We start from the raw sequence: 60,948 nt of genomic DNA on the forward strand, positions 1-60,948 counted from the left end.
GACGTCAAGCCTACAGATGAGCAGCTCATTTCCCTACCTGCTTCATCTCCATCTCCATCTCCTTACCCCGAAAACCTGGCTCCCGAAAGCGGAGGCTATGTGGTCTCTTTACCAGAACCAGATTCGTACAATCCTCCACCACCACCACCACAAGAACCTTACATTGAAGCCTTGTCCCCTGAAACTCAAGATGACCAGCTTCTCCCTCCAGACTACTCTCCCTCCCCTGCACCTTCCCTCCAAGAATACTTGGGTGCTTCCGATCAAATCACAGACTACCCTTCTCCTCCTCCTCCTCCTCCTCCATACACTGAAGTTGAAGCTCCTGAAGGTTACTCTGAGACTTACAGTCCAGTTCAATCTCAAGCACCTGCACAATCTTCAAAGCCGGGCTCTAATGAGTTGCCCTTCAACTACAAAGCTGACTACGAGAGTGAGTTTGATGCACAAGATTTTAATGATTCAGATGAGAGTAAGAACAGAGGAACAATGGTGGGTTTTGTTCTTGGGGCTGTTTGCTTGGTTGGCTTGGCAGGTCTTGTGTACAAGAAGAAGGATAAGAAGTACACTAAGGCAAAAGCAGAGTATGAGTATGAATTGACTAAGAGAGAGGATGCTTGAGCTTCTGGCTAGCTTGGTGCTACATGCAACTTCCATAGAGGCTTCAATTATATAGTCTATAGTTGATCATCAAGTTTTGTGATTGAACACCTCCTCAACTACTTGTATTTGCATGTATTATTATCAATTCTTACATAATTTAATTTTTAATCTAAATCAAAGGTTTTTTTTATATATATATATTAAGAATAGTCCATATACTGTTCCAAACACTTCATACCGATTATTATTTTTCAAATTCCATCACTATTATTCTCATATTCTATTCCACACATTAATATCATTCCAGAAGTCAAATTGTGCCTAATTTTTTCGTCAAAGTTAAGAGTAATACCGTCAAATTAGACAATTTTATAATTTTTAGTTAGCAAGAACAGATCTTACTTACCACAAATTAATTTTTAGTCACAATAGGTTTGGTTCTGTTCTTTAGATAAAAAAAATTTAAATTTGTGCGTGACGCCAAAAATTGGAACTTTTTAATTCGCATGAGCTTGGACATGGAGATTAGATGATGAACACGTGTATAATGTAGATAAGTTCAGAAGCTCAATTCTATTGGGAATTGGGGGTAAAAAGACCTAAAAACCGAGAAGGGTATGTCCAAACGACACCGTTTACCGACCTGAGTCCTGGCCCGGTCTGGTACGGTCATCTCCGTTTATACATACACGAAAAATCTCTCGCATCTGTGCCCCCGCTTTTTTCTGAATCTTTCACTTCAACTTCTTAAACCGGCTCAAACTCTCTCTCTCTATCTCTCTCTCTCTCTACTCTCCAAAGGTACTGACTTTACGTTGCTCTGTCTGTGCTTTCGTTTTGTGTGAATTATTTTGACCCAATTGTCTTCAATTTGTTTGTAATTATTATGATTATGCACTAAAATCTCTTGAATTACTTTGTGGAATCTGAGAAACTCCGATCTGTTTGTGGTTACTTGAAACAAATCACCCAATTCACGTTACTGGTCTGAGTGCTTAAATCGGTTGCAAGATTCTTTTGTTCATTGATTTTTCAGTTTAGGTTGGATCTCTGTATCCAAATAGGAGATCTATTTAGTTTTATGCATGAATTGGGTAAATCAGATGCTAAAAAAGATAAGATTTTTCTGAGTACAATTGTTTCAATGCAAGCACCTGTTTTGGTGTGAATTTATGTTGTTGTTTCAGAAGATTTTTGCTTATTGCGTTTGGTTTAGTGTTATAATCAACTGTTGTATGTTCCAGAAAGTATGGCATCCAACAGGGGTCAAGGTGGAATTCAGCAACTGTTGGCTGCAGAACAAGAAGCTCAACACATTGTCAATGCTGCCAGAAGTGGTATGTTTTTCCTCTTAGATTTACTTTTTCTATTGTCTGTTTGTTTCCGCATTTTATTCGCAAACTTGATGCATGAATTTCTGGGTTTGCATTTTGCAAACAGAAGGGACTTTCTATTTGTTGCATTGTTTATGAGTTGGCCTCTTGCGAAGTTGTGTGGAAGGATGAATTCTTGATTTTAATCGGAGAAGTTTTATGCTTCCAACTTCCCTGTTGGAAGATATTTCTTGTTGTCCATGATGTGGTGTATCACGCATGGCGTTGTCAAAATATGAATCAAAAGCGTTATTTGGGGGAAATCATGTATGAATTTGCAGTCCTAATACGTTTTTTAAGGGTTATTAGATCGTACGCCAAAAATTAGCAGTTTGAGTTGCTTCCTAATTTCTTTGGTGGTTGGTTTTCTGTTTTCTGTTGCTAGCAAAAATGGCTAGATTGAAACAAGCTAAAGATGAGGCTGCAAAGGAGATTGCTGAATACCGTGCCCAAATGGAGCTTGAGTTCCAGAAGAAAGTTGCAGCGGTATGTGTATTTTGGTGAAAGCTATGCATTGAATGTTCATTAGGTCTGGCATTCTAAGTTTTCCAATGGCTTGGCCATGTCATTTTCATATGTGCCTTGAAATTTCTAGAAATTGAACATACCAATTATAAATATCTCCCCCATAGTCTTTTTAATACCTTAAGCTGTCCCTAGACTTTTGTTGTGGATACATCTGTGCTAATTCTGCCCTTCTGCTCCTGTGTTTTCACACGGCCACCAAGCAGAGCAGTGGAGATTCAGGGGCTAATGTGAAGCGTCTGGAACTTGAAACCGAGCAGAAGATCAAGCACCTCTCGGCAGAGGCCGCAAGGATTTCTAGTGATGTTGTGCAAATGCTTCTGAAGCAGGTGACGACGGTGAAGAATTAATCCCATTGATCGCACAAGTGTAATTCCAGACTCTTGCAAGTATTGTATTCTTTTTGCCTGATTCATCCTGGTCTTTAGACTTGTGGCGTTGTGGTTGTTGCTATCCGGGGATTGGTTATTTTAGAATGTGGTGGATCACTTTGTTCAGCAAATAAGCTTATAATATTGTATCATGTTCAGAAAACAATAATGTTGCAGAAATTGTTGGGCCTGTAGGAGTGAAATCCAATGTTTACAATTGTTTATGGAATTCTATGTTATTATTTAGATTAGTGACTTCTAGATGCATGTAGCACCGGTTTGAACTTGTTTGGGATTTTATTTTATTTTATTTATAACTTTTATTATTGACTGGGGCGATAACATATTAAACTCACATACACTACACGAGTGTTTGGACTTGAATTCAGAACTACAAACCATTACACTAATGGATCATTTGTTGTTCTGAAATTTTATTTCCCATAATAAATCACGTAACTTTTTGTTTTCTTGAATAATTTCACCAAAGTTGTACTTTTCATCCATACAGAACTTGTTTGAGCCCCAGTTTTTGAATGGAAGGGTTTGCTATATTAACCTTCAAGCTGGCCTATATTTTGGTATCATTACGACAGGTTCAAAACAGATCCATCCAATCAAGAGGTTATGGCTAATGCCATTGAAGAATAATATGTCGAATCCAACCCACTATCCCAACTCAAAATCTAACGACTCTGAATTTTTGCACCAGAAAAGGAATACCAATAAAGTAATGCTTCATAATTCTATGTGGATAAAGAATATTTGATTATCCAATCACTCAGGCTAAAACTATTGAGCTAGTGAAGTAGATTTTCTATGACTTTGAGAGCAAAAAGAACTTTTCTCCCCACCCCAGTCTTCTCTTCCATTTGCAAAAGAGAATGACGCTTCGTGAGGACTATCAGTATGACTAGATTTTTGGGTTTTGAAAATGCTACTATCAGTTTTGCGCGAACGAATGGAGCATTTTTGGCTATTAATGAATGTGCTGGGAATATAATCACCTTTTTCTTTCTTGTACTGAATTAGAAGCACATAGTTGATTATTAATTTAATACTCTAAAGGAAATCTTGGCATTGTGTTAAAAGTACACTTAAATCTTAATAAAGAACAACCCATGTAGACCATACAGAGATACAATCTTAACATACTGCAAAATGCAAACAAAGAAAATCTAAGATAAGGTTCAGGGGCATCATCTGCCACGGCAGATCACATGGAATGGATGGGTGCCAAAGAAGCAACTATGTCCCATTCATGTTCACCAAGTAAGCTGCCCCCATTCTCCATGCCCTTTGATTATTTCTTGTATTTTATTATGGATCTTGCTGCTTGAAGACTCTCACAAAATGGGCCATTGCTTAAAATGGGGATAGAGACAATTGCACAGTTAACATGGTGGCATCATTGGCAGGACCCACCATTTCAACCCGACGAAGAAAGATTTTATTTTTAATCTCTAATCGTAACAGTACCGCGCGAGTTGTTTGTAGTTTACGTGTTATGATATAGATGGATAATAAATATAAATATAAATATAAATACATGAGTGATATTAAGTTAAAAGAGATCCATAAAACTTTTTATTTGAATTCATATGTGATACTAATAACAGTCATATATGTGTACACATAAATAACTATCAATCGTGAATATAATTAAAATCTACAATGTATAAATTAGATTTTTGGATAGAGCAGCAGATCGTTTCAAAGTCCCCACCTTACTGCTTACTGTACCAACAAGAACAAGTGATTTTGTAACAATAGGATTTGGAGACAAACCCATTGGGATTGTTTTAACTGAAACGACAAGAGGACGCAAATAATGTAGGGACTTGAAGCAAGTGTTTTTTACCAGAGACATTAGGGCTGGGGAATTCCAAATAGAGGCCAGACAGATCTGACCTAGCAATCACGTGATATAAGATCACAGTTGAGAATTTCTAGGACATCTTATTTGGCACCAAATGTACCAGCACAAATTACGCATACAAAAAGCTCCAAATTTTCTTTCTCATACACTATCAAAATATTATAACCGTTCAAACTTAAAATCATTGATATGTAAATCAAGACCCTTTTCCACTATGCTAGACAATTAACTTAACACCTTTTTTATTTGTTTATCTTGGTCAGGTAATTGGGTTCAATGAAAAAGCACATAGCAATTGGATTAATATAATATATTTGTCAAGTGGGCCACTTTCTCCATTACAAAATTGGTAAATTTCTTTCAACCAAACCCACTTTCTTACTCAATGGTACTAGTTATGATTTTTAATAGCAGCTTTTCAATATGGTCTCATTCAATACATCAAATGCAGATCAAACACGATCTGCACATGTCTATTAGATCCTCCATTTTCTTCATTTTTGCATATTATCTTATTTCATGATGTCTTAAAAATTGTTTTCAAGTGTAATCTTATGTGTATAAGAGCTTGAACAAGATATTCTTAAACAAGTTTATCTTACCACTTACAAAGTAGAAACACAGCAAATGAAACAAGATTGTGCGGTTTTGTGCAATCTGCTTTGCTATCTGACTGATAGTGAAGTGAAGTATCAAGTTATCTATCTAAATAATTTAGTCAACTTGTGCTTCATATTAGATGCCACCCCATGTTGGTGGCCTAATTATTTTATAAGAGTGATGCTATATATTATAGAATACCAGAAGCATTTGATATAGGCCATAGTGGGAAGAGAGAAAATGAAGCACCGAAAAAGAAGAGTGAAAATGAATAAATGAAAATCATGAAATTTGACCTCAACTATGTCAATATCAAGTATCAAAAAAGTTTTAAGGAAAATGTTGGGCAATGTCGATATCATAGCCGGTATTCGACACGAATATCAACGTTTTAATTCTAAATTATTGTTGACGATATATATTCGATACGAACATGACAACTCTAAAGAGGTGTTAATAACACGCATTCGAAACTAACATGGCGGATGACAGATTTGTAGCAATTGCTTCATAAATCACCAATTAAACAGCTAGCCCAATTTATATAAAGAAGTCAAGTGATTTCGATAGTCAAATCGCACCTCCCCCAACTTGTTTATGCATGTACCCGACAAAGTGGCAGACTAATCCTAGTTTAACGCTAACACAGTAAGAACACAGACTGATAGAAAACCCAATCTTCAAGCTTTTGAAGTAAACTAAAAGAAAGATGGAGGCAAATAGCATTAAAATATAGTCGGGCGCAGTAACTACTTTCAGTACTTGACGTTCTAACGGTCCACAAAAACACTGTAAAAATGGCTGCGACACCCACGTTCTTTCATCGTCACCATCCTCACACTCACAGCTCTGACTCAACTTCAGCAAAACCAACAACACCATCACAAACACCAACCGCACCATGCAAGCTCACCATCAAACCAGTCCATGCTTGCGCTGATCCAAACCCAGGAAAACCATGCAAACCCACCAAGCCCTTTCTGGGTTCTCTCGCTCTGCACCTCCTCTGCTTCTTCTCCTGCTCTTATGCTCCACAACCGCATCTGGCTTCGGATCAATGGGCCCCATCTCTGCTTCTTTTGGCAAAGATGGCTTTTTTTGTGCCATAGACGCTAGTGGCAAGCAGGACGTGGTTTGCTGGGGAAAGAACAGCTCTTCATCTACTCCATCTTCGGCTTCTTCCTCGGCTTCGGCCTTTCTCAGCAACATTCCAGCGATGGCTGCCCTCTCGGGCGGTGAAGGCTTTCTTTGTGGCATTTTAGCGAACACGTCGCTGGCATATTGTTGGAGCTCCATTGCCCCAGGTATAGATCTCGTACCTCCCATATTCAAGACCACTGCTTATTCTCATATTGCTGCTGGGAAGAACCATGTGTGTGCCATTAGAGGGTCATATTACTCTGATCATGAGTTTGGTACAGTGGATTGTTGGGAAATTTTTGAAACTTGGAACAAAAGTTTGAGTTCCAAACAGAGCACTCTGTTTTCTGGCCACTCTATTAGCAATCTTGTGTTCAAAAAGGTTGTTTCTGGTGAAGGATTTAGCTGTGGTGGGGTTATAGATGGAGGGTTTATTTGCTGGGGACCCAATTCTTCTAATCTAGGGGTTTCAGGTCCAGTAGATAATTTCACAGCTTTAGCTTCAGGGAGGGCCTCACTTTGTGGGATTTCAGATTTTGGTGAGTTGAAATGTTGGGGTGATACTGACTTGTTAGCTGGTTATCCAAATGGAACCCAGTATGTGTCTTTGGCAGCTGGTGAGCACCATTTTTGTGGGGTTCGAGAAGACAATCATGGAATTGAGTGTTGGGGGATCTTTAACTCTTCTTTGATTCCAAAGGCTTCCGGATTCGTGGCGATTGCTTCATCAGATTTTACTACTTGTGGGATCAGGGAAGATGATTTGGTGATTGATTGCTGGGCTGCTAATGCCTCTTCCTCACCACCTGAGTATGATCCTCCATTGGAATTGTGCAGTCCAGGTCTTTGCACTCCTGGTTTTTGTGGGGAAGGGAAGTTTGCTTTCAATGCCAGCATCCTTAATGAGGCTGATTTGACAAGCTTGTGTGTTAGGAAAGATCTAACCATTTGTTCACCTTGTGGGTCAAATTGTTCTGAAGGATTCTTCTTGTCCAGCTCATGTACTGAACATGCTGACAGAGTGTGCACAGCTTGCTCTCTTTGCCAAAACAGCTCTTGTTGGGATATTTGTGGGCTTCAAACACCACCAGAAATGAGGAAGAAGCTTTGGCATCATGTGCGTAGGTTGGTGATCATATTTGGGTCTTCTGCTTTGGGTTTTTTGTTGATATTAGTTAGTTGGTGTCTTCTTCCCCGATTAACAACTTCTCGAAAAGAAGAAGGGAACAAAAAGCAGTTTAAATCTTGCATTGGGAAAGCAGAGTTGGAAGCTGACAATAATGAGGATTCACACCCTTTTCCATCTGTAGTTTCCTGTCCTGGAATGGCTCAAGTTTTCCGACTCTCAGAACTAAAAGATGCCACCAACGGATTCAAGGAGTTCAATGAGCTTGGCAGGGGAAGCTATGGCTTTGTTTACAAAGCTGTGCTAGCAGATGGACAGCAAGTTGCAGTCAAGAGAGCAAATGCTGCCACTATAATTCACACAAACAGTCGGGACTTCGAAGTGGAATTAGAGGTCCTTTGCAAAATCCGCCACTGTAATATTGTGAACTTGTTGGGTTACTGCTCAGAGATGGGGGAGAGGCTGCTTGTATATGAGTATATGCCCCATGGGACACTTCATGACCACCTCCATGGTGGGCTTTCTGCCCTGAACTGGGTCCTCAGGTTGAAAATTTCAATGCAGGCTGCTAAGGGGCTTGAGTACCTTCACAAGGAATTTGTGCCTCCCATCGTTCATCGGGATGTCAAGTCCTCAAACATTCTTTTGGATTCTGAATGGAATGCACGAATTGCAGATTTCGGGCTCCTTACATCTAATGACAAGGATCATAGTGGAGATTTAGAAAGTGATGTTTACAACTTTGGAATAGTATTGCTTGAGATGCTCAGCGGAAGGAAAGCATTCGACAGAGATTACACTCCTCCTAGCATTGTCGAGTGGGCAGTACCTTTAATTAAACAGAACAAGGCAGCTGCCATAATTGATCGTTACGTAGCTCTTCCAAGAAATGTTGAGCCATTGCTTAAGCTTGCTGATATAGCAGGACTGGCTGTAAAGGAAAATCCTACCGAGCGTCCTGCAATGTCGGATATTGCATCTTGGTTGGAGCATATTGTGAAAGATGGTTTGACCTTCTAATTTCTGAACCAGGTCGCCGGATATTCATCAAAGATGAATTGAACAATTTGTGTTACAACTGTTCCCGTAAGTACTGCTCCTCTGCAACTGTACATCTTACGAGCTTCTTGTAAATGAAGTTGGTTTACTCCCTCTTTACTCTTTTTTCTTTGTTTCTGATTTTCCCTTAATCCTCACAAAGTGAAGGGAACACTATTTTTGTACCATTCTACATTAGTTTCCACATGAAGCTTTATTTAATAACTTTCCTTCTCATGTAAAGCATTGGAGAGAAATTTTTTTAATGCTTGACCATGCCCTGAGATTCTATCATTTTGTTACAATGATTTCAAGCATCTGAGACCTCATTGCCTTTTGAGTGCTTTGCTATGAAGGTAATAATGTCCTGATTTAGATTTGTCAACAATCACCATCATACTTCTTAGATGTTTTTACTGCAAAAATGCATTTATTGCACAAGAGGGAAATGCTTAATTAATCAATAGTTGAATTACTTGTCAAATATATGCTGTGAGTCGGATATAATTTCTGGTAACTGACATGGAAGTGGTGCAACATTTCGGTGCTCTCATTTGTTCGACGCATGTTTCTTGTAGGCACATGAACACAGAGACTACACACATTACTAATTAAACCAGATGTAAAGCTAATGCTCCATGCTACCCCAAAAAGGTTCTACTTTAAACTGCATCTTTCCTATCGTTGAATATTTTGCTAGCAATTTTAAACAAAACACCTTGTAGAATTAAGAAATGTGAAAACTACAGTGTATTCTGAATTGAATAGATTGAGAGACCAATCTCTGTCTAGCAGTCCCCATTTGAGAAATGGGAATCCAACTCATCCAAGCACTCTAAGACAAATGAGTTTCAGAAGAGAAAGATAACCTTAACTTTATGATGCACAAAAGAATGAAAGATCCCAGAAACTTTATGGTAGCCTCTGAAAGATTTTCAACCTCATCCGTCCCTTTTCCATTTCAGCTTCTGTCTCTCTCTCGTAGCCCCACATTACTCGTGCAACCTTAACCAAGTTGAAGACAGATAGAAAAGGAAGTACCGGCCGTTCAGATGGAGTGGTTTGTTGAGCTCTGTTTGCTTTATGCAAGTTGCCAACTCAAAAGCTAGTTGATAGGTATATGAGCCCTGAGGAAATAGTGGGGAAAAAGTTAAAAGGGAGGTATATGAGGCGTATTTAGTCCCTTTTATAAGCTTACTTTATTATGCCTGATTTCAGCTATAGAAAATGACATCCACTACTTTTTTTTTTTTTGGTTACATTGGGAGGAAAGAAACCCCTTGGGGTTTCTAACCTGGGTGTCAAGCAATATAAGTGATAGTCTAAATTACAAGAATGAGATGATTTCTCATATACACACTACCAAGGTGCCATGAGGTTCGAACCTGAGATCACTAGTGTGCAAATTAAGGCTTTTTCCATTGAGTTACACCCTATTGGCTTGCATCACATATCTATGTGCATGCATATAATGGCATGCCTGGTTCCCTGTATGCCATCTGCTAAGCCCACCAGAAAACTGGCGGCCAAAGTGAATGGCATCCATGGAGCCATGCATATCATGTGTCATCTACTTGGGTAGATAATGGGACACTACATTATAATATCATTTTGTTGAAGTTTACCCTTCTGTATATTTCATTAAATTTTGCTTTTTCTTTTTGTTATATTTACTGTTATGATTCATTTTGGCTCATATTTAAACATGCTTCCTCAGCTACTAATGTCTCTGCTGCAGTTTATGAACTTTAGGCACAGTAAATAACAGAAACAGCTCGAGAAAGTTAAACACCTGAGAAGGTGGCCGCATTAATTTATTGGAGGTAATTTTGTACACATCTGTGCTGCAATGTACTATCAACAACAGCAAGAAACAAAGTAAAACTACCTCCACATCCCACAAATAATTAACCAATTTAAAGCCCAAAAAAAAAACAAAACAAAAAACAAAAAACAAAATTGGTTGTCTTGAGTTATATATCTACATGACTTGTCCAATTGGAGTTGGCGTGCAGATTATATACATACACAAAGACATCCAACAGAAAACAATGTATCTTCTGTAGGCTCACATGATCTTCCTGGGACAAGTTGAGAAAAATAAGCCTTGCAGGATGGTTATAAGGACATCACAAAGTCCTCAGATCTACTCTGGTTTTGCGTGCTACTGGCTGTGGAGGCTTTGGAGAAAGTGCTCTGATCACATGACTGCTGTTGCCCCATTTTGATTTCCATGATATCAGAAATAAGTCCCGGTTCTGAAATCTGAGAATCTTTTATGTCTACCTCACCAGACAAAATCTTAACAGCCCTTGACATTGGCGGCCGGAGCTTGGCCATCTCTTGCACACAAAGAAGGCCTAAGTTTAAGAACCGGACGGCTTCATCTTCAGGAAAGTTCATTTGAAGGGTAGGATCAACTAATTGTACAAGATTACCGGCCTTGAATGCTTCCCATGCCTGCATATTCACAAACAACGTGGCTTCAGTTCTGCCTTATGACAGAATAAAAATGCATGGCCAAAGCGGGTAGTGATAAATTGCTCTAATTTGCTTACCTTCTGAACCAGGTGATGCTCCCCATGTTCCAAGTCGAAATCCACAACTGCACGGCCGCTGACAATTTCTAACAGCAGTACTCCGAAGCTATAAACATCTGATTTTCGCGTCAAACGCCCACTAATTGCATATTCTGGAGCAAGATAACCTCTTTTGGATTATTGTGAGACACCCCATTAGCATGCAATAGCATTTCAGATAATAATCCAAAGGCAGAGAAGCATGAAGCAAGAAGAATTTGCAATTTAACAACTTACATTGTCCCTGCTACACGAGTACTAATGTGAGAATGGTTGTCTCTTAACAGCTTTGATAAGCCGAAGTCACCAACTTTTGGTGTGAAATTCTCATCAAGAAGTATGTTACTGGCTTTAATGTCTCTGTGCAGAATGTGAGGTTCAACCTCCTCGTGCAGATAGGCAAGTCCTCGAGCTATCCCTAATGAAATATGCCTCCTTGCATCCCAACTAAATCTCATCCTGTTCTGCTCTCCACCTGTTAATCAACAAACATTATTACACAACTTGCCTAAAAATAATAGTCTTTCATTTGCATTCATTGTAGCTGTCAATAATTTTCTTCAGATACATAACAAAATCTCCTAAAATAAACAAATTAATATACCAATATGAGAAATTAAAGTCTCCTAAAATCATATTCTTTCATTTGCATTCATTGTAGCTGTCAATAATTTGCTTCAGAAAAATAACAAAATCTCCTAAAATCAACCAATTAAAATACCAATAGTTAAAATGAGGATCATTAAGGTAATCAAATTTAGAAATTAGAAGCATAGGTTTACCAAGTAAAGTGTGTGTGAGGCTATTGTTTTCCATGTAATCGTAGACCAAATATCTGCCAGCTCCATCAACACAACACCCTTGAAGCCTAACAAGGTTTTCATGTCTGATTACAGACAGAGTAGACAATTCTGCAATGAACTCCCTCTCTCCTCTCATAGATTCAATTTCAGTGGAAAGCACTTTTATAGCCACAAGGCTGCCATCTCTAAGCCGACCCTTTAAAACTCAACCAAAATTTATCCCATATCAGCAAAACACAGCTAAATTACACACACAAGCTAAACTCAACCAAATTTGCAGAATTTCTGTTTCAGGCCAAGAAAAAAACCTTATAGACAGAGCCAAAGCCACCTTCTCCAAGCTTTTTTGAGGAATGGAAGCCATTAGTGGCAGACTTCAATTCCTTGGAAGAGAAAATTCTGAAGCTTTCTTGATTTTCTCCATCTGGGTATTTACCAAGTACAAAAAAGCAATCAAGAACACAGTAAATCACAACAAAACCCAAGAAAAACACACAAAACACAGAGGCAGACATCTCATTGATACCTTGCATCCCGTTTTCCACGACCTTTTCAGGTGAGGAGAAGAAGCAACTTGTGCAGGGAATTGAGAACTTCATTTTGCAGCTCTGTATTTCGCCCAAGGTAAAAAAAGGTATGTACTTGAAAGCTAAAATCTTGAAACTTTGGCCTAATTAAAATGGATTATAGTTTATAGAGAGTAACCCAAGAAACAATAAGCTTTGGGAAAAACAGAAATGGAGGACGCAGAATTATAATTATTTTATTGCCCGCGGCCTTTGACTTCAGACTTTCTCGTAGTTTGAACTCAGTTTTCCATCAGAATTTTTATATTTCTTGTTGGGAAGGGGTCTCTGTCTGTCTGTTACTGTACGTAATTTGGCCTCACCCACATATTTGGTTGAAGTAAAATTATTTGCATTTATCATGGTTTAGTTAGTAACCAACTTCTATTATTAGTTTCATTAAATGGAATTTGGCCTTTTAATTATGTTTTAAATAATATCTTATGGACGCGGTATCAACTTAGGGCTAGTTTGGCATTGTTGTGTTGTGAAAATAATTGTTGTCAGATTTGCTATAAAAGAAATCAGCTGTGAAAGAAAACAGTTTGGCATTTGGTAAATTTTTTGTTAATAGTGTTGTTGATATTGATTTCCGCATAATCAGAAAATGATTCCCGCATAATCATTAAACTCAGCACATCTTCGAAATTGATTCATGCATAATCAGAAAATGAAAGTACTTCAATAACTGCTTTCCAATATAGATTTCTCTTACAGTAATTTTTAACAATAAGTGATTTTTTCATAATTTACCAAACGGGCTGGGCTTCCCAAATTTTTTTTAAAATCACTTATCACCCCAAATAAGTAATGCCAAATGGGCACTTAATTCATCAAGAAATATTGACTTCAAATTGTATTAGGTTTAGATAAAAATACATTTCATGCTGACATGGGCTTAGATAAGTTGGCTAGAGCGAATGTACCCCCCACTCTGCATCCAAGTTCAAATCCTCCTCCCTGTAGTTTAGATTAATTTAAAGTATAATATCACTTGTAGTTTTAAAAATAAAAAAACCACAATTCATTGGTTTAGAAAGTTAAATGTCTAACTGCCTAACATCAACACGCCTAAAAAGGAGAAGCAAGTCATATTACCAAAACGTGCAAAGACAGTTAGGAGACCAATTGTTAATACTGATTCTTTGGAAACTTATACGGAAGGATTGAATCAGCCATCCCTTTTACCCTGTTTTTCTCTCCTAATTAACAATTCCTTCCCCCAGATTATGAAATTCTATTGACAACATTATAATATGTTGAAGAGATCGTAATTTTCTCACATGTTTCAGACGATTACATAACGTGCTAATGTGTAGAAAGCCTACTCTTTATTTCTAGTATTTATTAATGTTAACATATTTCTTCTTTCTTTCCTTTTTTTCATTTCTATTATCTGTTTTTTTTATTTCAATAAATATCGTTCATGACTTTATTTAATAAAATGAAAAGTATGCATCAATAAAAATCACTAACTTTACATCATGTGATTAATTCATGAAATTAAATGTTACCAAAAAAAATGAGGTTTCTCTAGCATTACTCAGACGGCCGTCATCATCGTGCCGAGTCAAAGCACAGTCATGGTGTCATGTGGCAAGTCTGTCAACTTCATATGACAAAAACACCCTTGTCTACCCAATGAACAAAGTACACAATCATTAACAAACCTGGCTTGTGTTGTGTGTTTATAAGATATTCTTGTTCACACATTTGAATGAATCAAAGTTTGAAAGCAGGAATGGAGTGTTGTCAACAGTCTCTCGTAGATGGTTCACATATCCAAAATATTTATGTTTGGAAGTTGGGACCGGTCTAGTAAACTAGGAGGTCTAGTCTATGGTCTATGGTCTCTTCGACACCATATCTAATATCTATCATACACGTTGTGGTCTCTTGTTGGACAGTACAAAGTCCTACCCTACACGGTGGAATTGATTTTATAAAGAATCGCATCGAAATGTTTCATTATTTAGTTTGAAGTCAAAGAAGTCAATATCCGCCAAAGTAATGCCAATTTGGTATATGAATGTGCAAGAATAAGACCTTTCAAGAATAAGAAACTTCGACAAAATTTTGATTTGATCAATTCTATCTCTTTTGACAAATGACAAAATTGGCTAGACCAAATTTCCACGCCATTCAAATCCATTATGAATCACCCTTCTTTAGCCCAAAATCCTCTTGGTTTTGAGTCAGATATTTAAGTAAATTGTTGAATTTGTAAGCTCATTACCTTTATCAATTGGCCCACTAATAGTGTGCTTGTTAAGAAAAAGGAGCTATGTGTATGTATTCGTTGAAAACACGGGAAAACATGTTTAATGTGTTCTCAGTTTTACACCGTATTTTTATTTCGTTTCTTTAAAATAGTATTTCATGTTTAAAATGAAAAAAAAAAACCACCAAATAAACGCCTATCTAATGAATTTTGGATTTAGAAAATAGAAAAGGGGCTTGGAAAACATACCAAACGCCCCTAAGTACCCTCTCGCCAAAATCTCCCTCATTGTAAAAGCTCCCATGAATTCATGATATTCTGGTCACTCTTATCAAGGGAGACAATAATATTCTATGTATGAATTCATGATCAACAAGGCATTTAACACACTTTAAGATTCTATTCTCACACACCAACTTAGCATTTTGGATTATTAGTTTGGATGGCTTTAATTACAAGAAGCAGTTGAAATTCCCCCCTTTCTTTGTCACCTTTTCCTTATCCTTGGACCTTAATTGGCTTTCCTTGCATCTTTTGTTGAAACAGACCTATACAAATGATACATTACAGAAGATAGCCATCAAAATCGACACTCAAAATCAAGCATATCATATATAAACCCCCTTCAATTAAATTGGTTTTCTTGACTTTTGTCCAACGATATTTATCTTTATGAGATAGATGAGGGATTGGATATGCCATCGTCTTCAAATTACACAAGTAGGTTTGTTGTCAAGTCTCAATGTTAGGTTGCTTGTTTAGCAAGGAAACGAGTAAGCCATGTAATGGGATTAGGTATCCTGAAAAAAAAAAAAGGATAATGCATGGGTCTAGATATTATAGTGGACTACACGTGTAAGGCATATAACATATCCCTTAATATTCTACCACAAGTGCAAAATTAGGCACAAACAGCCTTTGGGTAAGTTTTTTTTGCTGGGCTTGTAAAGATGCTGATGGAGACTGGTTTTGACTTTCAACAAGGTAGAGTTTAACTAGAGATGGTGAAATAAGTGCTGCATATTACTTATCTCAGTAATTTATACTTTAATGGTTGCTATCAGGAAAAAGAAGATGGTAAAGGTAATAAAGATCAGAGAGTAATAGTAAAAAATGGATTTTATTATTTTGATGTAAAACTTTAACTTGGTTGACGACAACGATATTCATGGGAGTGATTTTTTTTATTTATGATTTTGTATGTATTGAAATATGTTATAAAATCACATAAAGATTATGTATGCATAATAATACATAATTCATGACATGGGGAGATAAGGGGCATGCATCACTCAAAATATCTCTTGTGGGGTGGGGGTGTCAACACACTTGGACTGCCCAGTTGCTTGTAAAGTGGGAACCACATTCCCCTTTGTCTAAAAAAGATAAAAATTTGTATGTTACGGAATAACATTGTTTTGTTTTTTCTAAGTAATCACGTTTTACTATGATGCGTGATAATGATTTCATATGATTAGATTTGGGTAGTAAAATAGTGTTATCCTCATGACATATACAAGTTCTTTTGGATCACAAATGCATCATTTCTCCTAATTTATTTATAAAGACATAATTTTCTGTGAAATTTTCAATTCTTATCAAGAGAAAAAGATGTCATTGAATATCAATATGATAGTAATTTTCATTTTATGCCCATCTCCAATGCAAACAAATTGACATCATCATTCACTGCCTCGATATGAATAGCAACTTGGCAACCAAAATCAGGCATATCATGAATCATGAGTCACATGCCCAAGCAAGCCAACTTGTATTCTTCTTCCTCAAGACAATTGCATACATGCATGCATGGTATGAATATGATGCTAGCTTCAACATGCGCAGATATAACATATATATGTCAAGTACACAGTTAGAACTTGTCCTTGCAAAATCAACTTACATTACATATTCCGAAGAACTCCGGGCAACGGGAGACTTATGCGAACACTCGCCCAGAGCGTTAAGGTTGGAGTCACTCGACACTCCCTCTCCATGCATGATGCACGAGAACAGATACAAATTAAGCTCGTGAATAGAGTTTATTCTGGCAATTACAACCTCTTTCATGTACTTAATCTTATCTTCTTTCTTCTTGGTCTGAGGAATTCATGTGTAATCTAATAAAGTTGATACACACACAGATTAGAAAAAGGAAAAAGCTGTTAGCTTTAGCTGTGGAGCATAAACTCTTTCTGGTCTCAATTTCCATCATCTCATATGGAATTATGGATGGTGTTTTGGGTGGAGCTTTACGCAACCCATTCCACCCAATCTCCACCCACCCATTATTATTACATAACTCTACAAGATTCCTCTCTCTCTCTCTCTCTCTCTTATTTATTTATTTATATTTTAAGTCCCTTTCCTATATATTATTATTAGTTTTTTATTTATTTTTTTAAATTTTTGTACTCCTCTGTTAGTATCCAAATTTCTCTTTCACTTGGAACAGCACACGAACAGAAAAACAAAAACAAAGTTCCAATCTTTCACATCTTCTCTGAGCAAAAAAAAAAAAAATTTCTTTCACATCTTCTAAATCTGTCTGGTAACACAACATAAGGTTTTCAGGCTGAATTTGTTTGCTTCCCGAGAAAAATTTCAACACCACCAAACCCAACATGGGAAACAGCGGCAGCAGAAGCAACGGCGCCCGCCGGCGACATGGGGCCCGCCAAAACCATCCGTCTCCGCCGCCTCCCGCGCCACCTCAGCCCGAAATCTCTCCAAACCGATACGTATTCGCCGCGGCTACCCCGTATCCGACTCAGTACCAGAACCATAATCCGAACCCGAACCCGAACCCGCCACAGTACTACCCGGGCTACTACCCGCCGCCGCCTATGCCGATGCCTTTGCCTGCTCCGTACGATCATCACCACCGTGTGCCCCACCCGCATATGGACCCGGCCCATCCAAATTGGGCCGGGGGCCGGTACCGGTGCGGTCCTGTAATGCAGGCTCCGACGCCGTATGTCGAGCATCAGAAGGCGGTTACTATAAGGAACGATGTGAATCTGAAGAAGGAATCTCTCAAGGTCGAGCCCGATGAGGAAAACCCTGGAAGCGTCCTTGTCTCTTTTACTTTTGATGCCACGGTTGCTGGGAGGTATCATATGAAGCTTAAAGCTTTTGTCTTGAACTTGAAGTTTGCTTTTTCACTAACTTCTGTTTTGTTTCTGCATTAAATGCCTAATTGGGGGCTGATATTTGGTTTTATGTGGGATTAGCTTAATTGGGCTTTATTGTTATTGGTTTGGTTGTTTTTATTTTGTTGTGTTAGCTTGGACTGGTAGAATGTGGAGATTGAACTTGTAGGATTGAGACAGTTTGGAAAAGTAGCAGTTTATTGGATAGTAGATTACTAGTTATGGAAGTTTGGAAGACAATTTTGATGAGAATCCAAGTGTTATTGAAAAGCATATAACTTTCATCACCATTCTGAAGTGATGATTGCCATTCTAGCTTGATCCATTTGTATTGCTTCTGAAGAAGGCAAGATGGATAGGTTAACAGGATGGATAGGTGACTTGATGGTGTGTACCAATGATTGATTTTGTTGGTTTTTCAGTTCTAATTGTTTCCAAAAGCTTAAGCTGTTAGGATGCGAGCCATTTTTTTTTTTATAAATATTCTAACACTCTCCCTAACATGTGGACCTTTCCCTACCCCTAAAGATCCAAATGGATGAATTTTAACATAAATTCTTATCTTTCAGTTTTCAGGATTTGAATCATATTCTATGATACTAAGATAAATGTTGTTGGTTTACCAAGGTTTTTGGAACTGTGGCAAACCAACAATATGTATCAAGTGACCTTCAGTCATCTATGATCTCAGTGATGATTATAGTATATAAAATAGGTAAAATTGCCTCGGGGAACATTTACTGAAGTGAAAGGGCATAAGTGTCTAGAAAATTCATATGGGATAAGAGCGTGATTGGTGACAATGAGTTGTTTGCTTTTCTCAGTATTATCTTTTAGCAATAAGGATTTGTGGAACTCGTTTATAACTGGTGAATAGGGATTAATGAGGGTGTTTACCTCAGAAATGTCGATTGGGAAATATAAGATGATGATGTGAGGACTTTAGGTTTCTATATGGTTTTGGTGGTGTTGAGATATAAGAAATTGTTCTCATATATGTGGCCATCTAATCTTTCAGCTCGGTATATTCTTTTGGTACTTAAATTCCACAGCCTAGTATATTTCCCTTGTTTGAGGTACACAAGGAATGATACTTTATGCATCACAGATCATACTCAAATACCATGCTGTGATGACATTTCCATGTGGAATTGTAGTAGTGGTATCTTTTTTTGGCCAAGGTGTTGATAACTCATTTGATTTACATGCATAACTGTTGGAGGACAAGGCTTTATTAAGAAGATCCATAAATTTTTATGTTCTTTAACATTATCTGATCATCTGGTTATTTTTAATCTTAATATATGGCTCTGTGAAACAGCATCACCATTATCTTCTTTGCGAAAGAAAGTGAGGACTGTAACCTGACACCAACAAAGTCTAACCTTCCACCTGTGACGGTACATTTTCAACAAGGTCTCGGCCAGAAGTTCAGACAGCCCTCTGGAACTGGAATTAATTTCTCAATGTTTGAGGAGACAGAATTACTGAAAGTAACGGACTTGGATATCTATCCCATAGCTGTAAAGGCAGAGGCATCCTCACCTAACCAGGATGGGTCAGAGGGAAACCCTGTATCTGTGACAACGAACTCCCAGATAACTCAGGCCATATTTGAGAGGGAGAAAGGTGAATTCCAGGTGAGGGTTGTCAAGCAGATTCTTTGGGTGAATGGGATGAGGTATGAACTACAGGAGATATATGGCATTGGTAATTCAGTTGAGGGTGACTTGGACGGGAATGACCCAGGAAAAGAATGTGTCATTTGCCTGTCTGAACCACGGGACACAACTGTTCTTCCATGCAGACACATGGTAATCATACTTCCCTGTTCTTCTTTTCAAAGTTTGTCACAATTGCAAATGGAATGAGCTGAGGATCTTTGTAGGTTTTAAAAGGTTACATTAACGTGCTTCCATCGAGTTATCATCTTGACAAACTAATGAAATTCACTCAACATGAATAAGAAATTCTTCTTGGCTGATTATTGGTTGGATTTTCTTTCTTGCTGCAGTGCATGTGCAGTGGGTGTGCCAAGGTTTTGAGATTCCAGACAAACCGTTGCCCAATTTGCCGACAACCAGTTGAGAGGCTTTTGGAGATAAAGGTCAACAATGGTCTGGAGGAATGAGAGGATGTGTTCTGCCACTAGCATTATGTATGGTTAATGGCACCCTCCTTCCACACCCCCTCCTTTCTTCCTCCTCATTTATTTTTCAAGAATCAAAAAGGCAAGTTATATGCTGTATGAAGTGTCAAGTGGCAATGCTTCATAAATATACATGTTCTACATTTGGTTTGCTTCTACTGTTGTAATTATTTCTTTCAAGAAAGGTTAATGTAGATAATCATTTGCAGTATTTGGCACAAATTTTCCAGTTCCAACTGGGCAAAGAGAAGTATAAGACCTAGTTTTTTTCTTGTCCATTTTACTTTTTTGGGGGGTCTGAAGTGAGTTTGTCTTATCACATTTTTGTAGTTTCCACAGGTGAGCAGGTAACTTGAGGCTTCTATGCTTTAAGGTAAGGTGAAATTACTAAATCAGGCACTTGCCACTGACGGCAAAACAGCTTAATCACAATTTAGCAAAAGTCGAAGAGAGGTTTCATTATCAACTTTTTGTGGCCATATATGAATCAGTGAACTTAATGGCGCTAAATAATTGCTACTAATGACAACAATTTAGTGCGGTAGATCGTCTATCACTATCATTATTTTATATCAGCAAACATGGATGGATGTGTTAAGTCTCTTAAAGCTGCCATGGTCCCTTTTTTTTCAAAGGTCGTCTCCAAGTGTGCATTTTCAAGTAGATTGTGATTGGCTTTCAAGAGGTGTGATTTTGGTCTCCTAGTTTTCGCTAAGTTTCATTTTGATCGTTGTGGTTTCAATTAAATGACTTAATTTTGTCCATTTCTTCAACATAATTAGCCTGCTTGCGAAATAGGAGAGGGTAAATTGGCCTTTTGGGAGGTATAAAAACGCCACCCACACACATGCTAATTCCGTTGAAATAGTGGCTGAGTTAAGCCATTTTCCTCACATTGCAACAATCAGTAAACTACAGAGGTTAAATCGCGACAATTGAAACTATATGGAACAAAGTGAAACTTCACTTGAAACTATAATCAAGCTTATGTGCAGTTTTGGTTCTACATTTTATGTACAGTTTATGTTAGTCTACTTCTTTCTAACGGTAAAATGGGTGTATCACTTTCTAGTGTTGATTGTAGCCAGTGAAGTCGCTGATTGTTTCAATCCTCGAGCAGTTGTAAGCCCTGAAATAATGCCAACAAAGTGGTCATACTTAAGCCAGGGTGAGCACAAAGGCGAGGGCCAAAAAACAAAGCAAAGAAACTTTGCATTCATTTGCAGGGTAAAAACATGAAGCTCATAACAAAGTCCATCACCACGCTGTGCTTACGGCATAAACAAATAATTATAAGAAGATAAACAGGAGATTGAATCAGATTAAGGGTTAAGTCTTCCTTCCACCACTTTAAGCATATCAAGTTCTTCGGCGGCGGGGCCTAGAAAGCATTTCTAAACGAGTTTTCAAGAACAAGAATCAAAGGCAAATCATATAAAACACACATAGAACATACGATTAATAAGTTACCAAGTTGGAAAGCTCAAATGGCCAACCAATCATGAAGCAACAACTTGGATGTTTTTCATCCTACACAAAGTACTTAAACAGTACACACCACACAAGATAACAATGGTTGTTTATTTTAACCTAAGTGCCCAACCATTAAAGCAACTTTTGATGTAGGGACTATTAATGTCCCCCACATCCTACATGGTAACTTACCGAGTTCAACAACAACATAACACAACAGCACGGTTGAAACATGATCAAACCCAACAGATCACAGAACATCAACAGGGTTGCCGTCTCCCCACCACTGATGGACAAAGACACCACTGCTACGGAGGCTTCCGAAGATGTCCATGCAGTCCACCGGCATTGCACCTCCTGCATCAACACTGCCGGAGCAATGAAGAAACAGCTCGTCTACAAAGCATATGGCTCCACTTTCAAACAGCTCCGTGAGGAACTTCAGTTCTACATTCCCTGCATTCATCTTTAGGACCACGAAATCTGCAAACTGCACTGTTTCCTTAAACCAGGCATGGAAATCAAACCCTTCATCTCCCACATATGGCTCTGTTTCTCCATCAGTTGTAACATTGACTTGAGCCTTAATTCCAGCCAGCCCTGGATGATAAACAAAGGTGATTCCTGGCTTTTTGACATAGGACAATAGAACAGAAGTGTTGTGGTCAACAAAATAAGTATGGAAAGCTTTGCGTTCGACGGGATAAGAGGGCAGGAACCAATTTTTAGCATTTGAGTTCAGGTGCTCCGCTGCCCCAATATCAACATAGACCAAGCGCTTCTTTGAGGAAAGATCAACAATATTAGGCAAATAATTGAACTTCTTTCCATAATCGACTGGCTTTTCCTTCACAAGAGGCTCCATTTTCCCAATGAAAGGTCGATTGTTTGTGAGAGATTGGCAGTCAGCCGGAAGGCGATACTTCTCAAAAAGCCCTGCATTTTCATAATTTTTCTTGAACACAACCAAAGTGAAGTTACCGATGTGGTTAACATGCACAACGCTGGAACTTTTCAATAACGAAGAAATTGGGGTGGCAGACCTAATCAAGCTATTCGGGGCGGAAATGCTGCTACCCACAAGTATTGCCCCAATCCCACCAGGGCTAAGTACACGCTCGATCTCGAGCACAAGAAGCGCAGGGACAGAAACCTTATCTAGATCCCTGGAGAGCACAAAATCAAAAGATTTGTCCTCATAGTCAATTTCGTAAACGAACTGTTTGCGCTTGAGTGAGAAGAACCGGCGTTCATAAACACCACGAGCATTGGGGAAACCCAAATCTTGCAACGCCAACACGGTTGAGGCGGAGCCTTCTCCAATACAGAGAGCTTTTGTACCATAATTCAATAACTGCTTGCCCATAAGCTCTCTGACCACACTGACAGTCAAGTTCACATCTTGCATGCACCGGTCCGAATCAAAAGAGCCCCAAAAGGGATTCAGGTAACGACTCTGAAAGTTGAACTTTCCCGGGGCCAAGTCGACATGGGTATGGCCCATTTCGGAGGCGCAGTCACCCGGATTCACAAAAGTGAACATTGTTATATAGGGTCCTGACAAAATGTGAATCAAGGGTATAACGGACATGGCAGCGGCGATAAAGAAAGCGCGGAAAAACACACGCCTGGCCAAAGACCCATGAAGGATCTGCGATTTCAGAGCCTTTAAATCCATCATTGTCTTCATTTTGAAAATTCGGCTCTGAAACATACGGCCCAAATCGTAACGCAAGCAAATGGGGTTTCTCGATCAAAGATCGGTTCTTTGATCAAAAAGAGTAAAGTTGGGAACTTTGTTTAATTGGTAAAGAATTCTATAAGAAAACTTTGCGAGGGGAAAAAGCCAAACACAGAATGAGAGAGTAGATTAGCGAGTGCAAAACCTGGAGGAGGTGTGATTCCCACCCACGAGGAGCCCCATCGTTTTTTGAATTACTAGCCACACCCTCTTTGAAACTTTTGCTGGCTTCGTATCGTACCAGACCCAATCCATATTTGCTGAAATTGAAACCCTACATTACATGGCGGAGGAGAGTGGCATCAATTATGGTGAATTTTGGGAGCCGATTCAGAAACCCTAGAATCCAATTGAAAATTCTGGATATCCAAGTTGGGGATTTTAGGGCTACTGGGAGCTTTTTTTTGAGTGAAGTGAAGCAGAAGATAAGATCTGGTTTAATATAATAAAAGAAAACACTCTGCAAGTAGCCCAACATGGACAGCGATAAGGGCACCGACGAAAGAGGAGACACGTGTCGACACCAGGAAGCTTCTCAACTCCAGCTAATCTTTTACCGGGGGTCCAACTGTAAAAAGCGCCAATAATTATAATGATGAACCAAGTTATCGTTACCGCCAGTCACCCAGGAGAGAGAGTGGAAAATCGAGGCCGTTGGTTGGTGTGGGACCGACAGATAGAGCAACGGCTCGATATTCGGAATCTAATAAGTATCAGAAGATAATATTTAAAAAATGATGGAGCAACGTGGCTGATTTGGCGTTACTGTAGATCTGACAGAAGCGTGTGGTCCCCACTGGGAACTGTTTCATTGCAAATGAAGATTTGAGATTGATAGGCAGTGCCGCAGTGGTTTTGGTGATGTTTTTAAGACTGTTGGCTGAAATCGCTCGGTTGGAGAAATTGGTAAGTGTGGGTGAAGAGTCCCTCTTGCCACGTGGGCAGGACTGATGGGATTATGACGTGGAAGCCGTACAATCAGTAGACGTCGGATAATCCATCTAGTTGAATTCAGGATTAGTGTGTTGATTGGCCATAATCTGTGGTTCGCAGTATTGATTTGACTCTTTTCATTTAATGGTCCTCTTAATTATCAACTCAAGTTCAACTTGTTTAATTAATTAGTTTTCATTATTCCCGAACCAAATTTTCACTCATGCACCTCTCTCATAATAAAAGAAATCGTGTTCCTATTCCAATGACCGTTGTTAGTCAATTTCGTTAGTGAGAGATTTCTCATACACACATAACTATAATATCATGAGGATTCGAATACGAGACTTTTAATATGCAAGTCACGACCTTTTTTCATTGGATTAGACCCTATTGGCGACTATGTCAAATTTTTAATTGAACTTATAAATAGAGAATTGTTGCAATTACGCCTATAAATAGAGAATATAAATACATATTAAGAAATGGAGAGGAAATAGATTATGTGCGGTTGACGCTAATCCAATCCAATATTTTCAAGTTGTATCATTGCGTTGTTGATTTTATAATTGTCTTTATAGAGTTTTAAGTGATATGTATAATGTATGCCATAACCTCGTAGGCTCGTACCCAAAAAAATAAATTATTGAAAACGTATCATCTTAATTGTTTTATTTCTTGGTAATGCAGATTAAAGTTAAAGTTGATGAATGTGATTGGTTCTTATAACATATAAAGATTCTTTGATGCCAAACGTGGCTGATCCTAATAGGAGCAACGCTCATGAAGGGGAACCAAAGGCATCTCCCTCGTATTATTGGGGACACAATAGTTACAAGACAGCCTGGAGAAATCGAAATCAAAAACTCCATCACTTGTTCCATCCATCTAGGCTTGAAAACCTCTACACACTTCCAAGTTTTCCAACCATGCCAACTCATAATAATAATAATAATAATAAACTCATCTGCATATGAGAAGAAACCATAAATTTGCCTCCACATTATCGGCTTAAGGGCTCCACATACTGGTGTCATGATGATGGACCATTTCCAACTAACTCCGATACAATATGATAGAATATGATGAGTTATTTATTTAAATGGTTCTTAAATTTATATCCGAATTTTAAATGGTTATTAATTAAATTATTCGTTCAAATAATCTATCAACTTTTTATTAATCAGCGGATTAATCATACTATTACACTCCATCTATATTGCTGTTAATTTGAGGGTTAAAATTGCCAATTTATACTAAAATACTAAATAATTAATTAATTAAAACAGAGATAGAGGAAGGACGCAGAGGGTGAGGGCTAGGGCTGGTGGGGGTGGGGGTGGCTCTGCCTTCTTCTCTTCTCTCATCATGGAGAAAACATAAATTTCTTCATTCTCTTAATGAAGAACAGATAAAAAAACAAGTGATAAATAAAAACAAGAAATATCCCCTTCATCTCATCCCACATCCATCCTACAGAGCAACAAAAGAGAAACTATTTTTTTCCTTTTCCATTTTTGCAACTCCAGCGAGAGGAATCTAATACCATAAATTGATCAAGGCACCCATGTGCCTTCTCCCTCAATCCTCTGCTCCTATTTCTTACAATTTAGCTGTGCAACAAGTCGGCTCCACCATTGTAATTTGTCTTAGAGCTCAACGAGTGCCGCAACCTTGGCCATCGAAGTCGGAGAATTCATATCTGAACGAAGCCACTGTCATTGTCATCTCTCCGACGCCAACTAGTTGTCTTTCAGCACTGCTGTCATTTGGTTGTACAGGGAGGGAAGAGGAAGAAGAAGAAGAAGAAAAAGGGAAACGAAAACTCCACTATGTAAAAAGTCGCATTTACCCTTCCGATTCTCCTCACATGCAGTTCACATGATTAAAACTCACAGAAAATGTAACGGTGGACCAATTCACTAAATAATAAAGAGTTGGTGGACCATTTGAAAGAATAATTTAGTTGAGAGACCAAAATGCAACTCGGGTATAAGTTTGAGGACCATTTGAGTAAATAACCCATATAATGATAAATAGCAGACATTACTTGTCTCCTTTCGTGTAAGGAGACATTTCTCTTCTTGCAAATCACAATTTAATACATATACAGTAAAAATTTACATACATACATCAAACCGTGATTGACAGGAAAGTATAAGTTCCTACTTACAAAAGGAAAATATCATTTTTACTATATTATATATCTTCAGCTTTCAGTGGGCCCGACAGGCAACCAGACAGTCCTACTACATTATTATTCACCTTAAACCATGATTCACTACAAGAAAAATGTTTATTAATGGCCATCAAGTTGGTCACAAAAAGTAAAGATTTTGGTCACTGAATATAATTAGTGTCTAAATAATGGTGGTAGAAGCTTGTCACAAATTCTATTCAGTAGCCAACTCCAAATATTGGTCACTGAAACGCAAACAATTAGTGACTACCTCTATTAGTCACTACTATTAGTGACCGCAAATTTCATCACTAAAGGCTTTTTATTTAGTCACTAAAACATTCAATTTGGTCACTAAAACCTGATCACTTGCCCATATTTTACTCTTTATGTAAACTCACATCTATTTTTTTTTCTTCATAAATAGTCTACTAAAGATAAAATCATGATACCCAATACAATGTGTATCATATATCATTCCAAAAACTGTATAGGTATCAACATTCCTCCAACAAATTCACAAGACATACATCTCTCAAATACAAAATCTAAAAATAAATTGATAAATGTATTTCAACCAGCACATCTCTTGCTCAATATCTCGTGTTTGACCACACCTTCGTTGACTGCTTCCTGAATCTGCATGAAAAAATTGAAGTAATTTAGACTATCAGAACACACAAATAAGAGAGAGTCTAAACACAGTTCTGCAATGTCCAGCACAAGGGTTTATACTAGGATTGTTAAAAGGAATAAAAGACTTAAACTGGATAATCTCCACATGGCCATATTTATTGAGTAGAATTCAGAAAGAAAGCCCACGCAAGTAACAGCTAAACTGAATCTTTCAAGCAATTAATTCAAAACATGAAGAAAAATCGTGTAAATTAATGAACTGTTCGGATTAGTAATTGCATATATACCTCTAGTGTTGATGTCCCCTTTTAAAGTAGGAGTGAGCTACTGAGGAAGACTCAGAAAGTTCATTATCCGGAGGAATCACAATGCACCTAAGCAGAGCAGGATCACATCCTTCAAAAGTGAGGTTCATGCTTTTGAACGATATGCTGTAAGATGGCAGCAATGGAAGATATGAGAAGATTAAGCATTGTGCATGAAAAATAACATGTGTTAAGTAAAAGGTTCACAATCCCAAATTTCCCTAAACTTGAATGAAATCATAATGACTTTTAATTCTTATGAGTGCGTTGTCTCATAAAAGGTTCACAATCCTAAATTGGCTTTTGCCGGTTAAAAAATATTAAAATGTGTTAGGTAAAAGTCAACCACAAGAGTCTAGCGGTCAAAATGCAATTACATATACAACACAACGCAAAGAAAAGAACCTGAAACACGAGTGCTTTTCTAATCATAAAATTAGCACAACCTGCACTAATTACTCAAGCCAAAGCTAACAATCAACCTTATGTTCTGCATCCTGAATTAGTAAAAGTTTATCCATTGTTGAGAAGGGCCCTCTTGATGCTTTGCTATGTATTAATGCTTATGAGCCCATTCCAACAAACACAACCAAATACAATGAACCTTCTGCTCAAACCCTTCTCTATTGTCTACCATACACATATTTCAGCTAAACATGCAGATCAAATCACTAATCTGCACTAAAAGTGTGCACTAACGGATATTCCATGTATGGATGGCCAATGGTGAAAACAAAAATATAGAATCTGCATACCATCAATGAATAATAGAATGATATTACTGATTCTTTCATAAGAAAATGAAAAATAAACAAAAATTTGTATACAATCGTTATATTCATGAAACACAGAACTGATAGAGAAATAATGACTGAACCACCCATGTGCAGATGTAGAGCAAATGACATTTTGATTAAAGAATTGTACAATAATAATAAAAATTCATGAAACTCGAAACTTAAATCAGAGCCATATCTCAAATCAAAGATAATTAAGACTTCAGTTAAGCATAAAAACAATCTGATGAACAAACCTTCAACTTCCCATAGTTGAGCTAAAAACAGGACTGGATGAAAGGCATGTTGAAAAGAAACATATAATAAGAACAAAATAGGAGAAGAAACCGAAAGTACAAAATAGTATTGTTCATCTTCCCAAAATAGTATGAACATAACTCTTAAGATGATATTTCCTGATCAAATAACTATTTCACGTCCACTACTAATTGATCGTTTGACAATTTCATATCCCAAAAAAAGACAGAATTTCATAGCAATTCAGCACATCAAGCATAAGTTCCATAATTCAATATCAAAATTCCTTTGAAAGAACCCAACTTGATAGGTGAATACAGCTTAAACAAGATTTGACGAACTCTTTTAATTCTTTCTTCACCCATGTAGTAGCTCAACTTCTTAACTTCACACGCTCAAGAGATGATATTAAACGGACAAAAGATGGCTGCCCATACCACAGAAAGCATTAGATTAAAAAAAATGAAACAATCAGAGCAAGAATAAATCAGAGCAAGAGAGCATAAGCAAAAGTCACCAAAAAGAGTAAACAAAGGCAACATCAAGATGAAAACCAAACAGCCAGAGATCCAAGATTTCTTACCAGGGGAGCTCATGGTCTCAAAAGCTGCTTTCAGAATAGGATCTCACTAGCTCAACGTCGTTTCTCAAATCGAAGCATGCATCTGCAACACCAATTAGGAAGTTAGGGCATCAAGCTTTTGGGAATCACAACTCAAAATCGAAATTTCATATTGTACTTTTAGCATACTTTCATAGCAATCACACCACTCCGTCTCTCAATTTTAGAAACCGTAAACCCACCCATCCATCTATCAGTTTTCGAAACCCCAACCTCTGCGTTAACTCTATGGTTCAAATCAGAGCAGAGAATTTTGGGGAAGAAGCTACTCTACTGTAGTTTTCTCTCGACAAAAGTAAAGGAGGAGCTACTGTAGTTGACGGAAGGAAAAACAAAGAGTGATGCTAAATGAATATTAAAATTAACTAAGCACACCTACTATCAAATTATTTATTGAATTACTAATTTATTCTAATATAAAATGACTAAAATAAATATATTGAATCGTAGAACAAATATAATTTAAATAAATACACCCTACTCACCATATTCTATCTTAATCAAACATAAAAGAAGAGAAAGAATGAGGAAAGAAGAGAATGGGATTGGATTGGAAGTATTGAAGTATGCAAGAGTCACGAAGAAGAACAGAGAAAGAGAAAATATGATAATCAAGCCCATTATTTTGCAATACCCTTTATTGTTGTAGACTTCAATGGTTTGATAATTTTATACCTAGATCCACTGATCTATTAATCCGGAAGGCTACTTTTCTCTTTATCGGCTGATTATGATTGCTAATGAATTCAAGCAATATAATTATTGATATTTAAAAAGGGGGGAATTCCAGTGATACAACAGGAGTAATCTTGGTCTTTTTTGGGGGGTCACAGAAGAACCAAAAAGAAGCAGAGGAAAGTGTGATTTCTTGGCCTCTTTGATCTTCGTCTTGGGCTAACCCCATATTCTTTTCTTGGATCTCGGGTATAAACGTAAACGGTCTCTTGTTGCTTCCTGTGCTATCTCTGTGTATTTTGATTTGTGTCTGATTTGGTTTTTCCAAAGATTATAAGTAATTTGTCAATTTCTTGGCCTATTATGATCTAGGTCTGTTTCATTTGTTGTACTCATAATTAACTACTTAGGATTGATATTAGGGTATTGTGTAATAGAGTGTATTAGGGTGTAGGGGTATTTTTGATAGTTAAATAGAGTGTACTTAGTTAATTTTACATTTTGATTCAAATATTATGGTGTACTTAGATCATATGGTGTACACAATTAATTTTAGGGTTCGTTTAGTAGAACTAAAAAAAAACTTTTTTTAAAATTCTAAAAAAGGTCATTAATGCCTTAAACATTCGTTTGATAATTTTTATTAGGGGTGGGCATCGGGACCGGAAAACCGGAACACCGAACCGAACCGGTGAAAAAAAACCGGAAAAAAAACCGGTTGACCAAAAAAGTCAACAAACCGGACCGGAAACGGACCGAACCGGTTCCAACCGGTTCCGGTTCTGGTTTTACATCTCTCCGCACCGGACCGGACCGGTCATGTATTTTATATTTATATTTTTACAAAATTTTAAAATCTAATGCCATTTTTTAACTTCTATAATCACTAATTTTCCAAGTTCAACTTCAAAAAATTTCTAAATGTATGAATTGGATTATTTGTTCATTTTTAAGCTAAAAAAATAAGTTATTTATAATAATTTTTTTTAAAAAAAAAATTAAAAAAATAATAAATTAATAATCCGGTTCAAAACCGGAACCGGACCGGAACCGGTTAGAACCGAACCGGCCGGTTTTCAAAATTTTTTTTGCCTAAACCGGACCGAACCGGACCGGTTAAATAATACCGGTTTCGATTCCGGTTTGAGGTGAGAATTGGACCGAACCGGACCGCGCCCACCCCTAATTTTTATTATTATTTAATTTGTGGTCACTAATAATAAACAACATTGGGCTAGTTTAAAAACAAGCAACTTTCAGTGTGTTTAAACGATAGAAAAAAAGTGTGTTTTTAAAAAAAGCAAATGTACAATACTCTTAATGTATATATACGTATGTATTTCTTCTATTTAATTCATATATTCTTTACAAAATGTTCAATAAAACACATAAAATTAATCTATTAAATAAATAACTCTCACCTATTATTGAATAAAATATATATATATTAAAAAATTATATAATGGACGATTAATATCTAATTTAGATATTTTAAAACTAGCAAATTAATATTTATATATTTTTTATAATTAAATAGTATAGCCGAGCGGCTATACTCGATTTTATTAATATTTCTATAAAAAAAATAATATAGCTGGGCGCCTATGCTTTTTTTGACATGTGAGCAACTAGGACCTGCGAGGCTAACTCTTCTATAAAAAATAACTAGCCCCTTGGCACATGCGTGAGCATGTGCCAATTGGTTTTATTTTTTATTTTTTATTCTATTTTTAGAATTAAGAAAAGATAACATGGGTAGTTATGTTCCATAAAAGTAGGATCTATTATCTGATTATTTATTTATTTATTTAATATAAAAAATGTGAATTTACCATATTATCCATATTTATTTAATAATTTTAATTTTTAATGTTTGAATTAACTAAGGGCATTTTCTGATATTTTGAATGTTTCACTATTCTCTGCCTTTTGCTTTATATATATAGATAATAATAATAATAATAATAAATAGTATAAATAGTCTAACCAGCAGCTATATTTATTTTGACACGCGGGCTCCTAATTGCTAGGGAGCTCTTTTTATAAAAAAAAAAAAACAAAACAAAAACAAAATGGTATAGCTGGGTGACTACATTCGGGTTTTTTTTTTTCTAAAAAAATAGTATAGCCGTGCGGCTATATTGATTTTGTCACACGGGGGAGAGTTCTTTTTAAAAAAAAATATGTATAGCCGCTTTTTTAAAAAAATATATGTATAGCCGTGCGGCTATACATATTTTGACACGTAATCGCCAGACAAGTCGTTTTTTTGAATAAATAGTATAGCCGTGCGGCTGTATGTCTTAGTATAGCCGGTCGGCTATACCTTTTTTGACACGTGGTCAACTAGCCGCTATGCGGCAAACTTTTTTTTTCATAAATAGTATAGCCGCGCGGCTATACTCTATTTTTTATGAAAAAATATGATAGCCGCCGGGCTCTATTGGGGTTTTTTGGTTTTTATTTATTTTTAATAAATAGTATATTTATGCGGCTATACGATATATATATATATTGGGATCCTTTTTTTTTCTTTTAAATTTTTTCTCCTATTTTCGTTTATCGATAAGAGTATTTTAGAGTATTATCCATTACTATTAGGCTATTACCCGAGTTTTTATTGTCTCCTTTTAATTTTTTACTTTTCAAAAGTTATTACCCGTATAAAGAATTTAACACTTTCTCGTTTAATACTCTATTATATATGTATGTACGTATTTTTCAATAATACATCTTTGTTCTGTACACATCTTAAAGACTCATGAAGAATTAATGACCCAACTCATATATTTGGTCACTGGTTTGACACTAGTTGTGACCAATCATGATTTGGTCACTGCTGACCTTTTTTCTTGTAGTGATTTATATCCCCAACAGAAGACAACTAATCCATCAATCGGTAAGAAAATCAATGCGAAGTGAGATATTGATATCCTTGCATCCAAGGTCATGTGTATGAATACCCCTCTACCAATATCGCTTGTATTAAAAAAAAAAATCAAAATCAAAATCAAAGGCCTTCATTGTTGAGCCTTCTGGCCCATACATACTTCTTCTTTAGGCTTAGAATTCATACCACGGGCTGAGAATCGTTTATTACTGCCCAGTACTGAGATTGAGCTCAGGAAAGGAAGTAGGAAGAAAGAGACTCAAAGTTGAAAGCTTGAATGGCGTGCCTTGTTGTGTCCATGACCCTCTCCGTACCTCTCTCAGCCTCACATTGCTTCACAAAGGTAAGTTCACATTTACCAAACTTGTCGTCAACAAAAAAAGCCCCCAGCTTTTATCCTTGAGGTTGAGCTGCTGAAACAATCTTAGAAAACTTGGGATTTGAAAGCAGGAGTGGGAATATGCTTCAGGAACAGGTTTTCTTCTTCAATCTCTTTTCTCACTTGCCAATTATGCTTACTGTTATACTTGTATATGATTAGTTTTCATAAGATATTAAAAATCGCCCGCCTAGGTGGCCTGGGCGGGTCGGGTCCTTTTTTTTCATTTTCCCAATCGTATTTTTCCAAGTAGCAAAAATATGAGCATTAGAGATCAATTGCATAATAGCATTAGGCTGAGGATGTATTTGAATTACTAGATCCTCTCAAGGTTCGAAATCGTATGTCAGGTTGGGGTGTTCCAACATGAGTCCAGTCAGTGTGAAGGGTAACTTCAGCCCAAGTTTGCTGATTTTTCAGCAAGTTAGAATCTCTTCCACGGTACTAACAAGTTCCCTTTCCTTTGGATAATATATCTCATGAGTATAACAGATCATGAAAGAAAAGAAAAAAACTTTAAAAGGCAATCCATTTTTCTTGGTAAACAGAGTAAGCCTATCAAGATGCTATTATTTAGTCATATTTTCATGGAACTTTCAACCATATTGTTCCTGCTTGCTCTGTTATTTTAATTGTATATGGCTGAATAGTGTGTTCAGTTTCTCTTCTGTTACATGGCGTCTATTCGACTGAATCTTTAAGAGTCTTTCTTTGTTGAGTTGCTGCAATCATTTTAAATAACCAATAGCCAGTCACAAGCAATGTATTCCAAGGAATTTTTTGAGTATTAGGATTTGGTTGGAGAGTGCTAGGCTTATAGGAGCAGCAAGCATTTAACGAAATTTATGAGTTGGAAGAGAAGTTGGTCATTTCGTATATAGTGAGATAGAGCCCAACCGAAAGACAAAAAAAATAATATGGCCTTTACTGAAGTTCACCATGCTAGGTAGAGTTTGGATTTTGGATCGTGGTTCAACTTTTTGATCTCTCTCTCTCTCTCTCTCTCTCTCTCTCTCTCTCATGGATAATATATACATCATCTTTAACCTGTCCATCTTAATTTGATGCAGTTGGAAACTTGGCATTGGCTGCTTTGCGTAGTGCAGATCAGGTGCACAAAGTTGTTGACTTTGAGAGGTTCTGATTCGAACTTTAGGTTTCCTCTCTTTTTTATTAGTAGTTTTTTTTGTCTTTTTCATGTATAGTTCTACTTCTGACTTTCCCCCCAACTTCCTTATTGGCTGCTCAAATAGAATTGTTTACACATTGACATTAAATTGTTGGGATGGGGAGAGGGGTGGTGGTTGTTGGACGACACTAATAAACCTTCTTTCATGCATGCTCATTTCCAGATACCTGAGGAGCACTCTCTCGTCAGAGTTCTAAACATACCATTTCAGAGCTAGTTTCCTTAATGCAATAGATTCTTGGGTATAAATTCCTTGCAATCTACATACAATTGTGATGCAAACTTCATTGACTCAGCGATAGCAGTACAAACATTTGTGAAAATCATATATAATAAAGCTAGATGATTAAGTTCAGGATTTCGAAAAATTAAATCTGATAACCTTTTGGTTTCATTTACCAATCTGCTTTTCTCCCTGGCTAATGTATATGCGGGCAAGAAAATACAAGTTTCCTTCACACAAGGATCTCAAGAACATCAACCGAAAACTGAAATCTTGTTGGGGTTTTAATTCACATGACGAGTATGCTATTCCTTATCTAGAAATAGTCACGTTTAATCTGATGCCCTTTTCTTTTGTATTAATGCCAAACTTTGACTGGTTTTCAGAAGTAAGAAGCTGGATGCGAAATCGAAGCTTTCTTTATACCAAGAGAATAAATGCAAAATCAATTAGTTCAAGAGGATAAATTAAAGCTAAGGACAAGTGGTTAAGATGGTCTCCAAAAACTAATCACAAAAAGGTTCAAAAGACTCGTGATTAAGAAGGTTTAATGAGTCTAGTCCCATTATTGTTAAGTTCATCAAACATGAGTTAGAACACTAATCCATTTTAATTGAATACAATATGTCCTAACTCGTCAATCACCGAACAAGATAATATCTGAATCATAGGACATAAACAACCCACCTTTCCCCATCCCTACATAGTTGGGGAATTTTTATGTAAGTTTCAGTTCCCAGACAGTCAGCTTCTTGGAAGTAAAGTCACCAAATCTTCAATCCTCGAGTGCATGAAAGGCGAAGCTAAATCTTGGCTTTGCCTTTTTCATGCGTCGGCTCTATACATAACTAAAGCTTAGCTAAGCCTTAGCTAGCAATACTCATTTGGCACTCAAGAAGTGGGAGGGACCCAAATCAACCCAAGCCAAGACTACGTGTACGGTCAATTTTCATTGTTCTTGCACTCACACTTTACAAATATACTTTGAGATTGACAAGGGTTCTCCAGTTCACTTCTGAAAGTGCTATTTCTGAGTGGTGGTGATCACTAAGTAGCTTAGCTGTTGACAATGACATGCATTAAGATTTGGGTGTTTTTCATATGAGATTGATATATACCGTCAAAGTATCATGGAGTTCGAATATGAGATCACTGACATGAAAATCAAGGTCCTTTTTTACTAAACTAGACCTCGTTAGCTATGAAAATATTTATTAGGAAACCAAATTTACTATAAGATTTTGACGTCCTTGTCAAGGCCTGGCCAGCACTGGCAACAAAATTCTGATCTTTTGGACAAAAAGGAGAAAGGTGGAAAACAAGATTCAATACATTCTTATATAAATATAAATTGAACGACTTTGATGCTGTGGCCATAGTGCCACATTAAAACATTCTAAGATAAACCACAGCCATTATTTCAAAGAATCTTTTTTTTTTTTTTTTTTTTGTGGGTACGTTGACTTCCACACGACATAAAATAACAAGAGTATCTAATCCTATAGCAACTGAGCTTTCAACTTTATTTTCTATATAATATATATATTGTTGATGATACTTGGAGTAATCTAATCCCAATAATTACATTGATTATGATTAATAAGGTTGAAATATTGGCATAAAGAGATAAAGGCTCAGCTTCTTACTTTTTGCATCACCACCATATATATAATTAAGTGGAAGAATATGTGGCAGCATTTTCGTGAAAAATTTGTGTCTTTAAAAGGCTACCCTACGATACTGACCTTTTGGTCTAATGATTAATTAGCCATTTCTTTTGTTTGATTAGGTTTCGAGCTCAAATCTTATGAACGATATTTTGGTACTTATTTTTCTTAGATACATGATGTGATAATCTAAATTACTCTTGGGTGCAAGGGAACAGACTCACTATCCTTTCAACGCGCGGCTATATTTATTTTGACATGTGGCGCCTAATAGCTAGTGAGCCCTTTTTTCTATAAAAAAAAAGAAAATAGTATCGCAGTGCAGCTATACTCAGTTTTTTTTTTAATTTTAAAAAAAAATAGTATAGCCGGCCAGCTATACGTATTTTGATATGTGGCACCTAATCGCTGGGGGCCCTCTTTTAAAAAAAATAATTAGTATAGCCGTGCGGCTATACGCTATTTTATTAATATTTTGTTATAAAATAATATAGCTGGGTGGCTATACGTTTTTTGACACGTGGTCAACTAGGTGCTATGCGGCTAACTTTTATTATTTTCAAAAATAGTATAGCCGCGCGGCGATACTCGATTGTTAAAAAAAATTTGTTTTAAAAAATATTATACTATCTGGTTTTTTTTATATAAATAAATAGTATAGCCGAGCGGCTATACTCTTATATATATATATATATATACAGTCCCGATCTCTTGGACCACAGGGGTCCAAGAGATTGTGGTCACCCACCATTGGATGTTAATCCAATGATTCAAAAAAGTTTCTTAAAAGAAGTGCAAGAGTGAGTGAACCGTTGAATTTACATCCAACGGTGAGTGACCACAAATCTCTTGGACCCCTGACTGTATATATATATATATATATATATATACTGAGAACCTTTTTTTCTTTTAAATTTGTTCCCAGATTTTCGTTTATCGATAAGAGTAGTTTAGAGCGTTATCCATTACTATTAGGCCCTTATTACCTAAGTTTCTATTTTCCCATTTTAAGTTTTTACTTTTCTACAGTAATTACCCGTATAAAGAATTTAGCATTTTCACGTTTAATACTCTATTATACACGTATGTACGTATTTTTCAATAATACATCCATGTTCTGTACAAGTCTTAAAGACTCGATAAAATTCACATTTTTTTAAAAACAAACATACAATACTCTTATTGTACATGTACGTACGTATTTCTCATGTTTAATACACATGTTTTTACAAAATTTCAATAAAACACACAAAATTAACGTATTATACCAATAATTCTCACATATTATTGAATAAAAATAAAATATATTAAAAAAATTATACAGTGGCCGATTAATATCTCCTTTGAATATGTTGAAACTAGCAAATTAATATATCTATATATATAAAGCAAAAGGCAGAGAATGGTGAAATATCAAAATACCATTGGTTAATTGAAACATTAAGAATTGAAATTATTAATTAAATGAGGATAATATGATAAATTCACATTCTTTTATATTTTAAAAAAATTAAAATTAAAAACAAAATTATATAATATGTCATACTTTTATGGAACATAACTACCCATGTTATTTTTTTTATTTTAAAAAAATAAAAATAAAAAAGAAAACCTAATGGCACATGCGTGAGCATTTCACGCATGTGCCAAGAAGCTAGTATATATAAAGTAAAAGGCAGAGAATGGTAAAACATTCAAAATACCAAAAAATGCTCTTAATTAATGCAAACATTAAGAATTGAAATTATTAATTAAATGCGGATAATATGGTAAATTCATACTTTTTCATATTAAAAAAATTAAAATGAAAAGAAAAATAAGATAATGGATCCTATTTTTATGGAACACAACTACCAATTATCTTTTTTTAATTCTAAAATATAATTAAGAATTTTTTTAAAAAAACCTCTCACATGCGTGGAAGCGCCTGCTGAGAGGCTAGTATCTATAATGCAACTAGGAGGTTCCTTTATTCTTTTTAAAAAAAAAAAAATTAAATAGTATAGCCGCCTGGCTATACTTATTTTGGCACGTGGTGCCTAGTCACTACGAAGCCCTTTTTTTTAATTTTTTTTAAAAACGTATAGCCACGCGGTTATACGTATTTTGACACGTGGGTGCCTAATCGCTATACAATCTTCTTTTTGTTTAAATAAATAGTATAGCCGCACGGCTATACTCGATTTTATTAATATTTCTTATAAAATAGTATAGCCGAGCGGCTGCACAGTTTTGACACGTGGTCAACTCGGCGCTATGCAGCTAACATTTTTTTTTTCATAAATAGTATAGCTGCCCGGCTATACTTAGCCGAGCGGCGATACTCTATATATATATATATATATACTGGGATTTTTTTTTTCTTTTAAATTTTTTCCCCGATTTTCGTTTATCAATAACAGTAGTTTAAAGTGTTATCCATTACTTTAGGCGCCTATTACCTGAGTTTCTATTGGGAGACTCTATTAGGTGCCGATTTACTTTTTTTTCTAGAGCCCTTTTAATTTTTTACTTTTCCAGAGTTATTATCCGTATAAAGAATTTAGCACTTTCACTTTTAATACTCTATTATACCTGTACGTAAGTATTTTTCAGTAATACATTCATGTTTAGTGATTTACATTCCCAACAGAAGACAACTAATCCATCAACTAGTAAGAAAATAAATGCGAAGTGAGATATTGGTATCCCTGCACCCGAGGTTATGTGTACGAATCCCCTCCACCAATATCGCTTGTATTAAAATAAAAAATAAAAAATCAAAGGCCTTCATTGTTGAACCTTCAGGCCCATACATACTTCTTCTTTAGGCTTAGAATTCATGATACGGGCTGAGAGTCGTTTATTACTACCCAGTACTGAGACTTGAATGGCGTGCCTTGTTTTGTCCATGACCCTCTCTGTACCTCTCTCAGCTTCACATTGCTTCACAAAGGTAAGTTCACATTTACCAAACTTGTCGTCAACCAAACAAACCCTAGCTTTTATCCTTGAGCTGCTGAAACAATCTTAGAAAACTTGGAATTTGAAAGCAGGAGTGGGAAAATGCTTCAGGAACAGGTTTTCTTCTTCAATCTCTTTTCCCAATTGCCAGTTATGCTTACTGTTATACTTGGATATGATTAGTTTTCATAAGATGTTAAAAATATGAGCATTAGAGATCATAATAGCATAAGGCTAATGTATCCAAGTATAACAGTAAGCATAACTGATAACCTCGGAGCTAGGCGCATTAGAGATCAATTGCATATTAAACTTCGCCCGCCTAGGCGCTAGGCGTCCTGGGCGCAAACATTTGTGAAAAATTATCAGAAGGCTAGATGATAGTTCAGGATTTCAAAAAATTTAATCTGATAACCTTTTAGTTTCATTTTCCAATCTGCTTTTCTTCCTGGCTAATGTATATGCAGGCAAGAAAATACAAGTTTCCTTCACACAAGGATCTCAAGCACATCAACGGAAAACTGAAATCTTGTTGGGGTTTTAATTCACATGACGAGTATGCTATTCCTTATCTAGAAATAGTCACGTTTAATCTGATGCCCTTTTGTTTTGTATTAATGCCAAACTTTGACTGGTTTTCAGAAGTAAGAAGCTGGATGCGAAATCGAAGCTTTCTTTATACCAAGCGAATAAATGCAAAATTAATTAGTTCAAGAGGATAAATTAAAGCTAAGGACAAGTGGTTAAGATGGTCTCCAAAAACTAATCACCAAAAGGTTCAAAGACTCATGATTAAGAAGGTTTAATGAGTCCAGTCTCATTAATGTTAAGATCATCAAACATCATTGTTAGAACACTTGTTCATTTTAATTGAATACGATTTGTTCTAACCCGTCAGTCACCGAACAAGATAACATATTAATCATAGGACATAAACAAACCCCCCTTCTACTTTCCCCCTCTCTGCATAATTGGTGAATCCTTGGAAGTAAAGTCACCAGATCTTCAATCCTTGAGTGCATGAAAGGTGAAGCTAAATCTTGGCTTTGCCCTTTTCATGCGTGGGCTCTATACATAACTAAAGCTTAGCTAAGCCCTAGCTAGCAATACTCATTTGGCACTCACGAAGTGGGCGGGACCCAAATCAACCCAAGCCACGACTACGTGTACGGTCGATTTTCATTGTTCTTGCACTCACAATTTACAAATATACTTTTAGATTGACAAAGGTTCTCCAGTTCACTTCTGAAAGTGCTATTTCTGAGTTGTGGTTCTCACTAAGTAGCTTAGTTGTTGACATGCATTAAGATTTGGTGTTTTTCATTTGAGATCGACATATACTGCCAAAGTGTCATGGAGTTCGAATCTAAGATCACTGTATGTAAATTAAGGTCTTCTTTCATTGAACTAGACCTTCTTGTCTATGAAAATATGTATTAGTCTAAACCAAATTTGCTATAAGATTATGACGTCCTTGTCACGGCACGGCCAACACTAGCAACAAAATTATGATCTTTTGGACGAAAGGAGAAAGGTGGAAAACTAAGCTTTCAATACTTTCTTATATATAAATTGAACGACTCTGATGCTGTGGCCATAGTGCCACAGTAAAACATTCTAAGATAAACCACAGCCATTATTTCAAAGAATCTTTTTTTTTTTGTACGTTGACTTACACACGCCATAAAATAACAAGAGTATCTAATCCTATAGCAACTGAGCTTTCAACTTTATTTTCTATATAATATATATATTGTTGATGATACTTGGAGTAATCTAATCCCAATAATTACATTGATTATGATTAATAAGGTTGAAATATTGGCATAAAGAGATAAAGGCTCAGCTTCTTACTTTTTGCATCACCACCATATATATAATTAAGTGGAAGAATAAGTGGCAGCATTTTCGTGAAAAAATTGTGTCTTTAAAAGGCTACCCTACGATACTGACCTTTTGGTATAATGATTAATTAGTCATTTCTTTTGTTTGATTAGGTTTCGAGCTGGTGAATGATATTTTAGTTCTTATTTTTCTCGGATACATGATGTGATAATCTAAATTACTCTAAATTATTCTAATAAAAGGATAAATGAATCGAATTTGGGTGCAAGGGAATAGACTCACTATCCTGTTCAACTCGCCTAACCCACATATTCTATTTTGTTGGAATATTTAGACTACAAAAAAAAAATGAATATTTTGAATTAAAAGGCTTGTCTGCTACTTCATTCTTTCTTAATGTACATTATCCCAATGCCTACCTATAAGTGAATTTTCTGAGACTAGATTATTATTCCCTAAACCCTTATTCAGATGCTGGATTTGTTTGCTAATAGCCATTACTAAACAAAAACTATTTTTCCAAGTTATATGTAGAGATTAATATATATATGGAATGATAATGACATTTTATTTTTACAGTTTCTGATCTCAAAGACGTTGGCCGGCAGTTTCCTGAAAAATCATTTTGTTTTTTTTTTTTGTTTTTCTTGGGACAGGTTATGAAAGAATGAAGGCAATCTCAATAATATGCATATGAATGTGACATATTAACTCATTCAACATTAATTTTTTATGACCTGATCACAAAACCGCCCTTGCTAATTTTAGAAGAGTCAACGTGATTATTGTGAGTGAAAACACCTGAGAGTTCAAACCTCGGCGGCTGCACATTGTTTTTCAATTACCACCCTTTTTTCTTCCTCCGAAGAACAATATCTTGAAATTCTATTAAATTGTTTATTTTAAAAAAAAAGATAAGATAAGAACTTTTGTCATATTGTGAGATGTGACAATTAGGAAAATATGATAGCATATGTGAAATGTGATAGAAGTTCCTTTACTAAATAAGTAATGATATAAATGTCATTAGTGTTATTCAATTTTCATTTTGTTAAAGAAAGTTTTGAGTAAATTTGATGGACGGTAATTGTTGAGTTTCTAAAATGACATTCGCTAACCAAACTAAACTAAACTAAAAGAGTTCTAAATCTATATTTAAATACTTAGCGGTTAAGTAGAAGTTTATCTAACTGATTTGGAAGGATTTCGATTCTAAACTACATTGGAATCCTTTCAAGCTAAACAAGGAGATTTCAGTTATTTGAATCAAGTAAAAAAGGGAATTCCTAAGTTTAGTTTTCAAATTTTGTAACGTTCGTATTGAAAACTGCTGTAAAATTGACCGTCTCATAACATAACGCGGAGACATTATTTTCTTTGTTATGCTAAATATAGGTTATATTTGTTTGTCACCGCAAACTGCAAAGCCCCAACACGTGCTAAAAAGCTAAAACCCTTCTAAGCTTTTATACTCTGTCGCCGATGCAGCCGGACCATCTTTCCCATCCCCCGTTGCAAAATCTGTGGGGCCCTTTGAATTGAAAGAAACACAAATCCGTTTTGGCATTTGCTTTGCTTTGCTCGAGCCTTGAGAGAGCTTCATGAGTCTGACTGTGAGCTGCCTCCTTCTCCTTCACTCTTCTCTCTCTCAGCTGCCACTTGTCCATATCTCTCTCTGCCTTTTCAGCTCTTCTGCACCATCTCCCTGGTGGGTTTTGGTTGTTTTTGCAGGACCAAGAGCAGAGCTTTCTCAGAATTCATTTACGTGAAGAAAATTAAGCGGCCTTTGCTGGGACCGAGCTATGGCAACTGGAGAAGAAACCGTTGCTGAAGAAAATGATGGTGGCATTTCCACCAACAAAGCTGGCCCTTCAATCCAAAAGGTACCTCATTTTCGCTTCCTTGTTGAAAAATCTATGATGGGTTGTTCTGATATGTTTATTTCCTGCTCATAAATTTCATTACTTGTGGATTCAATTCATCTTGCCGGATAATGTTTGTGATTATCTCTATGTTTGTGTTTAAAAACTCAAACTTGAAGTTTTTTTTTTGTACTTAACTGGGTGAACCATAGTTGATATGTCATACTCATTTTTCGCTATGCAATTATTGGTTTTAGTGCACAGCCAAGACAAAGTGCTGAAAGATATCAATTGATTTAAGGCTCCATAATCTGTCAACAACCATAATATCAATCTTCAGTTGATATTTGTATTAATATGAAATTCAAGTTAGAAGCTTCCAATTCCTTTTAGAACTAGTCAGGATTTACACTGCTATTGTTTTCATTCTGTATTTCTTCTGTTTTTTTTTTTTAATTATAATTTTTTTTGGACAAAAGAGCTTACTGCTGATTTTGGCTTAAAATTATGTATTTTCATGTTGCTCTGAACAAAGGACAAATCACATGATTATGTTCTTTCATAAATCTGCTTCAATATGTATCCCCTTTGGTCTTTCCTTTATGCTGGCTTTGTCCTCAATCTGCCATACCTATGCAAGTGAAGTGAAATTGACTTGAGCTAGTTCTTCAATATTCATTTCTTATTTTCCGTTCATCATAGATGTGCTTGTCTGAGATTTTTGTATAACTGATCAGGAAAAGATAATGTGAATGTAAATTGCGTATTTTCGCTGATCCTGGATGATTTTCTTTTGCTCTTCTTTTGCAGGGTGGAGACGCCGCTGAGATAATTGAAGAAGCTCCTCCTGGTCAACCATGGAGACGACAGAACCTCATCTTACAGATACCTTCAAGAAGTCTTGAGGATGCCAAAGAAGATTTTGTGAGAATAAACATGCCCCCAACGCCGAGTCTCACTCCCAAAAGAGTAAACTTCTCCCCATTACCCAGCCCTAGTTTAGCCAAAATCAGTGGGTTGCCAGGTCCCTCATCATCAAAAGCTAAATCAACCATAAAAAGCCTCCTTCCAAAACTCAGTTTCAAACATCGGAACACTACTTCAGAGATTCAGAAGGCTGCCACTCTAGCCCTGGGAGGCTTACCTGCAGGGACACGTGAGAAGCCTTTAATTTCAAGGACATGGTCCTTTACAAAGCTTTTGACTCCTAGAATGAAAAATGCATCATCCTTGCCTGTAACTCCAATTGCTCACTCAAATCCAGAGTCTATGCATGGAGGGAACACAATTGATATGCTCAGTTCTGTTGTGAGTATCTATCACTTGTTAGCTTGAGAATAATTAATGCATCAAGAAGAATTTAAGTTGACCATATTGCATGTTTATATAATAAAGAAAATCTCATATACATTCTGGAGGTCCTTTAAACTTACTGTGTAGTGTTCAATTTTATTTAAGGATCATTTAACTGATTATATTATCTACAATGGAGAGGAAATTGCTTTAGATTTATTGTATATCTGTGTAAAGTTTTGCTTATTTTGGCAATTCTACTTGCTAGTAGCGCTCTACAGAGCATTAGCAAAATTCCAAGATAAGTTTAAATCTAGTTGATTTCCTCAATGTCACATGTACTGGTGGCAGTGCACCCACCCTCCTTGTGAAGAGTTCCTGGACTTTCCCCCTTAATTTCCTGTACTGATTCTACCGAACATATTACTTCTTGGACCAAAAAGATAACCTTTTCTCCTTGGTTCTTTACAAAACCGGGGTTTGAAACCAAACTTCAACTCAGGAGGATAGATGGGGCGGTTCAGGTGAGATCCAATGTAGATCCAACTTTCTATTCACTCGTGGGATCCGGGCAGTCCGGGAGGGACCACCACGACTCCTCTTCTTGGAGACTAAATGAGAGGGGAGTTCATCACAATGGAGGATAGATTAGTTTTATAGAGTTTGATTAGCAGCCCAGTTTTCTGTTGGTGCACCACGTATTTTTTCTTTTAAGCAAAAGCTAAAATATGGTTCCTATTATTTCCTCTATCAATTTGAGTCCCACAGTGAGTTGTCCTGCTCTTTCATTTTATGATCCAAAAGTTTGTTACTTTTTAAATTATCTACATGAGGTGCTTCTCTTTGATCTTTCATCCGAGTCTAATAATATGTCTATTTTTTGCTTGCAGTTCAATTTTATTTGTATTGAGTATTTGTACCATTATTTTTTGTTTCAATTCCTGACTTTGCAGAAAGGAGAGGCCCAACTACCCATTCATCGTTCACAATCAGTCCCTGTGATTAATAAAGATGGAAGTATATATTTAGGTGGTGTCATTCGTGTAATTCCCACCACACCACGAATGCCTGAGAGGGCTGTCACGACAACTTCAAGCACATCCCCAGTAACTGACACTGGTAAATTTTGCGTTTTAATTGTCTTTTTCCACATCCACAAAAAAACCTCTCCTATCCCTGTGGGAGTACCAGTTGTCTGTATTTTCAGATTCTAGCTACCTTTGACCCTGGTTTTGTTACTTGTGATAACCAACCTATGCCTTATCTTAGTCTTGCGGTTCAGATGGAAGTGATGATGGCGGTGAAGATATTGCTGTAGAAGAAGCTGTTTGTCGAATTTGCTTAGTTGAACTAGGTGAATGTGCTGAAACCCTCAAGATGGAGTGCAGTTGTAAAGGTGACCTTGCTCTTGCCCACCAAGAATGTGCTGTCAAATGGTTCAGCATTAAAGGTAATAAAACATGTGATGTATGCAAGCAAGAGGTTCAGAACCTACCCGTCACACTATTACGAATTCAAAATGTTCAGACCCTTAATTCTCGAGGAAGTAGAGCACAGCAGACTGAGGTTACTCAGTATAGGCAAGTGATATTTTAACTGTTATAATGCACAGGAAAGGGAAATTTCTGTGCTTACTATGTCTGTTGTGTATGGTCTTATTTTTTAATATGTTCAACACCACCTTCTAGGATGGGATAATTAATAATTAATGCAAAAATTTCCAGGGTTTGGCAGGATGTTCCCATCCTTGTCATAGTCAGCATGCTAGCTTACTTCTGTTTTCTTGAGCAGCTTCTGGTAAGTCATGCAAATTCTTTGTACTTTTTCTTTCTTAGCCTTTCAGTTTCTAAGTAAATCAAATGGACAGGTGGGCAAAATGGGATCGGGTGCAATTGCTGTCTCTCTTCCTTTTTCCTGCATATTGGGTCTTTTGGCATCCATGACATCAACCACAATGGGTAGGGCTACGCTTGAAATTACTTATCTAGAAATATTTTCAAATTCATGAATTCATTGATTTTCTTGCGACTAAGAAGAAGAAAAAAAAGAAGAATTCAATGTCTTTCTACTATACTGACTTAGAAATTCGTGCACAGTGAGAAGAAAATTTGTCTGGGTTTATGCAACTACTCAGTTTACACTGGTGGTTCTCTCAGCACATGTGCTCTATTCATTGGTAAGAGTTGCTCAGCTACTCAAGTAGTGATAGGATTTGTGAAGTAACTGCTCTGCTACTCCATTCATGAAAATGTGATGATTCTACTTAGTGAAAAAGTTTTTCTCTGTTTTGGGTTACAAAATGCTTAGAACAAGCAACTGCTGATCAATAATCTTATTGTCAAGTGAAAATCCACTAAGTCCGTGATGAGGCTTTAAGTGTTGAATATTGGTGTTCACCTTCGTATCCATAACAGTGTCTTATATGTTCTTGTTGGGTCTACAGCTTCACATGCATGCAGTTCTGTCTGTTCTCCTTGCCACTTTTATGGGGTTTGGAGTTACAATGTGTGGAAATTCTATTATTGTTGAGGCTTTTAGATGGAGAGAAAGATGGCTTTTTCAGTCAAATCGACAGCGTGGTTCTCAGGAGGTGACGCAGCCGAATCAATCACCAGAGAATGCACAACAAGCGCAAACGAATCCTCAACAGCTTGAAAATGAAACTCAAGTTGCAGAAGCTATTCATGGCAGCTGACTTCTGTACTTTAACATGCACTAAAACCATAGTTGCATACTAGGAGGGGCTGTAAATAAATATAGAACATGTTAAGAGTAGTTGTATATAACTATTTCCCATGTATAGCTTGGCCTTAGAAGAGTTCAAATGACAACCCGTGGTGAAACTTTTGGCTTCCTTGTATGCATGCGTATATATAGTGTTCTAGTGAGGACTCAACTTGAGAGCCAGATTGTTCGACTCATCCTTGATCCTTCAATATGGTCTAATGATCAAAATTGTTCGGATTTTAGGTCTTCCTTCTGGATAATCCTTTTTTCTTGGGTCAGGTTTATCATTCTTTTTCGGTCACCCATACGACACTTTGTTTCTGCTTGAATCTAAAAGTGAGCTCTTTTTTAAAAAATAAAAAAAATCAAAACTAATCCAACAAATGGTTCATAGAAAGGGTAAGAATGCATTAAGGGCTGTAAAATAAATTACCGCTCAACGGCACTGCTGGGATGAAACAGATCTCAAGGGAGCAACATCATATCATTCATGTAGGTCAGTAAATATATTCTAGCAAAAGCCGTTTTGTACTTACAAATGGGGGTTTTTCTCCCTCCCAGCCTCTTACTGCCTTCAATGACATTTTTGTCTATACAATAGAATCAGTTGGTTGCATGGCAATGCCGGTCAGATTACGCTTACAAAGTGCTATTTCTGGAAAAACCAACTGGATGACAAAAGAAAATTGGCTACACAGGCAAATGGAACTGTAACCCAATGGGGAAAAAATTTCGAAAAAAAATTTCGTAGCTTGTTTTGCATTTGTGTCTTGAATTGATGACAGTCTGGTCATTGCTTGTAACTGGAACTACCAACCTTGCCTGAGGATAAAGGCTTCTCCTTCAAACTGGTGCTTAACACAGTTTCAGAGTTGTTTGATTGGCTTTCTGAAACCCCGGGTCTCATCCAAACTTTTATATGCCCTTCTCGGCAGACAGTGAGAACGGATTCTTGAGTAAACATCAAGCCAGAGAGGGGTTCAGTGTGTACACGGTGAGCAACCAGTGGTGAGATTTTTGGAACATCTCGCATGATTGGAGCAGGCTGAAGAGTACCCACTGGAAGTGCGTTGTCCCAATGAGATGACTGGCTTCCAGCACTATAAGTGGGGGAGCCACCAGGAGGGCATCGCCGCAATGGCACCACAATCTCATCCATTTCCAGGTCCCACAGAAGCAACTGGGTGTCCTGCACTCAAATGGATAAGTATAATGAAACAAAGAAATATCATATGGTTTTGAACTAGGAAACTATTTTCCAATTAAATAACTAGTATTTTCAAAACTTTTGCCGTCTCATTTCCTTTCCCTATCTCCAATCTATATATACATTTGTAACTACTATGTTTTTATCCACCTGCAAAAAATATCCACAATTGTAAAAGTAAAAGGGAGCAAAAGACAACCTACAAGTTAACTTAACTCTCTCTGTCCTTACCCAAGTGTGGTGGACCATGGGTAAGAACTAACAATGAATTATCAAATACTTCATTTTCAACTCAAACCATTTTCCTTTCTAAATAAAACTTGAGCCATATATCACTGCTGTGGCGATTGGTCTGCATTACAAGACTGATCATCTCAGTTGTTGGCTAATTACTCAAATATTTTCTTTTCATAATCCTTTTACAGAAAGGGTAAAGGAAGAATACTGAGATAAGTTCATAACTTCTCTCAAATGCACTCATTTCAAATCACTATAATTTTTTACGCTGATTGTAAATCTTAGCATACCTTTGTAGGTTCACCAGTTATAGCTCAAATTAAACTTTCTATTGAAAACTTTAAATGTCAAATATATGTAATGAATAAATAAAAGCAGAGGTTTGATAAGACAAAAGAGCCAAGAAACAATAAAAATTTAGAGAAGGAAATTACAATGGAATTATGGCATTTTTATACATGAGATATCTGATTACAAAAACCAAAAATTGAAGACAAGACCAATATTTTTCTGATACCTGACCGACGGAACCAAACCGGTACATGACAGTCTCCCCCATACCATCTGAATTTGGTGATGACCAATATGAATCAAAAGCCACTCCACTGACCTGCCAACATCATCCAGTAAGAACTTAGTAAAACAGCCACAATCAAGTAATTATAGCAACCACGATGCTATTTAAGAAAACTACCCAAGAGTTGTGCCCCTCTCCCCATGCTACAACTTTCCGATCTTCCATGCTCCAAACTTGAACTAAATCATCTTCACCTCCTGTCAGTATGTATTTTCCATCCATGCTGTTCAGCAGCATTTTGTAATCAATAATACTATCATCTCAGAAGTATAATAATATTTTAATGCAAAAAGAGCCAACTACTACAGGAGTTTAAAATTAAAGGTAATCTACAAGATCGGAAGAATATTACAAACACCAGCAGCAAGCTTCAATGAAAAACCAATAAAGATGCACACCTCCAAGCGCAACACAAGAGAGCACCGTAGTAACTTTTGCCGCCACATATAAGTTGCTCTTTTGAGTAGTCAAAAATGCGTAGATAACCTGCATTCAGTAATTAAATTTACATCATATAATTTGCAAACGATAAAACCAACAGAAAAAGAGAGCAACTACACAATCCAAACAATACTATAGTGACATTATACCATCTCTTCCAACAGTTGCTAAAGAGGCCCCATCAGTTGAGAAAGCAATACTATTAATTGAACCGTGGCAGATATGCCATCTGGCAATTGGGTTACTCTGCACAAGGAAAATAGGAAGTCAACATAAAATTGTAGGTGGAGAAGGAAGCAGAAATAGAAATTCAGGTTGTCAGATGCACATATCTCCCTTCTAATTATCTGACATTTATCATAGTCATTTGGTTTATGCAAATTCAGTATTCGGCTAATTAACCACAGTGACATTCCAGTATAGCGCACATAAACCTGTAAGACCTCAACCAGATTACCTCAACAAATATATAAGATTTACTAGAGGCCAGATCCGTAAAGATGCCTTGAAGAAATAAAGGATATTCAATGGACAACTGATGCTTCGCTGCTCGACATTGCACAAGGGGGAACGGGCTTCTTCAAAGACATAATGATAACTTAAATAAACTAATAGACGGTTCAGACAACCTAACAAATGAGAATATTGTTGGTAAAACAGACTAGCAGATTGAAGATTGAATCGCACAAGTCAGAAATAATCCCTGTATTAGACTAGGAATCTATACTTTAGAAAATTACCCAAACACAGCACCTAAAAAGACTTATATCTAAAATAGGATACAAACTGAGTATCAGAATAACAGCATAGTGTCTTATTCACTGTCAAAAGTGCCAACTAAATTCACCATAGTGACATAGCAGCAGCATGTATCCCTTATCTAATTTATAGACAAACTTGATGAGCCACTTTCAGAAAAAAATAGCTACAAGGGAAACAAAGTTAGAAAAGGAAATAAACATAACTCAATACCTTACTGTAACGTGCATGTGCGACAGAAAATTGAGCTTGATCTTTGATAACAGGGAATGAAGAATCGCCCGCCCCATCTTTGCTCTAGAAAAAAAAAAAAAAGATACATAAAATACACTCAATTACTTAATATGCAATCATGGAATACAAAATTTAAGCCAGCAAAAAGTGTTTTTCAGATAAAAGGGGCTTGCCTTTTCATATACGTATAGATTCCCATCAGCGTGAGCAACAACAAAAGCACCATCACCACCAGGAACCCATGCAATACTAGTACAACGGCTGTGGAAAACAGGTATTAATCAAAGTACCCCACAGAAGTGTACAAAAAAAGTTAAACAGACAAAAGGCTCTCGAATGATGCCTATTGAGGTAATGACAAACACAAGCTAAAAATCAATTATTGACAATTGCAAAATAGTCAAGTTACAGGGACTAATTTTTCTGTTTGCTCACAGGTGCGGGTGTAGCAACAGTTCAGTTAGCTCCCACATAGCAGTTTATAAACCAAAGGTCCAAAGTGTACAATAAGGCATCAAAAGGGCACTGGTCAAACATCTAAAAAAACATAAGATTCTCGAAACCAGAAGATCCAGAATACACAATAAACTTCTGATCATGGCTGAAGTGAAGGAAAAACGAATTAGCCCTTGCAAGAGTGATGAAACAAGACATTTACCCATCTACTTGCAGCCATATAGTAGAGAGGAAACTATGCTGGCCAATTTCAAGCCTGCTAATCCAGAACTAGACTAACATTCACAGCCACTTCTAGTGTTCTTTATTACTTTTTCGGTAGTTAAGAAACATTCTAGCCTCCACAGAAGTGAACTAAAAAAGTTAAATATATCAACACATACTGCATCAGGGAGATAAATTGCAGAGTAGCTATCTTCAACTTATACTAAGCTTTTGACATACAGACAGAACCATGACTGGGTGAACCTTTTATACAGAACGACTTCTAATCCACCTCTAATGTCACACAGAGAATCATCTTTGAAATAAAGAACCCTTATGAAGTAGATAAACTAAAAACAAGTGGAAAAAAAGAAAAAAGAGATAGAGAGTTAATCTTGCCTGCTACTAACAGAGCCATCTTTGTTATAATGCTGAGCACCAACAAGCTTCTTTCCAACATCCTGCAATTGCTGTCTGAGTGACACTGAGTAGACTACAAAAGTACACATACAACAATTCAAAACATTGAACTTCAAAAACAAGATTGCGATTTCAAATTCAAACAAACATTTGTACCGTCGCCAGAATTCAACCCAATAATCAAATCATGACCATCCTTCGCGTCTTGATCAAATGCATGGCACACAGGGTTTGAATTACTGAAATGTATAGACTTTACTGGATCCTACATGCAACAAGAAACGTATCATAAACCGATCTCAGTGCCTAAACCAACACATGGAACTTCAAAAATACCTTGTCTTGAGAATTCAAATCACTAATGAAGATTGCATCCCCCACATTGAAGATCAAGTAAGTCCCTTTCCCATCAAAATTTGAAGTAGAAGTCGAACTACTTGAACTGGAAGCCACCAAAGACCCAACTCTACTACTCGCACTGACACTCTTACTCCCTCCATTCCCTCCAACAAAGCTAAGTGCCCGGCTCCCATTACCACCACCCAACAACCTTGCTGCAGCCGAACGTACACCACTGCCAGTGCTGAAGCTTGAAGATGGTGCAGTCGGGGTTGATGGAGCAGGCTTGTCTTTAAGATGTGCTAATGTCACCTGATAACCAACGACCCACAAGGCTCTTAATTCAGATATCATATTAAAAAAAGGGCTTGTTGAGTAAATTAACCATACAAAAAACGTACTATCATACAGGTACCCCAGTAGATGGACCTGAATATTCCATAAGTTCACTTATAATCATCCAAAACTGCACTAAGAAATTACATTTCAAGAAAAAGTAGAAAAAGGGGTAAATGGTTTCAAATACTGGGTCTTGAAACACCTCATAATTCCAGCATTAACATTTCTTTCAACACTTCAGTTAGAAAATCAAACACTCAGAACAAAACCCAGACAATAAAAATCCAATTTTCAATTCTTCTATCATACGGGTTATAACCATTGAGAAAAACCCTAACAAAAACAGAAGGCTATAAATAACAAAAAACATCTTCACAAAAATACCCAAAAATGGCTACGACACAGTGAAGTCCCGAAATGGGTAATGAAGGAAATTAATAGCAGAAATTGAGTACCTGAGTGACGGTTTTGCCATGAGCGTAGTGAAGGAGACCCGAAGGGTGGGTTTTCTCGTAGTGAAGCTTGTACCTTCCCTCTGGGGTCTTGAAATAGGTCTTGAGACCCGGTGACTGAGCGTTGCTCGACGAAGTCGTTGACATCATACCGTTGGAAGTATTGATCATGGTGGCGATTACAATTGACCTTGGAGCATACGATCATGACCCCTAGGGTTTAAAATGCTTCTCCTTTCTTCTTCTTTTTAGTTCGAAATTGATATAGAAAGGTGGGTTTTTGCTCTGTTCGTGTTATTGTGCTCTGGCTTTCTGTTGTGGGTCTTCAATGGGATCAAACGGACTGTCTGGTTTGCGGCTTATGGGAACGTTGTGAACTTGTGAGGAAAGTGTTTGATGGTAAATTTTTAACGGTTGGAGATTTGACTTTGTGCTGCCAGTCAACGTAGTGAACGGTTGGGATCAAAGATCTTTTTTTTCTTTTCTTTTCTTCTTTCCTTTCCTCTGAAACTTCAGATAGTGAAGAGAAGCAAAGCTATGAACCAGCAAATGGCAATAACAGGAGCAGATTTGATTTCAACTGGGAAAGGGGTTGGTCTGTTCACTTTGAGACTTTCCTAATTAAAAAAACAAAAACAAAATTGGGTCTGCAGACTGCAATCAAAATTGTGTCTTTTAGATATTCTGTGATATACCCAATGTAGGCTTCATATTATTATGGAATCTATATAATAAAGACTAATGCTAGAGATATCAAAATAAAATAAGTGTTTAGATTTTCAGTTGATGTATACGTATGATCAATCTTATTCAATCTTAATAAATCAGTTACTTATATGTACTGGTCACGTTTTTTGAATCATGATAGTGTTTTATTTGTTCATTTTAAATTAAAGTTTAATTAGTTCTAACAAGAAAAATAATCATGTCACTTGCTACAACATTTGGTAACTCATAGGAAAATTTTATTGAATCTAGCATTATGGTATTTGGCAATTAAAATTTCAGAAAAGGTTTGGGAAATACTGGAATTATTTTTAGAAGAGAAGGGTGAATTGCTGCATTGCAATTTGCATCCATTGTGAATGCAAGGATGGCCCCTTGGGTTTTGCAAGTACATAAAGAGCTCAGAATAGAATTAGCCTGCTTTGTAAAAAAGTACTTCAACATGAATCTGTCTGGGCCAAGTTTGAAAAGAATCAACAAGCTTAACAAAAGAGATTTTACAACTAGGGTCCACTTGGAATATAGACCAGCCCAATTTGCTCCAAAACTTAACCAAATTTGGATCTCAAGCCCGCTTTGATATCATAATATTTCTTGATTATAGAAAACACAACAAACATAGTCGAAAAAGTTCTTGATTATAGAATTAATAGAGGACCCATTGGTGGTTATTGGATCTAATCTTGATATTGAAAGGATGTAACACATCAGAGGAAATGGTTGAAAATGATTGCCTGCTGAACTGTTTTTCTTCAGTTTGCTTAAAGAGGATACTTAAATTTCCAAGGGACATGCTAAAAATGATTATGATATCAGTAATTAGTAATTAAGGTGAATATCGATGCTTATTGTCTGTTAATGAGAGTTTAATCTCATCTAATCCCTCATTTACATACAAGTACCTCAAAAAGGTCATTTCATAGTTGGAGTTTCAAATTCTAGACTTAACCCTTGTTTAGTTGTTAATGAATGTGTCTCACATGTTATTTGAGCCAAGACAAATGCTTAGATCAGATTATACTGGTAGTCAGAAAATTTACTGTTATCATGGAATTGTTCATGGCAATGACACTTCCCCTTCCCTTTGAATCTTATATCAATTTCAAGGATCACCAAGAATCAAAGAATTGCAGAAATTGGTCCCACCCTAACTGCTTATTATGAAAACTTGAACTTCAAGCTTTCTCTTTTGAAGTTGCACCAAACAGGAAGCAAAAAACCTTCATCATTCTCACTTATTGTACCCCACTCCCTTCAATCACATATCCAGCTATTTTTTCCTGCCCCACTAAGCAAAACTCAATCTCTCCTTCATTGTTTCTCTTACTTACCAAGAAAAATATGCACATTGGCTTCAGATGACATTGTCTTGCTACCTTAAAATGACTCCCCTTCACCTAACTTCCCATTCTCTTTTAGTCACACCCACACAATATATACCCTCACTCCTCTTCAACCTTAGCCCATCTCCTCCACCTTCTTCTCTTTCTGATCAAAACCCACCAAGCCAAAAACATAAAAATCTCCCCCAAAAAAGAAAAAAGGGATGGCAGTCATATCTTTCTTTACATTCTTTACTTTGATCATCTTCCTCCACTCAGCCACAGTTTCTGCTCAGTCTCCAGCAGCAGCTCCTGCACCATCAGCAACCAATGTGACTGCTATTCTTGAGAAGGCTGGTCAATTCACCACCTTGATTAAGCTACTTAAAAGCACCAGGATGGCTGACCAAATCGACACACAGCTCAGCACCTCAAACCAGGGCATCACCCTCTTTGCACCAACTGATAATGCCTTTTCCAGCCTCAAATCTGGCACGCTAAACTCCATTTCAGAACAGCAAAAGCTGGCGCTTATGCAATTTCACGTCCTACCGAATTTCTTTTCGGTCTCACAGTTCCAAACTGTCTCCAACCCTTTGCATACACAAGCTGGAAATAGCAATGATGGCCAGTTCCCATTAAATGTGACCACAGCAGGGAACCAAGTGAACATAACAACAGGGGTTGTCAATGCAACTGTGGCTAATACCATATTTACTGACAATCAGCTAGCTGTGTATGAGGTGGACCAGGTGCTCCTTCCTTTGAACATTTTTGGCCCAGCAGCACCGGCTCCTGCGCCATCTGCACCCAAAAAAAGTGTTAAAGGTGCTGATGCCCCTTCAGGGTCATCGGACACTGGCAGTACCCCAGATGCATCTGCTGCAATGGGGCTGAAACACCATGGAATGATAGCAGTATCCATGGGGGTAGCAGCAATTCTTGCAGCAGTTTTCTTGTGATGTTGAGATGTTGAGTTGAATTTCTGTGGTCATCTGAACTTTTGTTTTGTTTCGTTTTGTTTTGTTTTGTTTTGTTTTCTGTATTTCTGCTAAGAATTTTGTACAACTGTTATGATTTGAAATTAAATTGAACATTGTTCTTTTGAATAAACTCCTCCTCTCAACCCTGTGTGTTCATGGATGTCTCCCTGGAGTTGCAGTAAGGAAAGCCATGCATCTTCATCCTAATGATTGTTATGCAGTAAAACTGTTGTAACTAGAACTAACATTTTCTGCTTCATAATAAGATATATAAAAAACTGAGGGAATTCGATGCCACTAAACGAACATAGGGAAAGAGCAGCATAGCTTATAATAAGAGTCAAACATCATTAGATTTTACGGCAATAAGGGATCAATCTATATTATTGATTGACTGCCTCCATTTTGTTGCTGCTAGCAAATTCCACTCCATTTTGTTGCTGCTAGCAAATTCCACTATTTTTGCTTTTAGATCTTCTAAATCATTCACACAGAGATTGTCCAGAGATTAATAAAATATATATAATTTTGAGTTGCACTAACAAATTAGGTGACAAAAAGTGATATCATAAAACGATTCGCAAACATATGCTGTGGTATAAACTATTCATCCAATAAAATACACTTTTCTGAGTATATACTAAATCTTGTTATTGAAAAAATTCACTAAATAAACTCAACTGCTATCCAGAACCATGCAGGTTCAAGTCTGATGAGAACCCATTATCGAAAAGGGTACATGCAACATATACAGAAATGGTCTCACCAATTTCGTTTAATCAACTAATACAAGTTGTTCTAGACTCGTGATGTTCCGCGTAGCAACTCTCAATGAAAAAAAAATCCATATAACTATGAAGCCCTTTTGGGGTGCCCGAAGTATATATCTCACCAAAAACCTGTCATCAATTAGTAAAACTGCTTTGGTGCTCCCCTAGAATGACACAGTTTATGGCTCTCTTTTGTGCAAGCATGGGGAGAGGAGCCCCATTCTTTACTGGAAATCAAAACTGGAAGTCAAATCCACCAGGAAAGCCTCCTCCAAATCCACCACCACCACCGCCAGGGAAGCCCCCTTCGAAAGTAAATGTAAATTGTTGTGAGCCGCCACCAAAAGGGTTAAAACCGCCGCCGCCGCCCCCCATTCCCATATCTTCAATATCTTCACCTCTATCATATTTTGTACGTTTGTCTTCATCTCCGAGAACCTGTAAAGGATTATACAAGGGTAAGACGGAACCAAGAAGTCCACATATAGGATTCCTTAATTGCAGCAAATAAGTGGAAAATCTAGTTAAGGTTAAAGCTCAAAAGGAAGGGAAGATTAAAAAGAGCTTCAGAGAAAACATTCAACCTCATATGCAGCAGCAATTTCTCTGAACTTTTCCTCTGCTTCTTGTCTATTCTCAACATTTTTATCTGGATGCCACTGCAAAGCAAGCTTCTTGTAGGCTTTTTTAATCTCTGAAATAGATGCAGTCTTTGAAACTCCCAAAATCTTGTACCAGTCTTTACGTTTGCTCATCTTTAAGGCTTTCTCAGCCTTCATCAATGCTTCTCGAATATTCATATCCTGCACAATAAGAAAACAATTAATCCGAGAAATTTATCAACATTACATTAATGGACGCACGTGCACACTCATGCACACACCCAAAGTTATGGTCGTATAGCGCATTTAACACACAGTTACATTGATATAATATTGTCAATGGTATACCTATCCACAGACAGAAGAAGACATAAAATACTTGGCTTATAATCTAGCTAAGTTTATCTATTGTTATGTGCATGATATTACTTATTAAAGCACTAATCCAGCAGCTGCAACAGAGTAAACATAATGGCTAACCTGAGGTGATCGCTGAGCTGCTGATTTGAGATCTTCCACAGCTCCCTCCCAATCCTCTGTCAGAAGTTTAGCTTCACCCCTCTGTAAACACAAAATTTAGTAAATAAACTTGAGGACAGCCATATTTTAAATGATACACTAATATTAAATTCTATGAATGCTGAGGAAAACAGGGCATAACAGAAGCACCAGCAAACCTGTACTAAAGCTTCAAGAAGCTCCTCATCAATTTTAAGTGCTTCATTGCAACTGCTTAAAGCATCCTTTCCTCTGCCAAGCTTGACTAAGGCTTTACACAAGCCAAGATGAAGATGTACATTATGCGCAAGATGATTAGGGTCCAAAGCTAAGGCTGCCTTATATTCCTCTACTGCAAGCCGCAGCTTGCCCTTATTTACATTATCCTCTGCCTGCATAAAGAAAAATTGTCTGAAAGAGATCACCACATGATGCATAACATGGTAATGGTTCATGCAGGCTCTAAAGAAGGCCAACTTATGAAATAGTTTCACTACCATTGCCAAACTTCTCGGCATTCCCTAGCCGTTAGTGAAGAAGAGGAAAAGTTAACAAAAGAAAAATCAAAAAACAATTGTTAGTACTTACACTTTTAGTCTTCTTGAGTAAGTTTTTCAGTCCGAAATACGCTTTCTTCAGTTCAACATGCTCTGGATCTAGACGGAGACCCTTTTGGTAATGCCTAAAGAAATTGTATATATTCATTTTACTCTAACCAAATTATAAAGAAATTACTCAAAATTTAACAGGGTGCTAATCAAACCTCTGAGCAACATCATGATCAGCTAAATAGTAGTAGGCACGGCCACGGAGTAATAATGCCTCCAGATTATCCTCATCTTCTTTGAGAATGTACCCAGCCTCAGCAATGACACCAGAATGGTCTTTCGTTGCTAACAACAATCTCACCTTCAGCAGTTTGGCCTACAAGAAACAATGTGCTCATGATTATGAGGTCACTAGAGTACTGAATTTATAAGATCCTTAATACCAACTCTCTACAATCAGCAAACGAGCTGTTTGGGTATGATGTATAACTACATGGAACTGAAATCAAACAAAATGGAAAAGAGATAGAATTGATTACCTTTGAGCATGCTGGGGAGAAAACCAGTACAACTTTTTCAACGTACTCCAAAGATTTCGCATAGTCGCCTGATTCAGAGAGGGTCAAAGCTGTCTCCAGAGCATTCTGAGACTGAATTAATTGCGAAAGCTCCTTTTCTGCAACTGATTCCCGTGGTTTTAGCTCCAAAAACTTTTTGTAGCTCTTCTCTGAGTCCTCATATCTACATCAGCCAAAAAGCGCCTGAATCATATAATTTTCCAATCAGAAATTGGAAAGGAAAGGGAGAAGAGAGGATTTTGAAAAGGTTCTGAAATCAATAAAAGCTATGTAAGTTATTGATATTTTTTATTTTCTGCCACTGTCTGTCTCAACTTACACCTAATGAAAAGACACAAAGGATAAAAGTTGAATCGACCATTGAATTAAGCTCAAGATCAACAATTTTGGTCTAATCATCAGTATTTTGGCAGCTGACTAGCTGTAGCCCAGTTGTAAAATGCATGATCGACTATAGACAAAAGCCCATGGTTCAGTTGCTTTTGAGCACACAGAGACATGATTTGGATGCAGCACTTGGAAGCTTTGAGACAATGGGCCTCAGGACCATACTAATTATATCAAAGTAGATCGCAATGCTAACAGCAACGGAGTACAACCACAGTGATTGGAAAAGAAAAAGGTTTTTTTTAATAATAAGGAACAACATAAGTTGGGGAAAAAGTGAGCTATAGATGTTAAAGGAATGGATGGATCAATCTTAGAAATAAAAACTTTGTTATAAATGAACTAGTACCCAAGACAGTAATTGATCATTTAAGAATGGAGGTCTGAAAGGAACGCGTAGTCGAGACGACCCAAATATCTTCACACATCATGTTTTCAGTATTCCTAAATCTCATACAGTCAAAAGATATCTGCTCTCATTAACATTCTTATTTTCACTGAAGATTTAAATAGAAAATGATAAATGCTGAAACATTCTTTAAAACAAACCAAATATACTCCGTTTCCTGAGAATGGTAATTATTTAAAAAATAACAATTATGGTAAAGAAGTAACGTAATCGTAGAAGTACCTGCATATATGGCGAAGAACGGATGCACGATGGTAATATGCTTCTGAAAGTGTTGGATCTGCCTCTATAGCAGCATTAAGATCATTAAGTGCCTCACTATATCGCTTCACCTTTATACTCTGTGAAACCCTCTCAAACAATTCAGCTGCATTGCCTGGTTTGCCATCTGCACATGCGAGATTCACGTTATGTAAGCCATTATCAACACATGTACGTACCAAGCCACGTATAGAAACTTAACAAACAAAAAACATAGCAGGCTTGGCATCTGTGTAGTCACAGAATATTCAAACTAACATGCCAACTCCATACGAATCAATATTGTATACTTATTAAGACACCATTCCTCTAGACTTCCATTTTCCCGATTTTCTACTAAAACTGTAGAATCGGGGAGTTAATTTCTTTTTTCTCCACCAATATAATTACCATTTCCATTATGTGAAAAAAAATAATTCTTAAAAGTGAATATTCCTACTGTTAAACATGTCGCTCTAACCCTTATTCAACCATAGTATACTTAATTTAGGGTGCTGCACTCATTTACATACAAAACTTCTTATCAACCTAAAACGGGCCAAAAGAGGATCACAAACAAACAGAGCAATACCCTTCTAAAAGGGCTACACATAGTACAAGGTTCGTTCCCATCCCATGTATAAACATTGATTCTTTGATTGATATGGCTATGCTGCAATCTAGTTAAAGCCCAGAATGCAAAATTGACAAATACAAAACCACCATGTACTCTCTCTAGTACAATGGCTACCTACGGAACCATTGAAGAATACAAGCGCAATGAATGCAACATATAGTTTAATTTTCACTAAAGCCCAGAACACTGCTAACCCTAAACAACCACAAAGCAAGGATCTTTCAAATTTGGCGCAACAAATAAGACCACCCAACTTAAAAAAAGTGCGGAATTTAACATGAAGCATTAGATCAATGAATAAATTCAAACAAAAGGCATGAAGATATAGATCAAAGAGTGAGTGAAACAGACCTAGAGCTGAAACCAGAGGTTGAAGAAGGAGGAGCTGGCAGACAAAGACGAAATGCAGTATGAACCCTGTGTACATCAAGCCTCTCCAGGCCACCATATCCATGGCGAATGAGCAACTCCAAACCATCACCCCTTCTCTCTCCGTCTCTCTCTCTATCTATCCCTCAATTCTGAAACAAAGTTTGAGCATAAATGTTATTTATGTGTATTTTGTGAACAAAATGATTTAATGTTAATACCAACATAAGTTTGCATAACTTGCGTTTAATAGTAAGCTAGAGGAGGAGAGGTGTATTCGTTCCACGTTACTGGGGCCTATCGCTTAGCTCCACGTGGATTTTCCTCCTTCGACTAACCGAGAGTTCTGTTGGCACCAGTCATGACCTGCCACGTCATGAAGAGGTGCGAGTCCATTCTTCTTCGAAATTGCAAAGCCCAAAATTTGGTGGAGTTTAAACACAACCCTCATAGGCAAAAGCCCATATAGAAAC

The 60,948-nt window shown here is 36.9% G+C and overlaps 10 protein-coding genes and 2 long non-coding RNA genes across 15 annotated transcripts in view; 7 read left to right on the plus strand and 5 right to left on the minus strand.

The window, feature by feature from the left end:
• LOC109949732 (vegetative cell wall protein gp1-like) overlaps positions 1-621 on the plus strand; it is a 729-nt gene extending 108 nt beyond the window's left edge. The window contains exon 1 of the mRNA XM_020565853.1: positions 1-621. This exon is cut by the window's left edge and continues 108 nt beyond it. Coding sequence (XP_020421442.1) covers positions 1-621 — 621 coding nt within the window.
• Positions 1,203-3,158, plus strand: LOC18774244 (V-type proton ATPase subunit G). Its single transcript, XM_020566128.1, has 4 exons — positions 1,203-1,404; positions 1,848-1,940; positions 2,362-2,462; positions 2,708-3,158. The coding sequence occupies exons 2-4, from the start codon at positions 1,853-1,855 to the stop codon at positions 2,849-2,851; spliced, it is 333 nt and encodes a 110-aa protein (XP_020421717.1). The 5' UTR covers positions 1,203-1,404; positions 1,848-1,852; the 3' UTR covers positions 2,852-3,158.
• Positions 5,699-8,890, plus strand: LOC18772920 (serine/threonine-protein kinase-like protein CCR1). Its single transcript, XM_007207151.2, has one exon. It carries the CDS (start codon positions 6,310-6,312, stop codon positions 8,635-8,637), a length of 2,328 nt encoding a protein of 775 aa, XP_007207213.2. The 5' UTR covers positions 5,699-6,309; the 3' UTR covers positions 8,638-8,890.
• LOC18774123 (putative serine/threonine-protein kinase) lies at positions 10,418-12,849 on the minus strand. The gene is made up of 6 exons (XM_020566126.1): positions 12,564-12,849; positions 12,346-12,461; positions 12,017-12,233; positions 11,472-11,709; positions 11,214-11,364; positions 10,418-11,115 (listed from the first exon to the last, which is right to left on the minus strand). The coding sequence occupies exons 1-6, from the start codon at positions 12,634-12,636 to the stop codon at positions 10,774-10,776; spliced, it is 1,137 nt and encodes a 378-aa protein (XP_020421715.1). The 5' UTR covers positions 12,637-12,849; the 3' UTR covers positions 10,418-10,773.
• Positions 17,230-20,403, plus strand: LOC18773866 (probable E3 ubiquitin-protein ligase LOG2). Its single transcript, XM_020566127.1, has 3 exons — positions 17,230-17,936; positions 19,298-19,790; positions 19,991-20,403. Exons 1-3 carry the CDS (start codon positions 17,449-17,451, stop codon positions 20,105-20,107), a joined length of 1,098 nt encoding a protein of 365 aa, XP_020421716.1. The 5' UTR covers positions 17,230-17,448; the 3' UTR covers positions 20,108-20,403.
• LOC18772429 lies at positions 21,559-23,588 on the minus strand. Its single transcript, XM_020566038.1, has 2 exons — positions 23,485-23,588; positions 21,559-23,303 (listed from the first exon to the last, which is right to left on the minus strand). The coding sequence occupies exon 2, from the start codon at positions 23,286-23,288 to the stop codon at positions 21,849-21,851; it is 1,440 nt and encodes a 479-aa protein (XP_020421627.1). The 5' UTR covers positions 23,289-23,303; positions 23,485-23,588; the 3' UTR covers positions 21,559-21,848.
• Positions 26,838-29,412, minus strand: LOC18772120. Of its 4 annotated transcripts, none has more exons than XR_002272399.1 (5): positions 29,178-29,412; positions 29,010-29,091; positions 28,745-28,853; positions 27,375-27,518; positions 26,838-27,090 (listed from the first exon to the last, which is right to left on the minus strand). It is a non-coding gene; the product is annotated as an uncharacterized LOC18772120 (long non-coding RNA). The 4 variants fall into 4 exon arrangements; XR_002272398.1 differs by having other exon boundaries at positions 28,730-28,853; XR_002272400.1 differs by having other exon boundaries at positions 28,768-28,853; positions 29,178-29,411.
• LOC109949882 lies at positions 31,727-34,518 on the plus strand. The gene is made up of 3 exons (XR_002272192.1): positions 31,727-33,088; positions 34,063-34,129; positions 34,345-34,518. It is a non-coding gene; the product is annotated as an uncharacterized LOC109949882 (long non-coding RNA).
• Positions 42,317-47,044, plus strand: LOC18774302. The gene is made up of 9 exons (XM_020566024.1): positions 42,317-42,472; positions 42,591-42,742; positions 43,532-44,029; positions 44,968-45,133; positions 45,297-45,594; positions 45,739-45,811; positions 45,882-45,972; positions 46,111-46,190; positions 46,458-47,044. The coding sequence occupies exons 2-9, from the start codon at positions 42,662-42,664 to the stop codon at positions 46,707-46,709; spliced, it is 1,539 nt and encodes a 512-aa protein (XP_020421613.1). The 5' UTR covers positions 42,317-42,472; positions 42,591-42,661; the 3' UTR covers positions 46,710-47,044.
• LOC18774511 (WD repeat-containing protein 20) lies at positions 47,203-53,019 on the minus strand. The gene is made up of 11 exons (XM_020566023.1): positions 52,410-53,019; positions 51,613-51,927; positions 51,433-51,541; positions 51,256-51,349; positions 50,370-50,457; positions 50,176-50,259; positions 49,353-49,449; positions 49,161-49,248; positions 48,880-48,985; positions 48,703-48,795; positions 47,203-47,930 (listed from the first exon to the last, which is right to left on the minus strand). Exons 1-11 carry the CDS (start codon positions 52,575-52,577, stop codon positions 47,532-47,534), a joined length of 1,641 nt encoding a protein of 546 aa, XP_020421612.1. The 5' UTR covers positions 52,578-53,019; the 3' UTR covers positions 47,203-47,531.
• On the plus strand, positions 54,472-55,567 carry LOC18771987 (fasciclin-like arabinogalactan protein 11). The gene has a single exon (XM_007204865.2). The coding sequence runs from the start codon at positions 54,679-54,681 to the stop codon at positions 55,414-55,416; it is 738 nt and encodes a 245-aa protein (XP_007204927.1). The 5' UTR covers positions 54,472-54,678; the 3' UTR covers positions 55,417-55,567.
• LOC18771932 (dnaJ protein P58IPK homolog) lies at positions 56,002-60,682 on the minus strand. Its single transcript, XM_007207357.2, has 9 exons — positions 60,458-60,682; positions 59,452-59,617; positions 58,395-58,596; positions 58,071-58,231; positions 57,896-57,989; positions 57,487-57,699; positions 57,290-57,370; positions 56,792-57,010; positions 56,002-56,645 (listed from the first exon to the last, which is right to left on the minus strand). Exons 1-9 carry the CDS (start codon positions 60,582-60,584, stop codon positions 56,442-56,444), a joined length of 1,467 nt encoding a protein of 488 aa, XP_007207419.1. The 5' UTR covers positions 60,585-60,682; the 3' UTR covers positions 56,002-56,441.

Source organism: Prunus persica, chromosome G6 (genome assembly GCF_000346465.2).
Source record: "Prunus persica cultivar Lovell chromosome G6, Prunus_persica_NCBIv2, whole genome shotgun sequence".
NCBI classification, from domain to species: Eukaryota; Viridiplantae; Streptophyta; class Magnoliopsida; order Rosales; family Rosaceae; genus Prunus; species Prunus persica.

What these genes read in the sequence shown, in the direction of transcription:
- LOC18774244 (XM_020566128.1), top strand. Translation starts at nt 1,853, where the DNA reads ATGGCATCCAACAGGGGTCAAGGTGGAATTCAGCAACTGTTGGCTGCA. An exon ending in TGTCAATGCTGCCAGAAGTG is followed by an intron (nt 1,941 to 2,361) that starts GTATGTTTTTCC and finishes TTCTGTTGCTAG; the next exon opens with CAAAAATGGCTAGATTGAAA. An exon ending in TCCAGAAGAAAGTTGCAGCG is followed by an intron (nt 2,463 to 2,707) that starts GTATGTGTATTT and finishes GCCACCAAGCAG; the next exon opens with AGCAGTGGAGATTCAGGGGC.
- LOC18772920 (XM_007207151.2), top strand. Translation starts at nt 6,310, where the DNA reads ATGCAAACCCACCAAGCCCTTTCTGGGTTCTCTCGCTCTGCACCTCCT.
- LOC18774123 (XM_020566126.1), bottom strand. Translation starts at nt 12,636, where the DNA reads ATGAAGTTCTCAATTCCCTGCACAAGTTGCTTCTTCTCCTCACCTGAA. An exon ending in GCTTTGGCTCTGTCTATAAG is followed by an intron (nt 12,234 to 12,345) that starts GTTTTTTTCTTG and finishes TGAGTTTTAAAG; the next exon opens with GGTCGGCTTAGAGATGGCAG. An exon ending in CCTCACACACACTTTACTTG is followed by an intron (nt 11,710 to 12,016) that starts GTAAACCTATGC and finishes GTTGATTAACAG; the next exon opens with GTGGAGAGCAGAACAGGATG.
- LOC18773866 (XM_020566127.1), top strand. Translation starts at nt 17,449, where the DNA reads ATGGGAAACAGCGGCAGCAGAAGCAACGGCGCCCGCCGGCGACATGGG. An exon ending in GATGCCACGGTTGCTGGGAG is followed by an intron (nt 17,937 to 19,297) that starts GTATCATATGAA and finishes TCTGTGAAACAG; the next exon opens with CATCACCATTATCTTCTTTG. An exon ending in TTCTTCCATGCAGACACATG is followed by an intron (nt 19,791 to 19,990) that starts GTAATCATACTT and finishes TTCTTGCTGCAG; the next exon opens with TGCATGTGCAGTGGGTGTGC.
- LOC18772429 (XM_020566038.1), bottom strand. Translation starts at nt 23,288, where the DNA reads ATGAAGACAATGATGGATTTAAAGGCTCTGAAATCGCAGATCCTTCAT.
- LOC18774302 (XM_020566024.1), top strand. Translation starts at nt 42,662, where the DNA reads ATGGCAACTGGAGAAGAAACCGTTGCTGAAGAAAATGATGGTGGCATT. An exon ending in CTGGCCCTTCAATCCAAAAG is followed by an intron (nt 42,743 to 43,531) that starts GTACCTCATTTT and finishes CTTCTTTTGCAG; the next exon opens with GGTGGAGACGCCGCTGAGAT. An exon ending in ATCCCCAGTAACTGACACTG is followed by an intron (nt 45,134 to 45,296) that starts GTAAATTTTGCG and finishes CTTGCGGTTCAG; the next exon opens with ATGGAAGTGATGATGGCGGT.
- LOC18774511 (XM_020566023.1), bottom strand. Translation starts at nt 52,577, where the DNA reads ATGATCAATACTTCCAACGGTATGATGTCAACGACTTCGTCGAGCAAC. An exon ending in GATGGCTCTGTTAGTAGCAG is followed by an intron (nt 50,458 to 51,255) that starts GCAAGATTAACT and finishes TGTTTTCCACAG; the next exon opens with CCGTTGTACTAGTATTGCAT. An exon ending in CTCTTGTGTTGCGCTTGGAG is followed by an intron (nt 48,986 to 49,160) that starts GTGTGCATCTTT and finishes GCTGCTGAACAG; the next exon opens with CATGGATGGAAAATACATAC.
- LOC18771987 (XM_007204865.2), top strand. Translation starts at nt 54,679, where the DNA reads ATGGCAGTCATATCTTTCTTTACATTCTTTACTTTGATCATCTTCCTC.
- LOC18771932 (XM_007207357.2), bottom strand. Translation starts at nt 60,584, where the DNA reads ATGGTTTGGAGTTGCTCATTCGCCATGGATATGGTGGCCTGGAGAGGC. An exon ending in TCTCCCCAGCATGCTCAAAG is followed by an intron (nt 58,232 to 58,394) that starts GTAATCAATTCT and finishes TGTTTCTTGTAG; the next exon opens with GCCAAACTGCTGAAGGTGAG. An exon ending in TTCTTGAAGCTTTAGTACAG is followed by an intron (nt 57,371 to 57,486) that starts GTTTGCTGGTGC and finishes TTGTGTTTACAG; the next exon opens with AGGGGTGAAGCTAAACTTCT.